General features: G+C 41.9%; 2 protein-coding genes across 2 annotated transcripts in view; both read left to right on the top strand.

The window, feature by feature from the left end:
• The window catches only part of GEM (GTP binding protein overexpressed in skeletal muscle), an 8,798-nt gene extending 7,001 nt beyond the window's left edge, over positions 1–1,797 (top strand). The window contains exon 5 of the mRNA XM_026841804.1: positions 587–1,797. Coding sequence (XP_026697605.1) covers positions 587–864 — 278 coding nt within the window. The 3' untranslated portion in view covers positions 865–1,797. The remainder of the gene's footprint in view (positions 1–586) is intronic.
• A 23,036-nt stretch (positions 1,798–24,833) lies between these two features.
• On the top strand, positions 24,834–50,558 carry CDH17 (cadherin 17). Its single transcript, XM_026841794.1, has 17 exons — positions 24,834–24,878; positions 27,643–27,741; positions 28,373–28,510; positions 29,923–30,061; positions 31,290–31,448; positions 32,113–32,312; positions 34,044–34,175; positions 35,018–35,168; positions 35,863–36,078; positions 37,245–37,321; positions 38,762–38,953; positions 40,178–40,422; positions 42,269–42,399; positions 43,591–43,827; positions 45,751–45,867; positions 45,974–46,090; positions 50,449–50,558. The coding sequence occupies exons 1-17, from the start codon at positions 24,834–24,836 to the stop codon at positions 50,556–50,558; spliced, it is 2,505 nt and encodes an 834-aa protein (XP_026697595.1).
• The last annotated feature ends 21,531 nt before the right edge of the window (positions 50,559–72,089 follow it).

The raw sequence follows: 72,089 nt of genomic DNA, 5'->3' as shown, positions 1-72,089 counted from the left end.
AGGTGCATGAAAGACAGCTGTCAGGTTCAGCTTAGGCTCACATAAGTAAGGGTAATTTAGATGTACCTCTAAAGACCTAGACATAGTTCTGCCTTTATTTAAGGGTTTTGTACATGTGTCTGTTCACACCAAAGTTGCTACTGTCCCAAGACCCTGGTTTACACCATGACCCATGGAGGAGGACTAGGCCCTGCCTCCTGTGCTATGTTGTGCTGTCACCACCCTTCAGTGCAGCTGGAGGGAGTCTGCACATAAGATGATCAGGTGGTTTTGAATCATCGCTGACCTCTCAGCCTTCGGTGTCTGCACAAGTTGGTCAGCCCCAGCTCCCTTCACAGCCAACAGCTGGGGACTGGGCTTTTCCAGGAGAGGATTCACCCCCCCTCGCTCGGAAGGGATTGTGACACAGAGCAGATGAATCATGGGCGAGCAGGCAGCACGGGGTGATTAAAGACTTATCCATGCCTATATTAGGCTTGAGGAATTCCCCCGGTGGTGCTGGCTCCCCGCACATGGCAGCCTATGGCTGCTTTGCCTCCTCCTTGCCCTTGATGCCTCCTGACATATCCACCTTGCAATTTTGCAGAAGGACGAGCCTGCGCCGTTGTGTTTGACTGCAAGTTCATTGAGACCTCGGCAGCAGTGCAGCACAATGTGAAAGAGCTGTTTGAAGGCATCGTGCGGCAAGTCCGGCTCCGAAGGGACAGCAAGGAAAAGAATGAGAAGCGGTTGGCATACCAGAAACGGAGAGAGAGCATCCCCAAGAAAGCCAGACGGTTTTGGGGCAAAATAGTTGCCAAGAACAACAAGAACATGGCCTTCAAACTCAAGTCCAAGTCTTGCCATGACCTATCAGTACTTTAAGAATGCTGGACTCTGCCGGAGCCTGTGGCATTTTGTGGACATTATCTGACTATGTCGTGGAACAATCAATCAATCTATATTAGATTGGGCTATCAAAGTGATTTAGGTTCACAGTTGTGATTGTGATGATATGTGCTGGCATAAGAACAGCACAGTGCATGGAAATCTCTCTTTTTTTGTTGGTAGCTTTAAAAGAAAAGTATAGACCAGAATGACCCAAAGTTATGCTGGGAAGTGTTCTGGAATATACCTGTTGTTTCTCCTCTCACCTTTGGATAATAGTGTAAGAACCTTGAACCGTCATGGCTTGGGAAGTGAATACTACAATCTTTACTCTTTCTCCTTGTTATTTTTATTATTTCTTTTTCAAAACTGTGTAAAGAATAGATGAACTGACTGGGGATTGGTCCTTTGCCAGTTGGCTGGTCAGGCTTGAGCACCACAGCTGAAAAATCTGCATTTTTGTAGATTTTTTTTTTTTTTTTTTTTTTATTTCAAGGATTGGTTTTAAGAGTTTACACATCTCTTACTTTGAAAATATTTAAAGGAAAAATCCTATAATCAAACAAATTTTCCTCTCATTTTCATATTATGGGACTGTTTAAAAATCATAGTAAAATTAAAATTAAAGTGCAGGTTGTATCGAAGTGCATCAAGTGCAGGATGCCAACCTTTGTAAATCACCTGAGCTTTTTAAGAAACCACATGGACTTCCTGTATCCAGCCTTGGCCATTCTCTGTGCCGGAGCTGTGCTGTATTTATTGTTCTGCAAAATAACAAGCATTTTAATGTTGAGGGGAAATGTATTTATTACCAACTTTCTTAAAAGAATAATGTTAATTTTATTACTGTTTTCTATCTAATATCTTTTTTTCAGATATGCAAGTTTTTACTTACATGCCTTGTAATAAAATAAATAAAATATATGACTGCTTTTGAGTCTCAGAGGGAAATCCCTAAGAACTTTTCAAGTTGAGAAAAGATTTTGAATGCTGCGCAGGATTGCTACATGACAAGTACAGTGAGGATTCCTTGCATCTCTGAACACAGGCTACTTAGCAACCTAGAATCACAAAGCAAGCTATGAGTGCACACTATCCCTCATGTGCAAGTGTGATTTTGGTGACAAAGATAAAAGTAAATAATTTTTTAAAAAGGTATTTTGTCCTAAGCCTGAAAACAATTTAGAAATGTAGATGAATACCATTACCCCAATTTTGGAGATGAAAAGAAGTGAAATACAATCAGGGACAGAAAACAGGTAACTGGCATGGTGTGCCCTAATCCTCAATTACTGTTGGGCATAATTGTGTTCTTTTCATCCTGACTATGCTGGTTTTAGTGGGCACACCACAGAGTTCAAGGTAGAGGTACAGTCATTACATTCTGCCCGCAATTGACTCAGAAAAGCCAAATCTCCATCCTGAGAGCTCGTCCTCCTTATGAAGACAACAAACATATGACACTAATAAGGTGAGAATTGGGTTCCCCATCTTAGACTGTGCAGCTTTCATGCACCAAATGCTATGGAAAGGAGTGAACTCACTGAGTGTTTCCCCAAAATTGCCTCTGCTGAGGGGGTGACTTTTAGCCGTTGTCTAGGCATAAAATACGTTGCAGGATGACTCTCCACTTGTGTGGTATTCAGATATCCCTGGAAGGGAATCCCTGATCTAGTATATCTGTTGGCAAGAACAGAAAACAACATTTTGAATAGAGCACAGACAAGATCCCTGTCACTGAATTTTGAATGAATGCTTTTGAGTTGTCAGCATGCAACCCAGAGACCCAAACTAGTCTAGAGAATGATACTCTCTCCGATACCATTTTCTGAACTTTTAAACTCTCAGAACATTTTCCCCATTCAAGAATGGAAACAAAATCACACAAATTAAACACCTTTTAAAAAATATTTTTAAGAACTTAAAGTACAGCTGAATGCAACCAGCCCATTTCCTGTCTGTTATGTATCTGTCAAGCTATGGACCCAACAATTCTAAACCAAACAGGTTTTGAAGAAATCTAAAATGTCCATGTTGATCATACAGCCTTTAGGGGTAAAAGCCATCCATGTTCACAGCATCACTGGATGCACAGACAGTATTATAATAATTTGGAGTTGCCTAGTAAGTTTTCATGGCCTCATTTGTCTCCTACCCCTTCCAAAACCCATGATTTTTTAAAGAATAACCTCAGTGTGGTAGGCACATTGCCCAGAGCTGTCACAAGCTGCCACAAAAAGCCATGTGGTGTTCAGGCACAACATGCTGTATCACCACATTTTTCCCATGGCTGCTGGGAACAGACATCACTGCAAGCATGTCTTCTGGAGCTGCTGCTGGACCAGCACTGGTCCCTCTGAATAGGACAGTAGTGCCTTTGGACCAAAACAATTTAAAGAGCTGCCTCCACCTTGCATGTCCCAGTCAACTTTCCACTGGCCCTCTTGGTCCACCCTGCAGGCACCTGGCTTGCCTCAGGTTTTCAAGTACACCATGGACAAAGCTCTGGGGTGAAGAATCACCAGCAACAGCACCCCTTCCATGGAGCTGTTGCTTCAATTTGCTCGTTGGGCCATGTTACTGCCCGGCTTCTGGATGTGGAGTGAGAGAATTGGTGCTGAACACTCACACTCTGCACATTTCAGGGCGATTCTTGCTTTGGACCTGGTCTAGCCTGGTCCTGTGGACTAAACGTCCACCTGGGACTACAATGCCTGTGTTACACTCCTGAAGGGCTCCATGAGTTTCACCTCTGAAAGGGACTCTGGTCGTCTGCTGTGATTTGCATGGCTCCAGTGAGCTGGGCACAGAGGAGGGGCTGGGGCTTTCTTCTACAGTTTATGAGATGACTCTGAGTCATGGTTTTAGCTGATTGTCTCCAGATTATCAAATACAGAAATGCTTACTATATATAACAGCTAGTGTACCTGGAATGACTTATTAATACTAATTTAATCTGGAATGCTGACATTTCAAAACCTTAATATCCACAGTCCCTCTGTTCATCTCAGATGTGAGTGTCCAAAACTGTGGAACGGATCAATCAGTGATTCTAATCACTGCTCTGGCTATTTATTACGTTAGGGCTACAATGACAGATCCTAATGCAGTAATTACAATGCCAGTCCCAAAGAGCTGGCAGTAGCTGTGGAATACGTGAGTCACAGCAGTGAGAGCACCAAGGCCAAAATGGCAGAACTCATGGGGTCCAAATAAAATAAATTAAATACAGAAAAAAAAAAAAAGGTCAAAGAACACACAAAATGCCAATTATAGTGTAATAGCTGTTGTAAAAAACTTTTTTTAGGAAGATAGATCAGATCAGCAAGAGCAATTAGGGGGCATGTCCGGCTTTAATTAATTTAATCATGACAGATTAACTGCAAGAAGAAAGGTTTACTTATGCTTTGGGACAAAACTACACTAAGAAATTAGTCATTATAATGGCACTATGTGGATTTGTAGGATGTTATGTGCTTTTGGATTTGGGAGAATTCTTGATAAAATTTAGTTAAAAGAAAGATATTTTCAGTAAAACCAATGGATCCACTGTGGATTTAACCCTTGCATGTACAAGCCTTTCAACATCAACCTCTTGGAAAGCTTTAAAGACCACGGACCAGAGTTATCTCTCTTGGACATTTTGGAGTTCAGATATAAATGGGAGAAAGGGTTCCTGGCAGCCCCAGTCCTAGTGATGATAATGTGATATACAGGGGGCTGCAGCAGAGTAAGGAAACAGTTATTTCTGTGCAGTATTGCCTCTACAATCAGCTTCTCTCTTCTTTCTCTCTGGAAATGCTTTTTAGAGAAGGCTGTGACACCCAGAGAAGAGATGAGGTGCTAAGAAGTACTAATGGTGTTTTACTGGTGATATCCCTGGACTAATAAATTCTTGAATGTTCAAAAGTAAATTCTGCAACTCACTCCTTACAACATGTGTGAAGACTGTAGAGTTGAATGTATGGCATAAATCATTCCTGTGTCTGACCCACAAGCTCAGGAGGTAAAAGCCAGTGAGAGCTGTGAGGCTGGTCCTCTGACTCTTTTCTGAACTCACTGAAGACCACTGATCAGTTAGGAGAGCAAATGCTGTGGGCTGTGATGGTGTTCAGCACACCACTAGTGCTTAACAGACGTGGCTTCCAGATGCACAGAATAATATTTAATGACAACTGTCCATCTCACCTGCAGTCCCCATCAGTTCTGGTTCAGTGGGCTAGCGCAGGACTGACAGGGCAGGACAAAATATAGTTTCTTTGGTGCTTGTCCATTTATAGGCCCATGAGATGCTGAGCATGTGGCAGCACCCAAGGAACATGTGGCATCCTGTGTTTACATTACGCTAGATGTCACATTGCTGATCATACTCCACTAGGACTTTTAAACGTGTCAGACTCTGTAGGATATTTATACAGTGACGTCTAGGTCTCTAAATGTAGTTAAAAATAAAGGAACAACACTGTCACTATGCTCCAAAAAGGCTGTGAAGAAGCCTTGCTCTTGCCGTTGCTTCCAGAAGGGACCATGTGCAAGGGTAGGGACCCAACATTGGGTAGGGACAGCTGCAGAAAATAGGGTGAATCCCAGCACCTGCCACAACCAGAGAATGTATGATGTAAGCATGCAGCCTGACAACCTCCCCGCTTGTCCCTTCCTTGAGGTGCTCTCACCCCACAAATCTCCTACAGACATTGTGGCAAGCCCAACCACCTCTCTCAGTGTCCAGCTCACGGAGAGGCATGCAATATTTCTGCATTTATTCTCAGAGATACTGAAATTCAGTGTACTAATTACTTGTGATTTTAGCAGTTTTGTTGCAACAGGTTCCCTGCTGTCAGACAGCGAGGGCAAAGCACCCACGTGAGAGTCCGCTAGTCCTGCATGGCTTGGTTTACAGCACCAGCATTGTCTTGTCACCTGATTAATAATTTGCTAAGAAAATGATTAATGTAACATACTTCCTCCAAGTTTTGAAACTTATGCCCGAGTAATTTTAAAATGGAATTATTTTCTAAGTGGTGGTTGTTTCTAAGCAGATACTCTGTATGTGTGCACTCAGAAGCCTCCAGTTAGGCATGGGTTACCCAGAGCGGAACTCTGATTGCTCTTTGGGCTGACAGGAGAAAGGGACGTGGGAATTTTCAATGAGAAAACTCAGACTGTCACCTGGATACACTGACCAATGTCTGACTTCAGCTGCTGCATCTGTACATACTGCATACAGGGACTAGTGTTTCTTCCCTGCTTGCATGCTCCCTTGGTGGGTATGGCCACCCCCAGGATGCCGCATCCCCCGCTGGACCTGACACTGCCCACCTGAGGGAAGGTGACCAGCGGGGGAGCTGGGGGGGGGCACTGGGCAGGCACTGGGCAGGCACTGGACAGGCAGCACTCCCACACAGGGATTGGGTGGAGCACAGCAATTGCCCCTCTGGAGGAAGGACCACCAGCTCTGCTGAGTTTTGCACCCATTCTCCTCTGACTCAGCGTGGGTTACACTCAGTTGCTTAATGGCTTAACTTCCACTGAGCGCAGAACGGACCTCAATAATTTTTACACAGGCAGGATACCATTTCTGTGTCTACCTGTGTCTTTCACTAGCATGTGTATATTTCTCCAATTCACAGCTTTGCTCTGAAGTCACTCAGGATGTATTTCCTCTCTAAATATTTTTGAATCAGAGTGATGCCTAGTAAGATGTTCTCAAGCTTTGCCACCGTAGTATCATTTTAGTTGATTTTTAACTATATTTTCAGTCTTCTGTGCTTTATGATTTTCCTCCTCCCCTTGTTGCAATCTTGTGGCATGAATGGCTGCATATGCTCCTCCTTGATTTGTTCCATTCAGAATTAAGCCGCTGGGTCTCCCTTAGCAGCCATGGCAGGATTTTTGCCAGCAGTTGTGCTTGGTAGCCACCCAGCCCCACCAGGATATGTCTAAAATCCTTTGGCATGTGAGCTCCCACTGCAGAAGCTCCCCTGGCATCTGTGCTGTATCTGGGACGTTGTGCCCACTGATGAAGCCCTGCAAATGAAGTGGCCCAGTGCAGCTGTATTGACACAGTCCATCAATAAATGCAAAGTACCTCGGCAGGAGCATGCTGAGCTGCTCTCCATGTCCCAGGCACCTCTTAGGCTGTTGAGAGAGAAAGAGTGGAAAGAGCTTGCAGTAAATAAGCCTGCTGGTTAGACAGGTGATGGAATAAATATGCCCGTCTCGCATCCCAGATAAGGGCTCTACTCATACAGAAATCCACTGTTTGATTTTTTTTGGCAAAGCAAATTGATATTCCTTGATTTACGGACTTCAGACTGCCCCTGGAGAATTATCAAAAAGGAATCTAAGGACTTGGTGAGAAGAAATGCCTTACTGCTTTGGACCAGTGGTGCTTCCAGCCCTGTGTTGTTTCTGAAAGGGAGAGGCAAAGCAGCAATAGGAGATGCTGTTTAGGGATATGGGACCTTATGAAGAGCAGTTTTTTGCTCACGTTCTCCACTAACTTTGTAAACTGAAATTATCAGTCATTTTGCCCTCAGCCATGTTCTGTCCACACTGAGATGTTACAAACCTTTCACTGTTTTCCCTAAGGTGGCTGCTCCAACCTGACTGAGTTTGTTGCCCTTTTCTGTTCCTTCTCTAACACTCTCCTATCTGAGAGGCAGAGGCACATACTACTTGAGATGTAGGTTTTAGAAAGCGATAACACATATTTTTTTCCCTGCTTTCGATACTCTTCTTGATTATGTCCCACATTTGTTGGCATATTTGGCCGCCATTACACACTGTTTTCGGATCACAGTCAACGGTGACTCGTCACCTGACATCTTTTTACCCATTCACTCAGTTTTATGAGATCCTTCATCACCAAAATTAGTTTTTATGTAAACTATGATCCATTTAAATGCATTGAACGTCTCTTTCATGTATTCTTTTGAAGGCAACCAATTTGCAATGTACAGATCTTGTCCTAGTTAAGGTTTTAAATACATATGTTTGGCTGCAGGATACAGCTGCTATATTCTGAGTGCAACAAAGCTGGTCTTCATAAGGATTATTGGATCAAGGCCTTCCTGCAGAAAAAAATCTTATATGGAAGCATGAAAAGAGGTAAGAAGTTGGTAAAGGGCAGCTCTGTCACCCCTGCCAGTGTTTGGGATTGTATCATGCAAGAAGCAAGAATAGGGACACCTGCAGCTAGTCCTTCTAGATGTTTGCTCAAGAAAGTAGTCCAGTGTACTCACATCAGTGGCATTTTGAGGACTAGACAGTGTCCTTTTTATTGAATCAAGAAATAACTAAGTCCCAAAAAAGAATCGGTTGGTGGTTTTTATGACTAAGAAGTTACGTCATTCTCCCACATGAAAAGGAAATACGTCACGGTTTCATCTGGTCCATCTGATACTTTCCTAGGTGTGCTCTTATCTCTGATGGGTGGGGCCTTGAAATGTCCTGTACTTTGGCACACCCTGAAACAAGATAGTGTATTGAGACTAAATACACACTTTTCTCTAAACTGCTCAGGGCTGGAGGCATGTTGGATAGAGAAAAATAAAATTTCTCTGCAAGAATAATTTCCATTTAGTTTGCACAGGCAACCTCTTCCATAACTTGCAGTCCAGATTACCAAAAGTCATTAAAAAGGGCTACAATCTATGAAATAACATGTAGACCCACTTATAGACTCACATTTGCTCTGAAACAGTAATTTCATGCATAGAATTTGCTTTAAAAGAGGCCTCTCTGAGCTTACAGCAAACGAAGTTAAGAATGACATCTTAATTTTATACCTGATCCTTTCCTTGACTTCAGATTGCACTATAACCAGGCTACTTAACATGTTTCTCAGTTTGTCCTCTGAGAGCAGTACTGCCTCCTTTTCTACCATATGTGGTTGGAAGATGTAATTTTGAATGCATGTGCAGGACTCAGTGCTGCCTGCTGTGTTTTGGGAGGCACGTTCCTCAGGAAGCAATAGGTGACCTGTCAGCCCCCATGTGCAGCACAGTCCATCTGCTCCCCAGGGACCTGAGTATGATAAGAAACATGGGCTCTGCCACGACGAGGCTGAGGACTTATAGGCCTGACAGCTGGGAGAGGTCCAGGCAAATTTTGCCTATGGTCCATCTCCACATCTGAAGACCACTACTTTAATAGTTCCTACTTGCAGTATTTCATCAGCATGGTGTCTAAGCACTTCTAATTATATAGAAGAGAGTAATGATCAGAGTGCTTTAGATCCACAAAAGGATTTAAATACTTGGTTCTGGAAGGCAGGATTTGCTACGAGTACCGTAGGGACTGTGCAATGGCACCAGATGCAGGGCCACTGAACTACAAGCCACCAGTGACAGTTCTGCTTTCCCAGTGGTAACTTGGAGGGGAAAAATGCTTGCTCCTGGTCCTGCTGTGGGACTCAGAAGAGCTGTGTTACAACAGTCTAGACTGATGTATGCTACACATAGAGGAAACTTCTGCAGAACTGTAGCCTCAGACACTGCACAGGCTCTGTCACTGTGCATTTACTGCAATGTTTCTGGCTATCCTTGGCAAAGTCTTTGCCAAAGCTTGCTGAAATACAAGTAAACCAACAAACTCTTCCCTCTCTAATTAAAACATGAGTTTAACATGGTAGCAGGTCAGTGTATGCAAGATATATATAATGTTAAGATTTCAACCTTCAACCACGAGATTAAAAGTTGCATGTCTTCAGAAACCACATTATCGTCTGCACGCAATATGTATTTAAAGCAGTTACAGAAATATTAACCACATTTACAGAAACAGAAATCCATAGTCAGATGTTGACACGTATGTTAAAGTCTATCATAAATAACAGTCTGGCTAAAGAAAAAGAAGCTACTTTAAATCTAAATAAGAAAAAACTACAGTGTTTTTAATGCAAATGCCCACAGATCTGCAAGGATTTTAGGACAGCAGAAGCCTCCTTGCATAGCACCTCTGAAAAGCCCCTGGAATACCATGTGCTGCTGTCCCTCTTCTCTGCCCAGCACTAATGCTGCTCACTTCATAGGGCTTATCTCTCCATTGTGATCTTTGCTATTTTGCAACAGGATTTGCATTTAAAAAAAAAAAAAAAAGCAAAACCCATGAAGCCAGAGGTGCTGCCCAGCTGCCTGGTCACCATCTATCTGGTCTGACAACAGCCTCTTGTATCTAATGGCTCAGCTGAAGGCTGAGCCCTCCAGTCCATGGCTGACCTCTGCCAGTCCATATGTCCTCAGCAAACAGGGCATATGTAAGTAATGACTATAGACTCGTTGCCAAACTGACAAGCAAGCAAGGACCTTAAGTGGCATAGAAGAAATAAGATTTTCTGTCTGGAAAGAAAAATGAAGGAGTGAGATAGTGACCTGTTGACTGAATTCTCCTAAACCAATATAATTAAGGCCCTTGAGAACACTGTTTTTTCTTTTCTTTTGTTTTTGCCTTTTTCTTGCCTTCCTCTTGTAAGTCTTGCCTTTCAAAGTGCATGTAGATGAGAGTTGGATATGGTCTGGAACCATAACAGTCAGCCAGAAAGGTTCCTTTCTGCCTATAAGGTTACTGAGGCAATGGCAGGAGTGAGAGAAATTATTATTTGCATCAGTAGCAATGCACAGGGCCAGCAGCATCCCACTTGGAAGTGGTGAGACAGCAGCAGCCCATGAAGGGGAGAGCAGGCCTGCTCTGTGCCAGATGCCCACTTAGGTTGGCTGGGGGCGACGGCTGTGCCCTGGTTGTCACCGCTGGGGCTGGTCCCACACATTACTCCTGGAAGCCCTTCTGGGGGCACACAGGATCATCAGAGCTCTTCAGAACTAAATTCTATTTCTTATAAAATAATGTATACATCCAGAAACTTACTTCTGCCTCTTAAATAGCTTCACTCTTCCAACAAAAAGTCAGCTGCATGCTTTGTAGCATTGGTCAAGATAACTTCCCTCACAACTGACTGAACTCCAGCTTTCAACAATCAATAGAAACCACCATAAAAGCAAGTCTTAACTGCAGTAGTAATCTGCATCTTGTGTAGTTCCTTACACAATAATCACTGTTGTCTAAATATAGAAGCAAAAATCACCTACAGAAATCCCCAATGGAATGAAAACATATTTCTGGGAGACCTCTGATAAAATCTTTGATTTTTTTTTTTTTAAATTGGGAGAAAATTAATAACAAAAATTTAGAACAGTACTACAGATATGTGGAATTGTGCTAAAGATACAAAGTGTTAAGCATTTAAGAGATAAAGAACTATGATTACAAACAAACTAAGAACACATGAATTGATGTTATATGAATAAAATCTTTCTTATTTATAATACACAATGGTATGCTATTTAAACAGAACTTATTTAACATTTATGTAACATTCCTTTCCATGTGGTCTTTGCAGCATTTCTACTATGTCAAATACTTGTACTTACTCAACAAACTGTTTTCCTTTCTGCAAGTAACCTAGAAATAAATATCTATATAAAAATATACACACATAACTTCCATAGTAGCTAGATATTAAAAGCAAAGAAAACAAACCTAAACCCATCAAAAATGACAATCATTCTTAAAGTGTAGCAGGAAGTCTGTGTATGTGGCATATTTAAAACTGTGTTCAATAAGCAGCCAAAAAAGAAGAACAAAAACAAAATAAGGAAAATGAATTTGCTTCTGTTGTGCTCACCAAATTTAATTTAGTAAAAACGTGCAGTGACATGAAGTGACCAATTATAAGAATAATTAATATTTTGTAGAAATTAACTGTAAAAATCCCATTGTAGTCAAACTATATATACACAATTCCAGCTTTTATTTTCACCTGAAATGCTATACCATTGTCAAAAGGTGCTACTTCTCTCACATCTGCTTTTAAAAATGAACAGAATACCAAATACAATAATAATATTCTTGTGTTCTCATTCCTTTTTGAGTTAAGATATTACTGGAAGCAAAAGGGCTTTTACTGAGAGTTAATAAAATAACCTGATTTGCATTTTTTAAAGAAAACATAATTCAATTGTTAGTAAAAAAAGACCTTTAAAGTAGAACTGTCCTTTAAGAGACAATTAATAAAAGTGTCAGTGTCTAACAAAGGTGGTCTTTCCACCAAAGGGGAAGATGATTCCTCCTTTGCTGCCTGCTACACTGGAAATAGCTGACTTCACAGCAGAGCAGAGGGAAGACATCCAAATGTTTTGGTCAGTGTGGTGTGAAGAGCTGCAAGGTGCTGTAAATGAAGTTGAGTTAAACAGAGAATGTCAGAGTTTGCACTTAAAACAGCTGAGGCTTGACAGGAACACCCTCCCTCCAGTGCAGCTGGCTGGGGTGAGGAGGGTGCGCACCAGCACCCACCCGGGAATGACTGGGTGTGCAGGATGGTGAAAGGCTGCCCCCCTAAACCACTGCTGTAAGAGCAAAAAGGATGGATGCGCCTCCTGACCAGCTTTTCTCAGTTTCTAAATATGAGAACTAAAACCAAACAAACAAAAGTATTAGACACTTTTGCACAAGTAATACAGCACAGTAACTTTTAAAAGATGCAAATAATGCAAATAAGATAAATTCAGACAAAACCTATCAAAGGCAGAAATCTAAATGTTGAACTAAAAGTTAGTGTTTCCAGAATAAATAGGAATGTAGCTTAACATGTTTTGCACAACAAAGAACAACAAAAAAAAAACCCTCTCAGTTTTCTTAAAAAACCCCAACCAGCTACCACAGAGAGCAGCACCTCATCCTCATCCCATCTCTCCTCTCTGTGATCTTGTTACAGTTGACTGCATGAACGTCAAGGGTATTGGACATGTGTTGCTTCTCTTCCTACATCAGCTGCTTATTGTGCTGTTTAATGTTCCAGCAAAAGTAATTCATAAAAATTTACTACCAGCGCTACTGTTTCACAAACATAACTCAAAGTCTAGACTGATAACAAACTCTTTATGCTTTAGATTAGTTAAATATAGGAGCTAAATATCTCTGTAGTTCCAAACAGCACACTAACTAATTTGAAAAATACATATAAAGTTCAGATAAAGTTACGTTTTGTTTTCTGAGCACACTGTGTTGAAACAATCTTATTTTTTGTTTGATAGCTTTTACAATATAATGAATATGTGAGAAGTTTCCTTTTGTTCAAAAAAAGTCTAATCTTCACAACTATAAAGAAACATTATGAGTCACACAGCAAAAGGTGAATAAAAAGACTTTAATTCATGCCATTGTTCATTCGTATTAAGACCTTTTTAAGTCTATCATGGTATTTTGGAATGCTTTTAGAATTCCTGGAATTGGCAGCAGCACTACCTTTGTGGAAAGGAGATGATTTTTTTTTTTTTTTTAAACAGAGATCTTGCAGAATTGGATTAATCCAAGCCTGCAAAATACTTGGCACTCCTATAATGCATTATCTAAATGTAAATGTATCATTAACCAGTAATTGATGTAATATATTCAACATCTCATGAACTGCTGGGTACACTCAGCACTTACAGAAGACCTATTAAAACCAAGAAGTTCAGGCAAATTGTTCTTCAGTGGGCTGGTTTTTATTTTATAGATGTGTTACTGAAGCATGCTGGTCTCCCTTTGGACTGGGAGGAGAATCCATTCTGCAGCAGTGACCGTGCTGGGTGCTGGGACGCTTGTTTGCTCAGCCCTGCCCTGCTGTACCTGTGCTGGGGATATGGGCTGGGAAGTAGCTACAGAAAGGAAATGCAAACCTGAAAGCGGAGTAGAGGCACTGCTCTGACCTGAGCCCAGCCAACTGCAACACCTTGCTGGAGTCTGCAGTAAAAAAGAAACGGCTTTGCACTTCTGTTTCTTAGTGAAACCTTTAACCTTGTGTTTGGGCTCCTCAGGGAGAAGTCTGTCCTGTGTTCCTGTTGGTTTTGCCCATGAAACCCCCTAAATGCCCAGCATTTAGTTTCAGCTTTGCTGGTCCTTGGTCCCTGTGGTCTATGATGGATGTTGGCACCAGTAGCCCAGGCCAGCACCCCTGCACCTCTGCTCACAGACACCGAGATGTTGAAAGCACTGGTTCATCCTCTGGCTGCACTAACCTTGAGATGCAAAATTCAGAGGTAGCTCTGAACTGATGAATTTATCCTACTGACTGCCCTTTTAACTTGAAAGGTGGTGAGACAAATGCAAGTTTGAGACTTTAAGATGGGAGATGAGGAAGGGCATTAACTCATGCCGTTTCCATTAATGTCAAGCAAACAGAGGTGTATGTTCAGGGAGGCATCTCCATATAAGTCACAAATGAGGCAGGGAAAGAGCTAAAATGGTCACACTGCAATCTTTGGAAGTACAGAAGCGAACATGAAGTACATACACTGATAGCCCAATACCACAGCTATTTAGTCACAGAAATATTCCCTTGAGGTCCTAGTTTGTGTATGGTGTGCCAATGAAAGCTGGTTATCTACTGCTGGCGGAAGTTAAAATTATACGGTATTTCTGGCATTTTCTATTCTAAGCACAGGAATTAGTACTTTAAATAATGTTAATTGTAGGTGGCTGCAACTCAAAATATGCAGAGTCCTCTCTTGCAGACCATAGACCTTATCCTCTAACGGCTCATCTGTGTCACTAGGCCTTGATCACCAAAGTAGGTATAGAAATAAATTAATTATTTATGTTTGGCTTGGCTTCTAATGCATATAAAATTCCTTGCAATAGATAAAGGTCAGTCTCAACACTGATTCAGGTTTGTGATGTGAGCCATGTGATTTGACTCTGAAATGATAGCCAGATCCCTAGAAGGCTCAAGTCCACTTCTAGCACTTCTCGGAGAGTTCATAATACTTTCAGTGGAAGACATGGCTGCAACCAGACCTCATGGTCCTGCTGAGATAAGACGTAATAGAGCTGATTTGTGACCATTTTTCCAGCAGGAATTACATTTATGGCCATCTGGCAGTTCCTCTGAAAAGAACGTGTGCTAAAAGGAACACTGAATTTGACGTGTAGATACAAAGTACCTTTGGTGCTAGTCAAAATCAATGCAAATATTCAATACCTTGCTACCTATTCCTATTGTCAAAAGCTTTAAGGAAACCAGTTCAATGTTGGAAACACATATGTTATTTAGGGATACATATTCTGGGAACTCAACTATCAGTAAGAATTCCTGATGAGCTGAAGTTTGCTGCTCTTCTTACTATTACAGTTGCTGGAACAAATATTTGTGAGAGGTACTGTGCTCAAGCAAGTCACTTGGTATCTTATCAGGCTGTAAAAGTTCCACCCTATGATGTAAGGCAGTGTCAGTCAGAATACCATCTACGTGGGGAAAAGAAGAGCTAAAATCAAGAGGAAAATGAACCAGGATTGCCTGATCCCTTCTTAGGGAAAGAGTGTGGTTTAATACATCCCAGCAGAACAAGCTGGTTATAAACTATAAAGATGAAGTAGTTTTGTCTTGACTGGTCAAGCTCTCAGTTTCTTAGGTTTATATTAGCATGGCAACAGTAAATTCCACCATTTAGAGGACTCATACTAGAGATGAAGGTGCTGGACAGATGTCCTGTTGCTGCTTTAACACAGCCAGGGCAAAGGGAGAGTCAGGAAATCCTGAGTGGCAGAAACTCATTTTGTATTCAAAGCTGGGCAGGTGGAATGGAGAGAGTAAAATGGCATCAGCTTCCAATCACTTGTGCTGGTTTTTGAAAGATGGTTTCATTCAAAGGCTGGTTTTCCAGGTTCCCAGGTGAACAGTGGAACACAGGACTAACTAAGCACTGCAGATATTTGTGACCACTGAATTTTTGTTTGGCTTTACTTTGTAAGTCAGTAACTATATACATAATGAATATATGCATATGCACCTCATGCAGATTATAGAATTATAGAATCATAGAATGGATTGGATTGGAAGGAACCTTAAAGACCACTTAGTTCCACCCCCCTGCCATGGGCAGGGACACCTTCCACTAGCCCAGGTTGCTCAAAGCCCCGTCCAACCTGGCCTGGAACACTGCCAGAGAGGGGGCAGCCACAGCTTCTCTGGGCAACCTGTGCCAGTGTCTCACCACCCTCACAGCAAAGAATTTCTTCCTTATGTCTAATCTAAATCTACCTTCTTTCAGTTTAAAGCCATTCCCCCTCATCCTATCCCTACATCCCCTGATTAAGAGTCCCTCCCCATGTTTCCTGTAGCCCCTTTAAGTACTGGAAGGCCGCTATAAGGTCTCCTCAGAGTCTTCTCCAGGCTGAACAACCCCAACTCTCTCACCCTGTCCTCACAGGGGAGGTGCTCCAGCCCCCTGATCATCTTTGTGGCCTCCTCTGGACCCGCTTGAGCAGGTCCATGTCCTTCTGATGTTGGAGGTCCCAGAGATGGACACAGTACTCCAGGTGGTGTCTCACAAGAGTGGAGTAGAGGGGAGAATCACCTCCCTTGACCTGCTGGCCACACTTCTATTGATGCAGCCCAGGATATGGTTGGCTCTCTGGGCTGTGAGTGCACATTGCTGGCCACATAGTCAGTTTTCCATCCACTAATGCTCCCAAGTCCTTCTCTACAGGGCTGCTCTCAATCCACTCATCACCCAGCCTGTATTTGTGCTTGGAATATTGAATATTGTAATATTTTTTAATGAAGAGGTTGAGAATAAGATATAAGAAAAAGCTTAAACAATGCCAGGCTTTTTTCTCAAGCACTTGGAGTAAAATCCAACCCCAGTGCTCCAAGACCTTATTCTTGACTCACCTAAAAGGGACATTGAAACATCTTAGGACAAACCCAGGAGGTGAAGAGGTGAACTAGTGAGCTGCGCAGTGCTGGGGACCAGAGAAGGCTAAGCCCAGGGCTTGATGTGAGCACCTGCCCCAGCCCTGGGGCTTGGATGTCTGTAGGAAAATTTTTGTCCCTACACCTGGGATCCTGAGCCCCACATCCCCACCAGGGTCCATTGGGATTGCGTGGATGTGATTTCTGATGAGCAGAGAAGAGAAATGAAAAGCACCTGAATCTTGTTTCAGTTTGAAGGGGCTTCTTGACATCTTATTTCTGATTTCTATCCAGACTGCTATATGTAACAGTCCAGGCAGCAAAAGCTGTGATGATAGTGATAAACAAAGCCCTAGAGACTAATTTGTTTTATCATGCCTATTTCGATGTCCTACAGGTGGGCACATACATCCAGATGATGGAGTGCTCTAAGAGCATCTGTTTCATGGGTCCTAAGGCCATCTGCATTTACATATGTGTGTGAATAAAGAAAAAATAATGTCAGCCTGCCAGCTTGATGGTGGTTTCATGTCATAATACTATCATGCTTTCTAAACAGACTATAGCTGAGAAAAAAAAAATGGGTTTCCTATTTTGTTTTGACACAGTGTTATACATTTTGGGTTGTGCAAATTGTGGACATGTCTTTATATGTATTGAGTAATGAATGAAAGAGGTAAAAAAAATTACTTCTCAGTTATGCCACCATAAAATGTCAAAAGAATTAGCTAGAGAACACCAGCATGCTGAAAGAAAGTGAATTTCTCCGTGTTTCAGTACAGAGCTCAACTTTTAATCTCCTTTGGAGGTCTTGCAATAAGTAGTGTAAACACAAGTAATCTCAAGAATATGCATTGTTTATTCCAAAAGAGCCATTTGGTTCCATTATGTCATTGCTTGCAAGAAGAAAAAGGGAAACTGAAATCTATCATCTTGACCTGGGCAATTTTAATAGCCCAGGAGTTTAACAGCATTAGCTCAGCACTAACAGGGACCAGGACTTGACAGCAGCAAATGGGGGCACTTCCCAACAGGCCTTTTCTGTCAGTGATGAAGAAGGCATGCCTGTATGGTCTCTTGTGGGCCTGGGGAGGTGGAGACCAGGGCTGAGAGCACTACATGTCTGAGGCAACCTCTGCAGGGATGGGGCTGACCAGGGCCTTCAAGGAGATCCTCTGGGAACAAAAGTGGGGACATGCTGCTACCTCAGAGCCATGTGTGATGCTGATTCAGGTTCCTCCTCCTGCTTTGAGGGCAGCCACACATACCTACTAATTAAACCAGCTTGGGATATCTCTGCCCAAGTCCTGGTGGTGATTTATCTAACTGCGAGGCAGCATCAGTGTCAATGCGAGCCAGGTACCATGTGGGTGAAGGGCTGCTGGGGGAAGTGGCTAGGCTGAGACACAGTGGTGACTAGAAGAATTGCATCAATATAATGGACATGGACTCTCCAAGGACAAAGATGCTGGAGACATAGAGCAGCAACAGCAGGGAAGGAACATGCTCTGTGAGCTTCCCTGAGGAAGGACAGAGGCAATGTCTGCCAGCAGATGGGCAATTCACAATGACAGCTCCAAGGAAGACAGCAAGTAGAGAGTGTCTCTGCTTCTGAGACAGTGTGGAGAAAACTTTTAGGTACCTCACCTGAGCTCATGGTGGTCTGTTATCTGCTTCCCCAGACAGGATAACTGATCCAACTGAGAATTAAGGTTACCAGGTCAAAACTGAGTATCAGGTTCTGGAAACAGGGGTGATTCTTGTAAGATTTTCATCATTCAAGGCACAGGCATGCATGGCCCAGTCAGAAAGCCACATACCCTGGGTAGAACAGGGTTGCACAAGTGGTGTAGCTTCATTCACTCTGTGCATCAAGCATTAGTACCATGAACTGTTGGATACATCTGCTTAGCCTTTTTGCAGGGAACTTGCTGAACAGTCAGTGTCAGTGGTTTGTTCCTATCCCAACACATGCTTGCACAGTTCACTTCCCCTTATGCCTTTTACTATGGTGCCTCTTGTTTTGGATGATTGTTCACAAAAATGTGTTCATCTGATCTTCTTGGTTTGTGCTTTTGTACAAGTTCCTCTCCCCAACACCACATCTTACACCATTGTATAAACATAAATCATCTCAATGTGAACAGGTGTAGAAAGGGCAAGACTATCAGAGTGAGAGATGTAAAAGGAAGGTCTGAAGAACATCTTAAATGCAAGTAATATGGGTCTCTGTAACACTTATGTTCTCAGGATTATGAGAGCTGTAGAGATTTGACTGAATAATTTGAGACTGGACTGTTTGTATCTTCAGAAAGAATTGTCAGGAAAAAAGTGAAGTGTTGATGGGGATGAATATATTTATTTTGAAGTGCAGAGCACAGGAGATAGAGGTGTTGTAAGTGACTGGTAATTATACAATGACGAGAATCCACAGTCCTTGCAAAGGGAGAGAGGGAAAAGGAAAAAAAAAATACAATGGACTTGAAAAAAGCAGATTTTTATAAAATAAGAATATGAATAAGAATTTCATAGTAAACAAACCAAAGAAAAGCATCAGCAGGAATGACCAAGTCTCTATAAATGGAGTGAATGGCATAATATGCCCCAGTGCAGAAGTATTATGGTTAGTCGTAAGGACAGTAAGAATACACTACTTTTTAAATCAGAGCTCTTCAGTGTCTTCAAACACCCAAGGAAGAACAAAGAGAGTCCGAAGTAGGTTACACCTCTATGTAGCATAGGCAAATACAGACAAAATCAAAATTATGGCAGTTCAGCTACCAGTGCAGTGAAGATAACATGAAAATACTTCATAAGTGCATCAATAAGAGTTGCATTGTTTGAGAAATACTGTTTGTAGGAGCCTGTGTTCAGCAGCGTTTGGGAAGTCTCACTGCGAGAATCTGAGGGCACAGCTCATCAGCAAAGGTGGAGAGTGACTGAGCAGCATCAAGGGAACAACAATATGAATGAGCAGATGTCTGAAAGTACCATAGTGGATTACCCATGGAGACTAGGAGTGGCTATTATTTGCATTTTTTACCATCAGGGAGGTTGCAGGTGTAGCTGATTCTGCCTCAGGAGAAATAAAGGAACTAGATGACAAGAAACTTGAGTTTCATTTAAGAATTATTTTTCTATGCTTCTTTTTCCTCCACTGGTTCATGTGACACGTATTGATGATGCTGTGAAATTATCATGCCCTAAGAGATCCATAAAAGTATTTTCTAAACAAACAGGGAAAGAAACTGTGGTCAGGCAGGTCCCGTTAGTTTTGGAAGTGGGAGAAGTACAGGGAGAGACATCAGGTGAATCGAAACAAAGAGTAAAAGTAAAAAGACAAAAAATCCCAAGGAAAAGGCAGTGAGGGAGGAAATACAAAGCTGATAAATGGGAAGAGTGAAAAGGATGTGACTAATAAGAAGAGTTGTTTCTGGAAAAACCGAGTCATTGAACAATGATTCACACCATAAACACCTGGATGTTTGCCTTTTTCCATCAGATTTACCCAGAGAAACAGCTGGCTCAAGGAACCAGTCTCACTGCTGAGTTTCTTGTGATTTTATCTGTGGCACCATGTTATGACTGTTGTAAAGCCTTGAGTGCTTCTGGACTTTGTAATGTATTTGACATAGGAGACTTTTTTTTTTTTTTCTTTTCCTGTGTGGTTACAACCTGTAAGTAGTTGCTCTGCAGCTAGGAAATTATTTCAGCCAGAGAGAAATACTGGGGGTGAGCAGGCTCACCTCTTCCAGTGACTTTAAGAAATATAGGCATTCAATCAAGCATATTATGTACCTTAAATTTGTATTTCAAGTACCTTACTACACTGCCTAATGATTGGACTTCCAAGCAGAGGCATTAGCATTTGAAAGACAAACGCCTGGCTTGTTTATGTGGCTCTGATTTCTGACATCACAGCTTGAGTTATTCTGCACTTGTCACGTAAAGAAGGGCTAAAAATGACATTAGGAATTTGTTTGTGTGCATTTGTTATTGCAGCATTAATTCTTACTGTTTTGAAATTTATACTTCATGCTGAAAGCACAGCTCATTCATATCTAACGAGGACACAATTAATCTGCATGTAAGTCATTTAAAGTCAACATATTTCCAAGAAAGTTCAATTCCCTCCCCCTTATTATATTTACTTAGAAATCATTAACAATGAGTTCTAATGCTTTAATGGAAACTGTTGGTTTTGAACTGTGTTCTAAAGATAACTCACTGCTAGCAGACAGTTTTGAGAAAGTCTGAATCATTCTGAGTGCATGAGCAAATGGAGAACAGTTGTGTTTGAAAGCGTGCTGAAAGTCTCGAGGTTTTCTCCTGGAGAAACAACCACTGATTTCGAGGGAAAAGCATGATCTGAAACACAAAGAGAAAGCTCACCTTTTCCAGAACTGTAGCCTTCAAGCTGTAATTGATTCTAAACATTTCTTTGGGTGCATAGTTCAGAAAATATTTAATGTGTTACACAAATAATTTAACAATGTTCAAGAGCAATTTAACATACTGAGGTAATTGAAAGCAGAACTTAGAACCTGGATGAAAAGTAACATTTAATGAGAAATTAAAATAAGCCTGTTCAAAACTTCTGAAATAAGCATGATATTAAAAAGCGAATTAGCAGAAAGCATAATATTTTAAGGATGATTTTTAAAAAACTTATGTTTTTCCCAAATACAATTAATTTAGTATTTCTTTTACCATAGTCCTTTACAGTCCATTTGATTTCAGTTCCCCTTACTTCAGGTGCTATAGTGGAGAGAGTAGCAGGGGCTGGTTCCCTTGAAGGGCTGAAAATCTGAACAGACACGAAAGATAACACAGGAGGGAAAGGAATGATTACATCCATTGTGAGATAAGTATCTGGAAAGGGGCAAATAAAGTGATTTGCCCAAAGTTACCCAAAGTACATTTGTTGCAGATCTCAGACAGAATTTGAATTAAGTCGATGACTGATGAATTATTCTCATAACCAGGCTGAATCCTCCCCTTGCACAGATCTGCTGTGAAATTATGTCCAAATTCTTGTCTTCTGAACATGAATTATCCCTGTGATTAAGCAAGTAGCAAACGTGATCTCCACCCGAGGCCCATGCTTTCTCCTTTCCATCTCCTCAACTACACGAAGGATAGCTTTCCCCCTGCAGCTCCAATCCATGCCCTGCACGTTCATTTCTTGCAGCCCCACTGAAAAAGCTGAATTCAGAAAGAAAATCCTGAAGGACATAAACATATTGAAGGCTGCAGATTATCTCTGAGCTACATTGCTTCCTTACATGGCTGCTGTTTCATACCACACCTAGTCATTAAGAATCAATAATTCTCCATGCTGTTAATGTTTGAGCTGCTGAACCTCTAGGGTGAGTCTTAGAAGCTATAAACTGTGTGGAGAAGCACAGGCGACACTACCAACCTGTGGAAAGGTGATTCCCACAGCTGAAAGAAAGAAGCATTTTTAGAGCAAAATAAGCTTTTCATGTTACAGGTAAGGAGTGATCTAATTGTCATTTCATGGAAAGATTTTAAAAGCTGAAGCAAGAGTTTTGCTGAAGACTTTTCTGGCAGTGTTAGGAACTGAGCTGCCCTTGTAAAATAGATGACTGCTGTGCTAAGGCTTAGTCTGTTTTGTATTTGATTTGGATCAATTTCCTCTGTTTTCTCTTTACTGAATTTGAACATCTGAAATCAATCATTTAAAGAAAATCAACATTATTTTTTTTCATGGAACAAAATACTTGTGATAGTTACTGATCTTTAACCTCTGGGAATTTTCTTTGTTCTCTGAATGCTTGTTATTGAAACTTTCTGGGATATTTGTACGATGGTTATTATAGAGATTTCTGCTCAGGCAGGGGAACCATAAGGGATTATTAGGGATATAGCACTGAGATGAAACCAAGAAATGAAGGGGAAAATATGGCTCCAGGGCTCAGCCAGATCTCAGGCTGCTTTTGCTTTTAGCTAGGCTGATCCTATTCTAATCCTGAAACTGTCTAGTATTGAAAATTTTTTATGAGTTTATATACATTGAAACTCTATTCTGAGTGACAGAGCCGTATGCATTTTGGGACTTTGATCCTTGGCAGTGTGATGCTTCATGAGACTTGGTAGCAGCTTCCAGCCAAAAATCAATGGTCAAGGGCTGATCAATTCACTAATCCTCACCTTGCAACTGGCACCACAAATGGCACATTATGGAATTATATTTATATTCAAAGAGAAGGGAACAGCGAAGGCTGTTATCATGCAGGCCCATAACATACAAAATGGCTGTATTTCCACTGCTGCGTTTCATAGTTGGATCTGAACAGAGAAACCTGGCCAGGGCACAGTGCAGCTGGGCAGCCACATGAAGGAGTACATTTTCCAGCATTTTCTTCCTCTGTTAGGGTTAGACATGTCCCCTTCTTAAGCTCTGTCCTCTCTATAGTAGGTCTTGCTCCCTCTCTTTTCCCTTGATCCCGTGGTATCCCCAGACCACCCCACACCCTTTTTCTCATGTCTTTTTGGCCTCTGCCAGGACTTTAAGCTTCCTGGTGTACCCCCCTGCTACTGGCCGGCTGAGGGGCATGTACAGCTGTACCTTCCCCAGAGGGGCAGATGAAACCACACAAGCAGCTGCTGGGCACACACTTCAGCCTTACCCTCAGCGAGGGCATGCCTTTGGGTCCTCTCTCCCACCTGCCACACCAATTTAATAAGGAATTAGGTTTTTTTCAAGTTCCCACTCTGCTATCAAGTGTGGCTGAGACTGGCTGATGTATTCAGAAGACACCAGGAGGAGAGGAGTGGAGAGGCTGTTGGATGGACAGAACAGAATGAATTTCTGTTGATTATCTAACTAAAATATCAGCAAACAGTCTTGGTTCAAAGTGTCTTCCCAGGAGATTCAAAATGTCTTCTCCTCTGTCCTGCCTGTGCCAGGCCCCAGCACCTCTGGCTGCAGGCAGGGCAGTGAGGGACCTGGTCAGCAGGCATCACTGCCAGGCAGCTACATGGAGTTCACCTTCAGCCCTCGTTTCCCGACAAATTTAATGATTTTGCTGATTACTTCTAGTTTCAAATGAGTGTCATTTTATTGTCTTCCAGCACCCATGCAGCTAGATCCAACCCAAGGAAAGATCCCAAAAATTTCAAAGATTGTAATTCTGAATGTAATAAGACCCTGTTCAGAATGGGATTTACAAGATAAGGTCCTGTGGCACATCCTAAAATGAGCGCTGGAAAGAACAGCGGTGTGTGTGGGCAGCAGTTTTTGTAGTTACAGGTCCCCTTTTTGGTCAGCTACTGAGGAAAGAGAAGGAGGGTGGAAAAAAGGTATGATGGAAAGCCCAAGCAGGAAGGCATCTGGAGGGAACTGTGACTCCACACTGTCTCCTTCTCCTTGGGAGCCTCCACGGGACTGAGCCATGGTGGCTGAAGGATACCTGTAGGTGTGAGCCACATAATATGGAGCACCACTGAAGAGGGCAGCACCGTACACCTGCTTCACCTTTCTCCAGAAATGGCCTCATACTTTTTATTAAAATATAGAAGTAGTGAGAAAGCAGGATTTCATTTTTGAGGAACCTGTCTAGTTTCCAGGAGGATGTAACACAAGCCTTGGCGGCATGTTCTCACCATTTTTTTGAAATTCGAGGCAGGCAGTGTTCTTTGGAGTTGGAAATTTCATCTCCAGTAACTATGTTGTTTTAAGGGGTGCAGACACCTCAGCTTTCTCTGCCTCTGCAAGCTACACTGAACAGGGTTTTTTTTTGTAGCTGGAAGACAGAGGCCTCAGGACAGTCCCTGCAAGACCTTCATCTTCTTGTGGTTCTAGTGTTTCCTGTGAACCTGTCGTTGCTTTCAGTAAAGCAGAAATGAAAATGGGGCTTGCATGACATAGAATCATTGCAACGGTGAGGTTGCATGGCTTGAAGTTTTGCTCCAGTTTCAACCTCTGACAGCTATTTGAGGCTCTCACAACATGTGGCACCTCCTGCACCACTGGGGACAGACCTGATGGGCAAGACCTTCCTGGCCAGCTCAGGGACACCAGCGATCTCGCCTCCCACGGGCAGAGCTGTGTCTGGTCCTTCAGAGCTCACTCCTTGGCTGCTCTCTTCCTACAGCTTCAGGAAAGCTTATCTGTCACCTTTATTCACAAATAGATTGGGAAAATGCTATGGGGTTAATGTGAATATCACCTCTTCTTTGCAGCAGCTGAAGCAAAGTGTATTCCAGTATGTTTAAGCTGTGTGGACTTCAATTTCTTCTCGTCATTCACTCGGTGAGTTACAGATTTTTCCTGTGTTTATCTGGGAGCAAATGGCAAAGGTTGCCAGTGAGCCTCTGACCTCAAACCCATGGGGTGTCCTGGTCTGCAGGTCGGACCGGCAGCCTGTGCCAGCAGAGTGGCTGTAATTCTGGGTGTGGGACTATGGCCCTGCCATGTGTGTGACCCCATGGCCAAAAGTCAAGAAGACATGTCAATCATTAGGAAAAAAACTTTAAAAAGCCCAAAAGACCTAAAAACCTATTTTGCATCTTGTACTTCCTCCTTAGATATTACTTTTTCAAATAAGTGGATTTTGTGCTAAGAAAGATTTAAAAATATTGTAACAAATCTCCAAACAGTGAAGACATCTGCATCGTGTTTTGTATTATAATCCATACATGTGATGAAATCTTAAATGCGTTGTAAGACATATAATGGCACATAGTTTAAACCGTGCATATTAATTATTTATCATTGTTATCCTGTCTATGTGAATCCTTTTTCAGAGGATTTTATGGAACCGATATATATTAATTATGCTATTTATGGACCTCATCTATTAAATTAAATAGATTTACTGATTTTTATAAAGGCTATAGTGGTGGCTTTTATTTTACAATTGAAATTATCCAAATAGGTTTAAAAATGAGTCAAATTCAAGTCCATTAAAAAATGCTTCAGAACACGGAGACCCTGAGGGGTGAGGCTGATGTGCAGTAGTGAGCACCTCCTTTTCCCCTCCTATTTCAAAAGCTGCTGCCCATGGCACTGCCAATCCTCAGACGTTACAGCTGTCTTCAAAAGGGAATGCCAGCAGGATACAGGCCAAGGAGAAAACCCTGTTTCCCTTTCAGGCCCCTGAGCAGTGATTCATGCTGCAGACATACGTTTGGAAATATTTATGATCCACATAAAGTAATTTTAATTGACAGGAAGAGATATCTCTTACTCGCTTCCCAGACTGCACTTTGAACCCATTGGGTTTTACAGCATCAGCCTTTGTTCCTCCACGGCAAGGAACATGACCAAGCAAATCCCTTCCACAAAATGACCCTGGGAAAAACCTCCAGGAGCCAGGTTGTGCCCACCAGTGTGACACAAGAACAGCTGTGGCAGGTCAGATCCAGGGTCCTGCTATCTTGTCCCTGGCAAAAGCCATCAGTCACCATTTAAGAAAAACATTAAAGGCTAGCTATAAAGTATTCTTTCCTGGTATGCGTACCTATTACATGGCTTTTCTTTATATTTTTCCAGTGTCACCACTGTTCACTAGCATCCCTCCCTCTCTTTCCCCAGCTCTCACAATTTTCTAGTTTTCCTGTTTACAAAAAGAGTCACAAACCCTTGTAGGCAAGGAAGGCAGCATCCCAGGCTATTATTAAGCAGAATCTGCCGTTACTCAGACACCACTTGTGACACACACAGAGCAGTGCTTTAGGGTAAATTGCGCTGAACTTAGCTATGTTTTTGTCATAGGAAGAATTGAGTTTTCCCTTGGTAATATGTAGACTGTGCTTTTCTGTGAGAGGCCAAATAGCTGTCCCAGCAGCAATAGGACCAAATCCAGGGGAAAAGTCATGCAGTAGAGAACATACACTCCTGGAGCCTGACTCCACAAAATGATAGACAGGGTGGCAATGGCACTCCAAATCCATAAATCCAAATAAAATATTTTTTATTCTGAAAGAAAGGGAGTTTTACCTGTGTAACCAAATGATGGAGCCCTAATTCTGGCAGGCAGCTCCTCAGTGTTGACAAGACCATGGTGACAAGGAGAGAAGAGAAAGCATTCAGGGGAGTTTGGTCTTGCCTTTAGAGAAACAGGTAGATTATTTTAACTGTAGGCTGAATTCTCTTGTGTGAAAGGACTGCTCTTGGAAGCTGATTTTTGCTTTGGTTTTTTTTTTTTGTTTGAAAGCAAGAACAGCCCCAAGCTATTAGGGAAGGAGTGTGTGCGGAGGTTTTGGGGCACTAGGGAGGGGTTAACAGTTATAAAACTCATGTAAAAATAATTTTTTAAATTGCCAGAAAAAACATTGTGTGAAGACATTGCCAGCCATTAGGAAGAAAACATAGGCGGAGACAGATTTACATGGCATTTTTGCCATAACGTATAAGCTAAAGATCAGCCGGACATGCTTGCTCTGGCTGTGGTTTGCACTCACATGCAACTGATGTGAAGGCACAATGCTCAAGTGGCTTGCCCAGATGGCTGTGGTGCTGAGTGTGGTGTGGTAGGGGACCTGGGGAGGTCCACCTTTTTCCCTTACAAAAAAGGTTTTGATTTATTGAGGAAATTGCAAGGGGTGCAGCCTCAATTCCTCCCCATTCCCAGGTGTGGCGTTGGGGCTCCTGATGTGCTTGTGGCCACAGGACTATGAGTCTCCTGGATGGAATGTGACTGGTACTGCCTGGACACAGAAGTGATCCAGAAATGCTTTTGTGAATTTCCTCTTGCTCTCAGTCTACATTCAGCTCTTCGGTGCTTCTGTTTGCTCTTGAAAGTAGATCAAATCTCATTTATTTATGTAGTGGTTAGAAAAGGGCAGGACCCAAATGTTTGTTTCTAAATTAACTAATAAATAACACTGCTTTTAAAAATGGATCTGCACTAAACAACTCAGAGATATTCAGGGCAAACCAGCAAGAATCTCCTCCATTATACTACAATAAGATAACTCGCAAGAGGCTCAATGATGGAGAGCTGCTGTTTGTTTGTGGTGACAGCAGACATCTCTCAGCTGCTTTCCTTCATCCCTTTCTCTATCTCTCATAGGCTATGTGCCAGAATTTGGGGGACCTGCATGTAACTGGGCCTCTGAAGGACATGAATTTCTCTATTCCAGAAGGAGGGGCAGTGCGCTTCATTTACCAGGTATCCACTTTGGTCAAAACCCCCACAGTTAGCACACCCTGGCCTCACGGGCCGTGTGGTCATTCTGTGCTGTCATCTGGTCCCCTGAGAGGATCTGAAATTAACTTTGACTTCCTCTATCTGGGAATTCAAGAGTCTACATGCAAAAAGCAGAAGACAACCCCTTCTCTCAAATACATTTTAAGAGAATACCCTCAGACGGGGTTTAATAAAGTCAGCATTCCTAGAGAATGGGTTTCCATGTTTGTGTCATCATTTTCCTTCAGCTCTGCGGCTTTCTTCCCAAAGCCGTAACCACAGAAGGACAGATCCAGCTCCCCGGCAAATGGAGGATGTGTGTCATTTTTTTCCATTCTCGTGCTCAGACAAAGCCCTGTCCTAAGCAGACATTTGCTTTGGAAAGAAATCACAGTTGGGATTTCCTGCAGCATTCAGGAAACAATGTGAAAACTCCTCTGTTGAGGATCAGAAAAGAGCAGTTTTGTTTGAGCAGACTCTTGGAATATCATTCCTCCAGCCAAACACACTGTTGGCAGTAGATTTTAAAAGACACAAAAGCATGAAATTATTTTAATTATGGTGAAAATACTGAAAAAGGATGATTTTCCCTCTGATTTTTTCCCCATTCTAGTTCACATCCGAGCCACCTGCTGTGAGTTTCAGAGCGACTGGTGAAAAAGATGGAATAATTGACATTGTGCCGAGGACAGGAATTCTGTTTCTCAATGGGTCTCTAGACTGGGAGACCAAAGCAGTGCACAGGCTGCAGGTAAAAAATGAATGAAAAATAGAACTGGAGGATTATTCACATTCACCCTTTTTTGGTAAACTTGAAATTAATGGAAAACTGTTAAACTTTCAAATTCTTTATTTTTGTCTATCTTTACAGACAGCTTTTTCCTTTTTAATATTGAGCTTTGCTGAAAGACACATGGGTTTATAGTTCTGAAAGACTTTGCACAGGAAAATGCTCCTTAGCACAGGAAGATTATGTTGAGAAAACAAAAATTACCCTGTTGCCAACACCAGTCTCCTAATATGAGGAGGACACTTGACCAGAAGTGAAATCTGGCCCCATGAATGAGATTTGCTTGTTATCCCTGAAGACTGATAGTATGAATTCCATGGTTGGAATGGGAAAATAAACAATTGTAATCTATTTAGGAAGATTATAATCTATTTAATAACAAATGCTGTAAGTAAATGACATTTAGACACAGAGGCACAGATCTAACCTCTGTGAGGTAGCAGCAGAAACCTGTTTGGCGGATGTTGGAAGCTATTAGAGGAAAAAACATTGTATACTTGTCCTGCTATTCTCCTCTTTTCATAGGGATCTCATCATAAACACTGTTGGGAATGGGACAGCGAGTAGGCGATCTTTTGGTCTCAGTATAGCCTTGTGCTCTTATTCTGTGTCAAAAATGGTATTGTCTTTTTCTGAGGCACTAGCAACTGAGAAGAAGATGTTATGTTCTCAGCTCTAAAGCACCTTTGGATTGAAATTAGAGAGGACAGTTTTCTAGCCCCAGAAGTTACTAACCCTAAACATGGGAATCCTTTGCAGACAAGAAGTGATGACATAGGTGAAAAATGATACTTGGTTAGGCATAAAAAATCATGATTTGATCTATTATGTGCAAACAAAATAAAGTCTGACAGACATATACTTGGTGCTTTAAAGGCAAAGAAGGTCAAAAAACATGAAGCCAAATTGGAACAAAAATGTAATCAGAACAAGAATTGTTTTCTTTAAAACACTTAGATCAGCTTATTTTTCTGATTGATATTTACAATAGCACACTTGAGTCTGCTATATCATGTTGGGTTTTCTCCTTATTCTTTAGGAAAGTATCTATTTCAATTTAAAGAAAAGCATGAAATCTAAGCTGTGCAAGAATACAAGTAGTCTGCTGAGACTGAAAGTGAGAAATTGCCCTCTGAAAAGTGTCATCAGTAGCAGGAGTAGGTTGTTTTGTTTTCTTGGCATTATATACTCTGGTGAATTACTGTCAGTGAGCTGCTGTGATAAATTTGTCTTTGATGGAGCCACCCAGTGATGGCTTTCACCAGGTTTGAGTCACAGTAAGAATGACTTGGCATTTGATGTCTTGATGTTCATTTATGTCTTCTATCTACATGAAAATATTTCTTTGCTCTTCCTTCTTTTCCCAAATTGAGGTGGAAAGTCTGGATGAAAAGGGAAACACAGTGAAAGGTCCATACACTGTTACAATATATGTGGAGGATATCAATGACAACCCACCAGAATTTGACCAGATAATGTACACTGGAGTAGTGAGGCAGAACTCCCGTCCAGGTAATCATCACAATAATTAAATATCATAGTTAATAGGAAGCTAGGCATATTAGATAAACAGGAAGATAAAGTGAGTGCTATACTTCAACAAGCTGAAAAAAAGATCAGTTTTCCTTCCCACAGGACTATACAAAATAAGGATGCGAGCCTGTATAATATAATGAAAGAGCAAAGAGATGACCAATATGTGGTGTAAAGAGATGAGTGTAATCAGAAACATTTCATAGTACTTATTGCTTTACAAGTGTCATTTAACAAGCAAATATTGCTGCTCTCTCCATTGCACTGAAAAAAATGCCTATGCTAGAAGGAGATTAAAGTTTAAATGTTCCCAAAGACTATACAGAAAGACAATGCTAAGAATAAGTAAGTCTTTGCACATCAGTGAAATAAAATGTCAGTGTAGTTATGGAGTATGTATTTACTGTGATTGATGCTTCCTAGAACATGGACTGGACCTTAGTATTTAGGAGAGAGTCCTTGATTATGGATTACAGTGATCCAGTCCAGAAATCAGGAAAGTATTGAAGAGCAGTTCGAGACCTATATTTTGGAAATTAATCAAAAGGCTCAACTAGATATTATCACTGTGACTATGAACTCAGGGATAAACTTTCACTAAAGAATATGCCTATACAGTTCCATGAGGTCAGAAAACCATTCTGTGATATTTTACTATGTTCTTCAACTTCATCCAAGTCAAAAAGATTTTAAAAGTTGCGTTGGTGATCAAAAGGCAAAAATTCACATATGTTACCAAGCATTTCCTTTTTTTTTTTTTTTTTTTTTTTTTTTTTTTTCACTCTATGATTGTTCCTTTCATTATAACTGTGTCACAGCTGTAGGGCATTTTTCTCAAGGTGCTTTGCATTGAAGTGTTTTGCATAAGGACTGCAAAGTGATCTTAAAGAGAGATACCGATGAATTACATTCTGGGTGCAGGCACTCTTGGGTGGTAGATAAATCTCTGATTTAGCTCTGTCACTTTCTTCATCAACTGGTCTTCACACCTATTGTGGTCCTACTAAGCAGGTGGAGGAGGTGCCTGTGGGGTGGTACCCAGGCAATGTAACCTCCACAGACAGGCATGGTTTACCATGAGAAATGCACTGTGAAACAATGGCGGGTCCCCATAAGGTGCTTTCCTGGCTTGAGAGCTCTGCTCAAACGGACTATGTGTTGAGGTTTCAGTCTCTTCTTAACACTGTTTATTCTCTAATCTGAACAGGCAAGCCCTTCATGTACATCCACGCCACTGACCGTGATGATCCTACAACTCCCCATGCACAGCTGACATACAGCATTCTCCATCATTTTCCCAACCCTTACAAAGAAATGCTTTTCCAGATCGACAATGTAACTGGAGCAATCTCACCAAGTAAGATGGGTACGTAAAAAGACTCTTGTTTGCAAAAAGCAAGCATGAGTTCCTAGGTGTACATCGGAACCAAACAGCAACACAGCTTTGATGTTAAATTCTGAATAAATGTAGTCAGTGGGACATACTCCACTGAGGCCCTGGCTTTGGGGAACTTTGTGTCTACTGAATTCAAGGGAAGTTAGCAGAAATGGAGACTGAGATCTAAAAGTACATTGAGAAGAGAGGTAGATCCTCTGGCCCTTGTGAATACGCTGAGTCATGTCTTTGGGTTAATTCTCTTCCTTGAAATCTAGAAACCCAAAAGCAGTAACAAGAAAAATGCAGAGAAAACTCAACTGGCCACAGGATCCCAAATAAACTCCAATGATTTAACAACCCTGTTTCTTCTGCTGGACTGAGCAAGTGTCTAACTGGAGTGAGGGCTGTTCAGTGATGCATCTGCACAGCATGAGGCCACAGCACAGAGGTCTCATATGATTATGTCCACATGATGCTGTGATATATCGTTAAGAGAAACCAGAGGAAACAGATTGCTGAGATTTGGCACAGAGGCCCGTCTAAGGAGTGAGCCTGGAGCAGATGAAGAAGTATAGTGCATGTAGGAGGCAATGGGGAAATGAACTTTCACAGCCTCTGCTTCATTTCACTTGACTCTTTGCTCTGTCTCTAGGCTCTTATTACTTAGATCCTCAAAAGCAGGACACCTTCACACTTGTCGTCACCGTGAAGGATATGGCAGGAATGACAGCGAATGCTTTCACCAGCAGTGCCGATGTGATCATCACTGTGAAGGAGAGCCTGTGGAAAGCTCCCCCCACCATCCGTATCCAAGAAAACTCAACCCAGGTCTACCCTGTCAACATCAGCCAGGTATGCCCTTGGCCACAAGCTCTGCACCTCTCCTTGGTGCCACAGAGTCATTTTCTCTCAGCTAACCGTGAAGGTGTCCCCACTGCATTCAACACCAGGATCTTCAGAAGGACTTTGGCACCTCCCGGTTGTTTTTTATATGGTATCCTTTAGAAATGATCTTTAGTGCAGGTCTCATTAACTTATTGTTAGTATGAAAGTTAATGGTTTGAAAGTGATTGAGATATAACTAATACAAACATGAGAGTGGCTGGACTTTGCCCTTCAGTTCGGAGAGGCTATTAGCACCACCTCTGTGTGAGATTATCTCATAGATAGAGGAAACATTTGGAGAATATTGTTACAGTGTAATGACTGGAAGAAATAATGGTGCTTTACAAGGCTATTTCACAAAACGTGAAGAGAAAGCTTTTGAGACGCCCCAAGGGATCTCCCAGACATATATGGCGGTTGGGTGCCTCTGCAGAGGTACCGCTCTTTCTGTCTCTATGGGTTTCTTTTAGCACTTCCAGACTTATTTAACCCCACGTGCCCTCCAGGCTTTGAGCAAACCAAGAGCTAAAGTGTTGAAGCTTATTTTGAGGTTGGCTTCTTCCATCTGCAGAAAAGCCTGGCAGGAGACCAGCTCCACTGCAGCCCTGGTGGGGACAGTCCCCCCGCACTCAGGGGCATCTGCAGTTTTGTGTAACGCAGCACGCCTGCTGTATCTAAAGTACTAGGAAGGACTGAAACGCCCTCCTTCAGCATCCTGGATTCCCACAGTATTCCTCTTTTCACAGTTCAAACACAAAATATTTTGCCAATAGACGCAGACTGATAGCAATATATATATATATCAGTAAATATTAACTAACAGGCCAGCAGCCTCTCAGAAATGTTTGACTTTGAAAAATGCCTTGGCACTCACCCCCCCAGTGCTGTCATCCCTTCAGTATGGCAGGATTCCTTAGATCCTGTTTGCAAGAGTAACTGACTCAGTGCTATTCCGACTGGCTTCAGTGAAAGCTGGAGGAAGTCCAGAGTGAAAACAGGTGGAAGAAAAACTAACATGCAATGGTGATCCTGTTCCGGGGTCACGTGGAAATAAATATCATGTGGCAGCCAATGACATGTGGATTCTACTTAGGGGAAAATTAAATGCAGTTGCTGCTATATATTGTCAAACATGAACAATAATACTGACTCCATTAATCTGGCAGTCTGTTTGCTGCATTTCTTTTTAAATCTGAAGCACCTCACTAAAGAGCCTTCATCACAGACTTTGATGCATGCAAAGAGCATACACACACATATGGGCAGATAGGTACTGAATATTTGTTTTGTCATTCCACATCGCTGAATTAGATCAACCAAAACAATAGGCAGGAATAGACAATGTAAAGAGATGGAATAAATTAGTGTCAAGACACTCAAATACATATAATACTTTCTTATGTATCACCGTTTAGCTCCATATCCCAAAAGTCTCTCATAAAAAGGTAAGTGTTTTAGCACATCTGAACAGCTGGAGAAGCTTGGAGTGAAATGGCTTCACCACAACAATTCAGACAGCAGAGGTGGATTATCAGTCTGATTTTCTGCAGTTCATTTCAAGAGCCTGCCAAACTGTTAATTTTCTGGTTTATGAAGCTAAAAAGAATGCAATCTTTTGTTTGTGCTCCAGAAACAATCCCTGTTAAATTTCAGTCTACCCTTCTGACTTCATATCCTGACCTATTTTTGTGTTTTTAGGTGCACTCAAATGAGCCAGATGTAATTTATGACATTTTTGAAAAAGAAAAGCAGTCCAGGCTCCCATTTTCTATTGATCAGAGTGGGGTTATTTATGTGACCGAACCACTGGACAGGGAAAAAAAAGATACTGTAAGTAAACACATAAAACATCACTGATGGGAGAGACCACAGCAGGAAGCTGATTATTGGTGTGGGAGAAAGAAACCTCACTAAAAAGGACAGAGGGAAAAAAAAAAAGCTTTGTTTCTTGCCATTTCAGTTTGGAAATGACTTGGTAGATATGAAAGCACATTCATCTACTACACTGTAAACAGCCTTCAGTTTGGTACCCTACAACTTTTCTCCGCAGGTCTGGCAGTAGCAATCACTGCCCACAGCATATGTACTATGTGCAACATGGACCAGCCACGGCTGGATTGTAGGTGCATGAGCAAGATGTGGACAATGGCATTTGTGGAGGACAGGAGATATGGATGTTTCAGATCTACTCCAGATCCCAGGGGCCTCAAGCATCTCTCCACAGCAAAAGTGGAATTTAACTTGCAGTTGCAACCATAAAGTTACCCTGAAGTTCCCCATGTGGGAGTCTTTTAGACAGAAAGCCCTCTGGCCACTCTTGTTCTTGGACAGAATAGGCCAGAGATCAGATATGCTGGAGGAAGCCTAACTCTGTATGTGGCAGATGAATTTGCAAAGGGACAAAAATTAGACATTCCTGGTTTTCTTGAATTTTTGCAAGAGCAATTTCATGGAGCAGTGAAGTATTAAGGACTTCTAAATTCTGTCGAGAACTCAGACCTTAGACACTAAGGGGTGATGGAAGAGTTCTGAATTAAACAAAGTGAAAATACTGAATAAACATATAAGAGGTTATTTAATCTGTCTGTAACACTCACATAATTACATATTTAAATGCAAAATTTTTTTACAGTGGTCATTCAACATAACTAATCTCAATATTCTTATTGCAGTATGCTTTCTTCGTGGTCACAAAAGATAACACAGGAGAACTGGTGGACAAGCCTTTGCACATTCATATTATTGTGGAAGACATTAATGACAATCCCCCTGTGTGCCAGCAAGCCGTCACTGTAATTGAAGTACAAGAAAATGAAGGTGCAGGTAAGAATGCAGCTTCTACCAATGTATACACATCATTCTAATCCCGTTACTGTTTACAGCTGGGTGCAAATAAAGCTATAAATTCTGATCATAAAGAGTAAAATGTAGCTCTCCTAGAGAAATGTTTTCCTGTGCAAATAGCCCTGTTGTTTTCAATAATTCATGTGGAAAGGATTTCAGTAACCTGAGGAGAGCCCCAAGACCCCTACTTAAAAAAATACTGTTCCATTTAAAATATAAAATCACATTTTTCCCACAACCACAGTTTTGGACAACTGCTTAAAATGTAGAAAGACCCCTTTTATTACTGATACAAGAAATACTGCTCTAAAAGTGGCATGAGACATTTTTGCTCATAATATAATGGCTTTGACTTCAATGGCACATTTCTGAAATCTGTCCCTAAGTCTTCACGTCAGTTATTTGGTTTCAAGGCTGAAGTGTATGCTGTTACAGTCACTTCTTCTGATCAAAACATGTAGCCCAGTCCTCGTAGAAGACCCAAAGCCCAAAATAGCTAAAGGAAAATCTCCCAGAAGTCAAATGATAGTGTCCACTGCAGTGTTTTCCATGCAGTTGTATTTTTATTACCTCTCTACTCTTTGCATTGGTATCACTGTTGTCAGTGTGTACCTCTGTGGAGGAATAGGATCGCTGCATTACCTGACTGACTCTGCTCTCTCCTCTGCCACAGGTAGTAATATTGGCACCCTGATTGCTACAGACATGGATGAGGAGAACACCCTCAACTCTCGTCTGCGGTTCAAAATTGAAAGTCAGGTTCCACCTGTTCCTGCAAGTAATCTGTTCTTTATTCAGCAAGACACTGGGATTTTGCAGTTAACTAGCCGTTCATTAAACAAGCGTATTGCATCCAACTATTCCCTGAAGGTGCTGGTGTCAGATGGAGGTATGTAAATGCCTGCTGCTATACATCAGAGTAATTTTGTTCACGGTGGCATCCCCTGTGCTCAGTATCCAAGGAATAAGAGAAGACCTGGACAGGCAGCAGCACTGAGAGCTAGCTTGCTCTGATGTGGTACTGCCTTGTTTTTGAGCTGCAGGGAGGTTATTCATGATTCATAATGCAAGTATGGAAGGAAACCAGCTCTAGGGTAAAGTGTGGATAAGTTGGTAAGCTTGTTAACAAGTACTCCAGTAAGAGATTTCCTTCCATAGGAGAAAAAAATATGAAGATCTCATGATTGTGGCTTTCCCACGAAAACTTTCAAAGGGACTCACTGAAAAAAACCCAAGAAATTAAACACAGCTGCTTAGAGAGTCCCGATAATGTATTTTAAAAGATGAAGAGCTGAAATTAATCTTCAGAAAGAATCTTGTCCATTATGTAACTTCCCAGGAGTCCTTTGTGGCTCATTGAATGGAAGGGAAATCAGATTCCATACTAAAGCTTAAAGCTTTGTGCTGGAGTCCTTATAGTCAGGCAAAACTTTTGAATGGAGAAAGTAGCATCTAGAGAAAGAAGTGTGACATGTCTGTAAATGAAATAGCATCACTTAGGCAGATTATATGAAAACCTTACAGAGGCAGAAGCTGGTGATTTGTTTTGGATGCTTATTTGATTTCCATCTGAACAGTTCTGTTTAGAATATTCCTTAAATGTAATCTCATGAAGCATGTCCGTAAAACACTAAAATCCAGCTGAATACCACATGACCAGACAGAGTAGGCTTTTAAAATCACAAACTCCCAGTGCTATGGGTGCCCCTGCTCAGGTAGCATTTAGATTTACACAGATCTGAGGTTTAAGTCTGATTGTAACAAAAATGATGGCCCACCAAGAGGACAAGGTAGCATAACAACCTGGGGCTTACTTTTTGACATGCTGAAACAGGATGGGACAATTCTGAAGAAAGTGGGAAGATGAATAGTGGGATAGAGAGTGAGGTTGACAGTAGCTAAGAGATATTGTAGATCAAGTGCTTCCTACAACAGCAAGATTTTGCTTGGATTGGGCAATTTGGCAGTGCTCACTTTTACTCACGGTGAACCCTTTTGGAGGAAAGTTATTTTTGACAGAAAGGTTGCTGTGACGTTTGTTCTCTTTCCATGCAGTATTCCAAACAATCTGTGATGTGCAAGTACATGTCATCGACATCAATGATCAGATTCCCATCTTTGAAAAATCAGATGTGAGTATTTTTAACACCGTTTTTGATGTCCCAATAACTTTTGACAAATGTTTGAGCATATGTTCAATGTCTATAGAATGTCAGTGGGAAACTAACCATTTACAGAACAAGTAACAGAGCAATCCACTAGTGAAAATAAAGGCAAGGTATTCTGCAAAGCCTGCATATAAGCTCTATTCTAGACAGTGAACAGTGGGACTGACTCATAGTTAATTCTGGAATATAAGGTAATTTCCTCAGTGGAAAACTTTGTGTACGGAAAGAAACTATTCTATTAAAGCAGTTTATTACAGAAATGTAAGTTCTGGAGGGAAAGGGGCTTAAAAATTAATTAAAATAGCTAAATGGAAAAAAGTTAACATCTCCCAAGTTCCCTTCCAAACACAATATTAAGGTATTCAGAAAAGCCAGAAGGCAAATGGAAACCAAAAGCCCTATTTGCTTTACCCAGAAATAGTGGTCCAGTAATCCATGCCCAATCACATACCTGCTGGCCCTTGGTTCCAGAAAGGGTGTCAGGCTCTTGCCCTTTCCTCTGGTGGAGGTTCTGGCATCTGGCAGAGACCCGTAGAGCTTCTGTGACTTCTGCCTGCCAGCCCAAGCCTCCCTGCAGACACTGCAGTGGCTGAAATGTTTACATTTAAGGTGTCTAAGCTTGTAGGCAATGTGGGCTGTGGGCTCAGGAAATCTGTGTGGCCCATCAAGTGTAGGTGTCCTCTTGGGGAAGCTATATTGGGTTCTGGGCTTTGCTGACTGCATTGCCCAGCTCCTGGTTGATGATAATGGGAGCTTAGACACATGCAGACTAGACGCCGACATTGCAGACTGTTGACATTCTCACCTCAGGGTCTTGGTCCAAGACCTGATCTTGAGATGAGTCTGCTGGGTCAGGGCACACATCAAAGAGTAAATGGAGCTGGTCTGTTGATGTGGCAATGGCCTGTGCTGCATGGAGCAATGAAATATTTAACAGTCAGTGGCTAGGGTGCTCACTGGGTGCAAAAGAGCTGTATTGTCCCTATTGCTGTGAGCATTGCATGAACATGGAGTGGTTTCAACAGAGGAGGTAAAGATTTGGGACTGTTGCTATACTCACAGCTTACTTGCTGACAGAGATCTCATCACCCTTGATGAATGTCTAGCTTAAAATAGGGATATAGCAATCTGCAGAGGCTCTAGTGCCCATCTTGCAGCTCTGGATTCCCCTGGGCAGTGAGGTAGCTCACCTGTACTGCTGCAGGGCACTTCACTAATGCTTTTTAGATCTCTCTAACCTGGTTATATCTCTGCTGTGAAGTACACCCACTACTTCTGTTCCTCACACAGATGCTGTGGGTTAAAATACATCTGTGCTTGTGGGTCACAAGGTTGTTGTAGCCCGCAAGTTTTTATCTGCAGATGGTGCTTGGTGTGTCATGTTTCAATGGTCTCTCTCCCCAGTACCACAATGTGACTGTTGCAGAAAGTCTGCCAGTAGGAACAGTGATATTAGAAATTCAAGCTACTGATGGAGACGAACCTGGCACAGGGAGCTCCTACATCATTTACCAAATGAAGGAAGGAGATCCGAACAACACATTCATCATAGTCACAGATTCTGAAACAAACCGAGGGTTCGTCAAGACTAACAAGGTGAACAGATGGGTTTATTCTTCTCCTTTATATATATATCTATCATAAACCGTAACTGCTCTGGTGATTTGCAGGAGAAGGGGGGGTTGGCTGGTGGTGGGGTGAGGACACCCTCAACATGACGCAGTCTGCAGGAAGCCCGCTCTCGGGCTGAGGGGCTGTGTCTGTGCAGTGCTCAGGCACACCTATCCTGCCTTTGCTGTCCCCTACACATCCACCACCACCAGCAGCTCACTCTGCTGGCTCTGTTGCTGGACCCTTCTCCAGTAGAGCAGGCTCTGGCTGATGAAGTAGGTCTTTATGCATCATAAAGAAAAAAAAAAACCTGTAGTATTTTAGTGATTTTGCAACAGTGTTTCTGGAAAAAGAGAAAGCCAACTAAATGCTTCCATGGTCTGTGGTCATGGTGGTGGGCCATGGGACAGGTCCTCCTCCCTGCTGGTGCTCTGGGCTGTTGGTGGATTTTGCAATGGGAGGTGACAAGTGACACCAACATGTCTCAGTGTCAGGATGGAGAGGCAGTTCCTGCTGAGGTAAACATTAACTGTGACAAATCTAAGGCCAGTGTATGCTGCAGTGAGTGATACATCCCGTATGTTGAATGCTGCAGATAGGAATATAAAGAAGTTTCCGCTCCATCTATGAATTTCAATAGCAAAAGTGATCTCCCTTTGAAATTAGCCTTCTCGAAGGCACTTGAACTACAGGTCCAGAAAGCCTATTACTCATTTTCCAAGGGGTGACATATTGTTTGCATCCAGTTCACCTGTCACCAGCTGGGCCAAGGGCAGGCAGATGCAGCATTTGGTGGACCATCTTCAGGCTCAACCTCAGCGTCATTTTTTCCCAAGGAGGCAATTGTGAGAAAATACATGGTGTAACAACTCTCATGTGACTTTTGTCACCCAGAGGTCACCCAAGACCTTCTCGTATAGAGCTATAAATATTATTTCTGTAAACAGGATATAGTTATTAAACTTAGTCAGGCAGGTGGCAACGTTATTAGGAATTGCAGTTACTGAGGAAGCCTCCAAACAGACATATGGTTTCATTTAAATTGACTGTTCCCAGTGTCATTTTGTTCCTGACAGCTCTTCCTTATTTCTCCTGTTTCTGTGATGCAATCTCCTCCTTGAGAAGAGGGGGACTTTGTGGTTTTCCATGGGAACTCCCCACGGTAGTGGGGCCATTGCTTAAAGGATGTTTTTCTTCTAATTTATCCAGGCTCTTGATTTTGAAGCAACTCCAGTGTACAACCTGGTGATCAGCGCCACAAACCCCGAACCATTGGTGCTAGGTGTGCAGTACAACTCAAGCTCCCTTACCTTGTTTAAAGTTTTCGTAACAAATGTGGACGAGCCACCTGTTTTCCACAAGACGGTTTACAAAGGAGAAGTGTTTGAAGACATTCCTGTTAATACCCTGGTCATGACAGTGGAGGCCTATGATCCCGAGGGGGATACTGTACGGTAAAAAAGAGTGACCATGGTTTATTTATTGAATTTAGAAGTTAGAAAATTGCTCTAAAAGAGATACAAGGAAAACACACCCAATATTTGCCATGCAGGAAGAGACATTTTTACAAAAGTCTTGTCTCCTAGTAGAAGGTGGAGGTGTGGTGATGTGGTGGCCGCTGATTCACCTGCAGCAGACTGCTGGGCAGCGCTTTTCTAATTGGTTTTCTCTCTGTGCTGTGACAAGCATCAGCCAGTGGGGCCCTTGAACGAGGAAACTAAAAGGGAAGGGCAACACATGTCTCCAGGAAAAATGCAGAGATGGTCTGACAATAACAGGGTTTCCATATACATAATGCCTTAAACAAATGAAAGGGACACATATGGCATACCCCTAGGAGCCAGTAGAACAGTAGTTGCTTTTCATGTCACACAGAAAACCACACAGGGCTTTTTCTCCACCAAAATACACAACTTGTAGTGAAGCTCAAGTCTATAACTGACAATTTGTTTTCTTTTCCAACTGCAAAGACAGTATGTCTGCTTCCACCGCAGGTGCAAAGCTCTGTGCAAGACAGCTCCTATGCTTGTGAGTGGGATGCAAAACTCCAAACTGGCTCATTTGGTGGCCCAATGTCATGTTCTACGATCAAGCCACTTTGAGTCTCTGTCAGCTCACGGATCTATGCACAGCACTGTGTTGCATGGTGTAAATGTACCTTACACAATAGTCTCAGAAAAATTATTTGTGTCTCTTTCTGTACAACTCCCAGCTGGGATGTTGAACTGATCAACCCAGAACCAACAGTCCTTGAAATTTAACTAAAAATCAGAAAAACATCAAGTAGTTAATTGAATTGAAGAATATTATTGTTAGGCCTCCCATGGATTTTTATTCCCAGAGGTTTCTCATCTGGCTTTCTACTTTGCCCTAATTTTGGGGAATTTAGCATGTTTGGCCTTCTGTCAAACTGGTTTGAAAGCGAGCCACATAGTCCAGAAGCTCTGGGGAATGATGACAGAGGCAGATGGCAGGAATTAATATATACATAAACCACATTTCTGCTAAAAAATAGGTTAAAGGACATGAAATAAAAAGTATAAAAAGTAAAATATGTACAAGCATGTCAGCATGCTGCTTTTAATGCAAAGGGTACTTAAAGAGCCATAGCATTGAATGAGGTCGGGTCTCATCTAGTCAAGCAAATGCTTGTGCTTTAACTGTGTCATATATTCGTGGTTAAATTTGTATAAGTAAATGCCCAAAGACCTTGGGTTTTTTAAACAATAATGTAATGGCAATTATGTGGTGATATTTAAAGCACTCTCTGTTCCAAGGCTGCTGCAATGGTAATTACAGGTTGCCCCAGACTGGCAGCAGATAACTGCTGTAGTCCGCCTTGGGATCCCAGCCTCTTGTTGATCCAAAAAAGGGTTCCTGGCTGCACTGCTCCCTCTGCCCCCCAGCCTTTGTCTTATGCACCCATCAAAACCGAGGTGTGGGAGATGTGATGGGAAGATTGGGGTATGAGGATTGGCACAGAGCACATTTTTGGACAAAAAGCTCATGAATACTCCAGGTTTCCCAGTTAGGAGGAAGGCAGATTTGCAGTACACAGGCTGGAGGAATAGTGGTGTTCCCACAGTTATGCTCTCACTCTTGTTCTCAAAGATTTTGGCCTCCCTTCCTCTGTCTCTCCCGGTTGGCTGTCGTATAGGGACTCGTTCCAAGAACCCTCTGAGTACAACTGTAATCAAGCCACCTGCCAAAGAATCAATAAAGGAGTATTTGCTTTGTCAGCATTTTTTCCTGATTTGGAATAGTATATGTGATTTTTTTTTCCCCTATTTCTTTCCAAAGATACTCCTTAAAAGGTGACGTGAGGAAATGGCTGAGGATTGATTCAGCCACTGGACAGATATACACTGCTTCAACTTTGGATCGAGAACAAGAAGAAATGTACACAGTTGAGGTTGTTGCATCAGAGCTAAGTAAGTGATGAAACAACTGCATACACACACAGGGGAATTCCCTGCCTTTACCGCTTTATGAGGAACTATCATACTTCCCATGACTAAACCCATGACAACTACAGAAACCTGTATATATACTTCCTTAGAAGTATATATTTCTTAAGAATTTAACTTTCTTAAAATAAATCTTGATGTTGTAGATAATGAGGATTAAAATAGCTTTCATGAAGTTAGCTATCATATGCTGTTATATTTGCTTGAGCCACACGGCATATAGAGGTTAGAATTTCTGCATTGTTTTCAGCATCAACATTTTCTGCCACTTTTTTCCTCTATAGCTATAAAGATTTTAGTCTGTCTTGTAGGTATGTTTAGGCTTCCTGAAAACAAACCTGCAGAGTAATTTGCAACCTTGTGAAGAATTTCATTTTATTATGAATTAAACTAATATGCTAGTTAGTCTGAAATATATCAGGGCTCCTAGTTCCAGCCATTAGAATCTTTCAAATAGTCCACCTGAGATTTCATTACATGATTTACATTTAGTAGGGGTTCAAAACTCTGGACTATACCTGATTGATTGAATAAGGTATAAATCTAGATTTCCCTTATTAAACACAGATAAACAATAATGCTGGCTACTGTTTTGGGGGCTATGGGTAAAGATGCAGTTCCTGTATGTCAGAAAAAGGGAGTGCTTCCTCGAGCACTGAGATGGAGTGGGGCTGTTCCTGCAGGAACTGGCTGGAGAAATGACAGAGCTCTTAAAGCTCCTTTTGGGCCCCTTGTCTTGACCCCAAGGCAGAATATTGACTTGTATTTCCTGTATACAGAAGAGAGATGTGAAACTTAAGGAGTTTCATGCTTAAAAGGGTGCTCCAATGAGCACTGGTCACCTTGGATGTGACCACTTACCAGATATGATGGATGTGACCGCTTACTAGATATATGGTCTATCTGCCTGCTTTCACTTGCTAGTGTTCTGCAGCTAGCAAGAGTTGGGGGTAAATACACGATATTTTTAAAAAGTGGTGGCAACTACCACAAGTCCCTCAGGACCTCCTGGGACCTTGCCCCTGCAACCTGCAGACAGAATACCACCTCCTACTGCCTGCCTGATGGCGTACCTGTACAATAGGTGCAAATGCTACAGCCCAGCATGTAAGACCAAGATATGCATGTAACTTTGCTTTCTTTTAAACTCTACAGATAATGCAGCTCAGAAATCCAAAGCAACCTTCATACTACACTTAAGTGATGTGAATGACAACCCTCCCCTGTTAGCTATGGATTATCCTCCTTTCTTCTGTCATCCGCTCAGTGGAGGAGAAAGAGCTTTCATTCAAGCTGATGATGCTGATGAACAGTTGTGGTATTCAACATTTACTTTTTCTCTTGCGGATGATGTGAATACAAGAAATAATTGGGAAATCACAAAAGCCAATGGTAAGTTAATAAAGCTATTCTTATAATTATATTTGACTCTCTAAGTACTCTAGGAAATACAAGGAAATATTGAATTCCTTTTCAATCCTACTGTTGAATATCCAGTATTCCATGTAGAAAAGAATTAGGTTCTTGAGAAATTACATGCATTTTGTCATGTATTTATTTGAACACCTAAGCCATTAATTATTTTTTTTCGAGATGACATCTAGTATGTTATAAGCTAAAATTTCACTAGTACTTACGAGAGAAGAAACATATAAGAATAAAATGTATCATGTGTTTAATGAATAAAATCACTTCTGCTAAAGAAATAGAGCAGTTTGTAAATTGTCTATTTCTGCCATTTCATGTGCAAGGGGAAATTGTGGCTCACAAACCAGCTGGAGGTCTTTGAAGGGGGTCAGTAAGCTCATCAATAAGTGCTTAATCAACAGAGCTTTGTCTGAATTCCTAAAAGACCTTTGATGAAATGTCCCACTAGAGAAAGCTGGGTGGCTACAATCTGAAAGGGACAAGTCTTGAAAGGATAAGTAATAAGTAAAAATTCAGGAGCTGGAGTAAATGGTCAGCTCTTTCAGTGAAGGGAGTTAATGTGTGGTTTTCCAAAGACCCTGTGTAGTTCAATAAATATGGGTGTGCAATGAGGACGCAAAGGTTTTATTATACATTATACAGTGTTATTTGAGTAGGAACCAAGTGTGAAGAATTCCAGAACAACCTTGCAAGGCTGAGTTGGTTGAGCAATAAAATGGCACATTCAGATGAACCCTGGACTCTGTGATTAACATTTAAAATCATGGGTGCTGAGCTGTCCCTTATGAGTCAGGAGTGAGACCTGTAAGCAGTTCCATGAAAACGTGAGATCAAATTATCAGTAGTGTTCAGAAAAGCAGATCAAATATTGGAAATTACTAGGAAAAGACCAGAGAAGAAATCAGAGAACATGATTGTGCCCCTGTATAAATCCATGATTTGTTCAAATATTGAACTCCAGTCTTCCCATCTCCAGAAAGATGCAGTAGAACTGGGAACCGGTTCAGGGTGACAAGGATAATTAGAGTTATGGAGTAGCCTGATATAAGAAAGTTTATGAAAGCAGCAAAGTAACTTACTACTTTTTAGCTTGGAAGAGAGTAGAGAAAAAAAATACAATAGAGATCTATAAAATCATGTATGCTATGGTCAGGGTGGCCAGAGGTTCATTGTTTGCCCTCTCGTCCAGTACACAAAGCTGGAACCCTCAAATGAAGCTTATCGAAGTTATTTCCTGTGCAGATAGGAGGAGGAGATAGTTGACTGTAGATTTTGTTGTCACAGTGTTGTTTATGTAGAAAGTTTCTACTAGTTCAAAGCAAGAAATTACATCTTGCTCCAGAAGTCCCTGAGCTGAAAATGGTTGAAGGCTGGGAGAGAATGAAGAGAAATTAAGATATATGCTTGCTTGCTTATTGTAATCTCCACTTATTCTAGAGACAAGATACTAACATCGATAGACATTTGGTCTAATCTCAACTGCTGTTATAGTCTTACTTTCCCAAGTTTTAAAGAGTCTTAGATGAGATGGTGTAAGTGTGCTAGAAGGATGGTCTGTCCTACTAAGTTATCTTGGGAACAATTTAAGTTGGTTATGGCTTCTATGAGTATGGGGGGTTACTCTTGGTTTAGATGTGATACTGTCAATGTAGCACTACCCAAGATCAGATTTGGCCTGCTGTAGAAAATAGGAAGGAAATTCTCTGACCATATTATGCTGTGGGCCAGAACTAGGCATTTAGATGTATGCAAATGAATGAGACCTGGGAAGACAGGAACTGCCATCATCTGCAAAGGAGGCTTTAAAAAGAGTATTTTCAGTTGGTATGAATGTTGAACTAAATTTATTTCTTGTGCTGACATGAATGTTCCATTTCCTACTTACAGCTACTCATGCTTACCTCTCTCCGAAACATGTTAACTTCGAAGAGAAGGTATATAATGTTCCAGTAATAATTAATGATAATGGAAAACCACCTTTGGAAAGAAAAGTGAATCTTGAAGGTATACTGTGCCCATAACAATTCATTTCAAGACAACAGTTACATTTATGAATAATCAAACCGGACTACTAAACTTCTCATTAACCTCATGGCATTTCTTTTTGCAGTAAACATCTGCAAGTGTTCAAGTGAAAAGTCGTGTTTTATCGAAGTACAGCGTGAGCACTCCTGGCCAAGCACTGGCCAGGCAATTGGGATTCTGTTAGGGGTCCTGCTCATCATTGGTAAGTCACTTTTTCTTGGTTTATATGAAGCCAGGTCTATGAGAAATGATGGTGCTACTGCATTTCTGACACTGATTCACTTGTTGGGTGAAGAGATGTCATGAACGTTGCAGAAGAAGCAAAAGAGGGAAGATCTCATGGTTGTGTATCATGATTACATATCATGATTGCTGCAAAGTTATAAGTTTTTGGTCATAGGAGTAGCTTTCTTTGGCCTATGCTTCTGCATCAATGTGCAATGGCACAGCAAGCAGCTATGACAGAAGAAAACGCTGTAGTTGTAGCATTTCATTATTACCTACTGCCTTTTACCTGTCAGAGAAGGCATTGGAGCCTTGTCCTGCGCTTCCAGATTATAGATAAAATAATGAAGTATCCAGGGATGTCACGCTTACAATGTTTGTACCCATAGCTTACAACTATGATTTTATTCACCTATTTCAGCTTTGTAGATTTCCATTTTTCATATGGAGAATTGCTTTGAGCTGTGGGAAACCGGCATTTTCATGAACAAAGTAGAGTTATACTGTTAACCGGTAGTGTACAGTATTGTGTTCACATAGGCATGAGCAGATGCAACTTCAATAAGTAGCTTAAAACTTTTTCTAAAACAAGAAAAAATATTTTAAAGAATAGAATAGAATAGAATAGAATAGAATAGAATAGAATAGAATAGAATAGAATAGAATAGAATAGAATAGAATAGAATAGAATAGAATAGAATAGAATAGAATAGAATAGAATAATTTCAGATGGAAGGAACCTATAATGACCATCTATCCAACTGCCTGACAAATTCAGGGCTGACCAAAAGTTAAAGCATGTTGTTAAGGGCATTGTCCAAATGCCTCTTAAACACCGACAGACTTGGGGCATCAACCACCTCTCTAGGAAGTCTGTTTGAATGTTTGACCACCCTTAAAGAAATGCTTCCTTCTGTCCAGTCTAAACCTCCCCTGGTGCAGCCTTGAACCATTCCCATGTGTCCTGTCCCTGGATACCAGGGAGATCAGCACCTCCCTCTCTGCTTCCTCTCCTCAGGAAGTTTGAGAGAGCAATGAGGTTGCCCCTAAGACTCCTTTTCTCCAAACTAAACAAGTCCAAAGTCCTCAGCTGCTTCTCGTAGGACACGGCTTCCAGCCTATTCACCAGCTTTGTTGCCCTCCTCTGGATGAATTCAAGGACCTTCACATCTTTCTTAAATTGTGGGGCCCAGAGCTGCACACAGTGCTCAAGGTGAGGTCACACCAGTGCTTGAATACAGAGGGATAGTTACCTCTTTTGACTGGCTGGTTATGCCGTGTCTGATGCACCCCAGGATGCAGTTTGCCCTCTTGCCTGCCAGAGCACACTGCTGACTCTTATTGAGCCTGCTGTCAACCAACACCCCAGATCCCTTTCTGCAGGGCTGCTCTCTGGCCACTCCTCCCCCAATTTATACCGTGTTACTTCATCCTAGGTGCAGAATCCAGCATTTTGACTTGCTAAATTTAATCCCATTTATCATTGCCCAATGTTCAAATCTATTTAGAACCCTCTGCAAGGCTCTTAAGAAAGTCAACAGCACCTCCCAGTTTGGTATCATCAGCAAACTTGCTAATTCTGCATTCAACAACTCCTTCATCCATATAATTGATAAATATATTGAACAGAAATACCCCCAGAATTGAGCCCCGAGGAACACAACTGGTGGCAGGTCACCGGTCAGATGTAGCCCCATTCACTACAACCCTTTGAGCTCTGCCCTTCAGACAATTCTTCACCCAGTGCACTGTGAACACACTCATCCCACAGTTGGATAACTTGTCCAGAAGGATGCTGTAAGTGACAGTATCAAAAAAGCCTTACTAAAATCCAGAAAAACTACATTCACCACCTTCCCTTCATCCATGAGGTGAGTGACCTTATCATAGAAAAGTATCAAAGTAGTTAAACAGGACTTTTCCTTTGTGAACCCGTATTGACAGAGCCTGATGATTGCATTATTCTTTAAATGCCTTTCAGTAGTACCCAGTATAATCTTGTCCATAATTTTTCCAGGAACTGATGTTAGACTAACATGTCTGAGGCTCCCTGGGTCTCCCCTCATGCCCTTTTTGTCGATTGGAATAACACTGGCTAGCTTCCAGTCAGCAGGAACCTCCCCAGACTTCCACGACCTTTGATAGATGGTCCTGCCATAACATCCTTTAGCTCCTTCAGTATTCTCTTTATCAGTGTAAGTGCAGAAGTAGTCAGGATGACTGTTGATGGGATCCAGTCCCCTAGGAAGCAAAGAGCAAGAATAATTCAGTGCTCAATTCTGTGTGATTTTTGAATATGATGGTCACAAGAGAAAGACTGGGAAACTGTGACTCAGCTGTAGAGAGGGGAGGGAGTGTGAAAGACCCATGGAGAAAATCAAAGGAATTAAATACATTACAGACCTCATATTCAAAAGAGTTGGATTAAATTAGAGGATAAAAGGGAAAAAAATCCAAGAACTTGTGTAAGTGAGCATTACTTCAATTCTAAAAGAAGAGAAAATGAGCCTCCAAAACCAAGTTCAGTACCTAAAAAGACAAAACCAAAGCTCTCTGTTGATTTTCTTTTGTAATGCATAAACCCCTAAAGCAGAAAGTACCGATGCGTATGTGATGCATATGTATTTGTCTTTTGAAGATAAAAAAAAATAATAATTTAAAGAACTTAAAATGGAAGAAACCATACTTAGACCATACAATTGACAGAGAAACCCCTCAAACTGCATCTTTATAATCTCTGTTCGTGCTGTCACATCACTTATTTCTGCACAATGCCTTAGTCTGATCCCTCAGTATAGTGCTGCATTTAAGTGAAAATTACACTGGATAACTGACTAGAGATGTTTTCTTTACAAGAGAGCTGGTCAGCTTCAGGGAGCACAGTAAGAGTTGCTACTGCTTTATCACTTAAAAAAACCCAAAAAACCCAGCGTATTTAACTCATACAGGATTTTTAAAAGAATTCCTGAATTCTTTTAAATATGTAGGTTTTTTTCAATAGCATTTTTTTTTTTCACTGTAGAGGCAAAATCAGATGATAGCCTCTCAGGTGGATTTAACAAGGATCAGAGATGGGCAGGGAAAAAACAATGAGAAGTATCTAAAGACTTTATGAAACCTGGATTACAAAAATTGAGTTTAGCCTCGAAAGTGAGAAGATATGACCATAAAAACAGCCATCTCTTGGGCATCTGTCTGGCACCAGAATGAATTCCCACATGAGCTAAGGACTGTCACAGACCTGAGCACCTTTTGTTCCAAGAGCAAGGATCCTCTTAGTCTTACTTTCTTTGAAAGAAACGCAGAGCATAGACACTGGGAAAAAAAATGCAACAAAATGAAAAATACACCCCAACCCCTCAACCAATCCGTTCTGATGGGAGAAACTCTTTCACTAAGACAAACTGTCTCTTGGAAGGTATTTCTCCCACTGAGAAGAGAGTGGGAGAATAAATACCATGTGGCAGATACTAGGCATGTTCCTTGATTAACTACTCAGATAACACAAATATGAATATAAATTGAGAACAACTACAGAACAGATATTCTGAGCAATGAATGGGGCAAGGAGAGTAGCTGAGCACTCCCATATATTCAGTAAAGAAAAAAAGATGTTGTAAATGATAGATAATCTAGTGCTGATAAAGAGGAAATAAATTTACAGTGTAACAAGCTCATAATAATTTTAAAAGACCAAACATACATATATATATATACACATATAATATGCATATTTGATGTGTATATATACATATATATGTATATATGTTTATGAAGACATCTAGACACCTTGGATTGGATATGACATGTGATGATAAAGGCATAAGCACTTCTAATCCAGGCCAGAAGAAAATCTCAGTCATTCTCAGCCATAGGTGCACAAATCTCTGGGGTCCATCAGCTGTTTCTAACAGAAACCAAGGAGTTCCCAAACAAAAATTTTGCTATCAGGAGTTCTACCTTTGCTCTGACGGAATTGCCATTCCATTGGGAAAAAAAAAAACAAACGGGGACTACAATTCAAGACAAACATGGCAAATCACTGCTTAAAGGGAGGGGAGCTAAAAAATACACTTTTGCTACCTGGTCAGATCCTAGAGGAGAAGTTCTCCTTTGAGGGAAATCTGAGCCCTGAGGCATCTGATCCTGCTGACCAGTGCCTCAAATCCCTGAATATGCTGTTGGCCCAGTATTGCATGGTCATTCCCCAAAGCTGTTTGCTTCTGCCTCAAGAGGTAAAGCAATATGGATATTATGGTGTGGACATCAGATCCTTTGCTGAAATACCTTTTCAGAAAATGTTCCCTTTACTGATGAGTACTCTCTGTTTTTCAGGTTTCATTATAGGAGGTGTGTTTTTTCACATGAAATACAAACAGAAAAATGAAAAGAAGAGCCATCAGAGAGATGTAAAGGATAAGTCTGAACTCAATAGACTGGCTTAATGACTGTTTCATTAAGAGACAAAAATGCCCTTTGGGTTGGGAAGGAGTGAGCTTTGCAGCTCCCAAAGCTCAGAAGTGGGCCTCACAAACTGAGGATACAAACATGCAAAATCAGGCTTCCAGGGCTTTGTCTTCACTTTTGCAGGTAATACTATTCAGTTACAAAACGAAAAATATACCTGCACTTCAGCAGCAGCCATTAATAAGAATGTTGACTTTGACTGAAATGTTAACTCATGACGACACCAAATGCCGAGCTCCTGCAAGGATCAATACAGGGACCAGCCTTCTTTGGCAGCTGAAGAAAATATGGACTTTCCACAGGACCATATTTTATCTAATTGCACATCTTTGGCTCTTCTCATCTCAGTAAGTTACCGAATAGCAGACTAGGGATTAAAGTCCCGTGCTACATTTGAAGATGTCCCATGAAGTTGCAGGAATCCCCCTGACTCTTAGCAAAGGAACTCCCAAACTTATTGCAGTCTATAATCTGTCCTGGGTCATGCCTGTTTACATTATGCTGGTGAATTTGTGCTCGCAATATTCACTAGCAATGTGATATTACAGTTTTTCATTTTCTATAACCACAGAGTATAACCAGTTTGTGAAGCACCATGGCCTTTCATTACAGTTTCTACGTTAAAAAATACATGCTGAATTATGTGGAATTGTGTAACGTCCTGCCTTATCATACTGCTGCAAATATTGTTCTTACTCCCTACACATTAGATAAGAATAAAAATGTTCTTTAAAGGTTTTAGTGTCTGCTTAATTTATGAAAAAAAAACAAACAAAACCAAACGAGAATACATGAGACCAAACCATTACTACTTGGTTATCTATTGTATTTAACCCTCACTTTTGCATAATACAGATTTAAAAAGGCTCTCGGGACAGAGTGTTTCACGTCTGGCTGATTCAAGATGCAATGATTGCTGGATGCACTTGTATCTTGTTTTCAGGAAAATGTATTTGAGCCCAGGATGACACTCACAGAAGGAAAGCCTTTCTCCTGACAGCATGCCTATAGAAGGGCATATTTTAGTGACACTTTGGGGGAGGCTTTTCTTTCAAGCTATAAATAAAAGCTGACCAATATTGTGTTAAACTGAAAAGACAATATACTTTTGAAAAGACTGAAGAAAAGGTCATATGGAAAAGTGTATGTTTGTTTATGCAGGACTTTTTTAATAGCTTTTGCATGCAGCACAGAACTAGAAAGAAAAGAACACTTTTTTGGTAGCATTGCATTATAATAGGTTTTCCTAGAATGCTGCCAGCAGAAACTGCTTTTGGGCTTCTGCGACACAACCCAATTGTTGTACCTCTTACCCGAGCTTCCCCAGCTGTTGAAGTTTTGTTATTTGCTGTGGGGCTCACTGCTGGAATGTATTTATTTTATTATGGGAATGCAATCCATTATATCTGGAAAGTATGACATTCAGTTACGTCAGTGTGTCCAGGGATTGGGATTAGTATATTGTTTTATAAATAAAGGAGCCAAAGTTCAGGAGTCACTCTATTTGTGTATGCCAATATGTCTTTATCTGAAGATGGGGAAAATGTGCAGAAGTTCCACTTTGCTCTATCACCCTGACCTGCCTTTCTGTTTACTAATTTTACCCAAACACATCTCCTGTTTTCAATATTTTCTCTTTGGGAGGAGGGTCAAAAAAATTCTTGTCTTATTTATCTACATTCATGGCTGGTTTGATAGCAGGACCTTATCCCTTTCCTCTGCTTACGGAGGCACTACCACGATTCCTTGTGTCTCATGGGGTAATTCACTGTGCCCTCTGCCCAGTTGCCCTTAGACCGGTGGACAGCAGAGCTTCTAGGACAAACAAAAAAGTCCTCCCTTCTTAGGGTCTTGCCCACATCTTCAGTCTGGAAGACTTGCAGTCTCAGTGTATTGGAGGTCAACCCTCCTGCAGGTATTACTAGACCAAATGTGCTTCATGTGTGACAGGAAAGGTCTGAAAGAAACCACCTCGGGGTGCTCCCTCTCCAGTAGCTGCCCTGAGTGAGCATCTCTAGAGGCTGAGCACATTTTCCCTTGCTGCTGCAATGACCCCTGACAGCCTGCACCTCTGCCTGCAGCAGAGCATATCCAGGGCTCACAGCACCCTGACTGCCTCCTTCCACCTGCACCCCTTTCCCCACCCCACTTGAACAAAGTCCGCTGCACTCAATGGATGTGTTACGTTCATGGCTGCATGGGTATTACCTAAGTAATGCAGCTGCAGATGGAGCACCACGTGCTTCTTAAAAAAAAAAAAAAAAAAAAAAAAAGAGAGAGAGAAAGAAAAAAAAAGCCATTTCCAACCCTGCCACAAATATTCTTATTTTCTTGACCCTCCTTCTGCCTGCCTGCCTGCCAGGACTTCATCCCCAGCCCTCTGGGTGTTTATTTAATCCAGTCTTGCTCTGGTTCCTCCATCAGTTCAGGCTCTTTTGGGAGTCAGACAAAAGTTCTCACCCAGCCTTTACCCTCGCCCTGCAGCAGACTGCTGCCCCCAGCCTCCTTTCCAGAGGACAAATATAGTTTTCTTTGGGTCTCTGGAGAGGAAGAGAAGCAATACTTATTATTGTTCCTTCCCACCAGGCCCAGCTGGTTCCCAGGTCCTCGCAGGAGCAGCAGATACTAGGACATTTTGCTCTTGTACATTACATTTTGCTCTGAATTCAAGTTTTAAAGGACGAGCACTTCTTTCTGAGCTGCTCAAATTCCTGTCAATGTCTCTTAGTGTCTGCATCCTCCAAAGCAGTTTCACTGACACATCTTGGTAATAACTAACAACACATAAACTGCACTTTATACATAAAAGTGTAAAGATACAGGAAGTACTGAAAACAGAATTTGGTACAACCCTTCAGAAAATAGTTCTCTGAAGTTATTATTACATTATTATTTTTTTAACCAACTTTGAAATATTAGCTTATATTCATTTTTATGCTTGAAGAATAAGTATGACATTTGTCCTGCCAGCATGATTTGTACACATACACAATTCACTGTGAAGAAACTAGTAATGTCTGCAAGCATTAAAACTGAATTAGTTCTTTAAATGCATGATACTTAAAATTGTAGAGAATCTAAAGCTCTCCTACTTTATATCCATAGATTATTAGAACAACTTTATACATTGATAGCAGAAAGACAAATTTTGAAAACAGCATTGATGGCTTTAGACTCCACTTACAACCTTTCTGCCAAGAACAATATCACACAAGAAGTCCAGTGATGAAATCTGCTGAGAATATGTCCTCTGGCACTGTTCCTTTCCATGGCTCCTCCTCCAAGCATGCAACATCTCATTACAAGTTTCACAGATGGCAAAAGATGTTTTAGTGCTTTCGAATTCTTTTTTACAAGATTAGAGACTTATCAGGGTTTTGATTTTCTCTAGGATTCATGGCATACATTAATTAAACTGTCATTATGCCTATTTTTCAACCCTTTTGTAAATATAAACTTGAAAATTACAAACAAGATTTTTATCTGGGTTTATAGAACAAATGCCATAGAGCAGCAGCTCTTGGGAAAAAAGTGTCCTTAATCCACAATTTGAACTATAGTTCATCAGCTCTGCTCACACGATCAAACACACAAGGCTGTATCCACCACGCATAGCTACTACTGTGGTTATTAATGGGCATAAAGATAAGGCAGCCCCCAGTGGCATGCTGATGGGTGGGGAAGGCTCTGTGCCAGCAACATGGCTGGAGCCACAACAGACTTCCTCTAGACCTGGGAAATGCAGGGAGAAATGTGTCTTCACCCGTAAAATGACTCTGTCATGAGCTGTGCTCTTGGGGTAAGCAAGCACCGTGTGGAGGAGCACAGAGGGCATTTAGGTGGGATTAGGAATGACTGACTGGTAAAGGGGAAATTGTTTTGGCTCAAAGACAATGGATGGTCTCCCAGTCCCTCTGTCTATCAGCTAATCCTAGATACACCTCACTAGAAGTTTGAGAAGACTTTAAAAAAACCCCAAACCCATATTTATTCCTGGTGTTATTTCCAGCAGATTTGCCAGAACTGGGAGGTAAAACTAGCTAATTGCTTGTGCAAACTAGAGCAAGGAACCACATAATCCACAGTTACTACTCCTTCTAGACACCAGAGATCTTGTGTTCTGTCTCTAACTGTCATTCCAATGGCATTCACCCCCTCAGAGAAGTCCTCCTTCCCTGTTGGCTGACTCTGGGCCCTGAACAGAAGACCCCAAAATTTGCAGTTTAAATTACAAGACAAAGTCTGGAGCTATGGTCTCTGCCACAGCAGGGTAACATCCTCTATGGACAGAGATCAGAAAAGGGAGTCACCACAGCCTGTGACCAAAGGGTTACAATGAAGTACGTGAGCATCCATTAATGCAGTAAAATAGCACGGAAATGTTCAGAAAGATGGACCACATCATCATGTCAAGGATCCTAAGCCAGGAAAAACACGTCCAGTTTTTAAATTGAGTATTCCAAAAGGAAAACAGAAGATTAAAGGCAAACCAGCAGCAGATCTTTGAACTCATTGCTGAACACCATGTTCCTCTACTGATAGCAGAAGAATTGTACAGCACAGGGAGACAAACTACTGGAGTCTGTTCTGTTTACAGCTCGGGGGCCAGATGTAGGTGCAAAAGGATATTATGCGACATATGATCTCAAGGGGAATAAGTCTCCTCTGTTTGCAGCTGAGAAGATGACAACTATTATTGCCATGAGCTGCATGCATAATTACATCCAGTTCATCCGGTTATGATAGCAGTATCATAAGTAGACTCATCTCATTCCTGAACCATTCTGTAAGACATATGTTAATGCTTAATATGGTCAAGAAATGTGTTTCCACAGCCTCCTCTTCCAGTGCACTGCTCCTTGGTACTAATATTTAACTTGCAAATCATCCAGGGAAGAGGGTCTAGCACATCATTCCTGGTTCTGAGAACTGAGCAGGTAGAAGCTGGAAGCTAGAAACCAGGGGTGCTCTCTGGTGCAATAATCCCATTGCCAGGTGAACAGTTGGAGTTGGTGTCCAGTTGCTAACAGTCAACACAGACACACCTTCTGCCATTTCTCCACCTGCCAGAAACAGCCTCTGTGAAGACTTCACACCCTGAGGTCTTAATTGCAGACCGACATTCCTACATTCAAATTATTTCCTTTGCTTGACAAAGCTTAAGTGACACAACAGCTGAGCCCACGAGAAATTTTCTCAGGTGACACTCATGGAGGGTTGATTGCATTATTGCATCTCTCTGTGCAGTGCAGTGAGCTCACCCACCCTGCTTGTCCCTTCCCAGCAAAGCGACTTGTCTGTCCTCACTCAGCACTGAAGGGTCATTGTGGGAAGGCAGGGGAGGACTAGCAGTACTAGAGTGGAGCCAGTAAAGATTTCCTGACTTGATTTACCTGAGTTACAACTCAAGAAAACTTTCCAAATCAACTGGCTGGGCAAACTAACAAGAGGTAGGTACTGGCATAACTGGTGCTGTGTTGCTGTCACACATTCAATCTAGACAATGAAGAGTTACCTGAAAGGTAATAGTGGGAGAGCATCAGAGGGCAGAAGGAACAGGAGGCAGCACCAAGCAAGACATGCCAAAAGATGAGAGCAGAAGCCTGCTCCAAGCCCCAGCTGAAGACCTGCATGAGTGGCCATGCCTGGAGGCTGTGCAGCTCCTCTGCACCACCACTGTCTTTCCTACATGGAAGAAGGTCGGTGAACTTCAGGATGCGCATACATCCTTCTGGGTCTGCTGGCCACAGAAGGGTTAGAGGCAGCAAGTGCCAGTGGCTTCAGAAGCCAGGGGATTTCCAGCTGCCACCCTTCTTGAGCTCCTTTTGCTGGTGGTTGTTGCTGCCAGACCTGACTGAGAAGGCGCCTGTTTTTCTTTCATTTTTGGCCAACATCTGAAAGGCTACAGATTTTTTTCTTGCCCTTTGGATAACTCTGTTGATGTTAAAATCTACTCTTATGAAACTTTTTCCATTTCCCCAGGAAATATTTTGTGTTAATATACTCTTATCCTTTCCTTATTGATTTTATCTGCAATGCCTTTTGCCAAGTCTAATTTTTAGAGCCTTACGTTTATTGTCTTAGGTCCCAGTCTTTACTGGTCTCCTTTTTTTTTTTTTTTTTCCATAACGCACAGTACACTTCTTTCAAGTAAGGCACAGCTAAGAGGGGTTTGTTATTTTTGTGTAACTCAGGCTGTCAGTGTAGGCTAAGCAGACAGGGTGAATGAATGAGATAGGGCATCTTCCTACATGCTTACATCAGGGGAGCTGAGGCCAAAAGAAAGCTGAATGATGCCTATTTAGTTAAGATAAGAAAGAAATTAGAAGGGGACACATGGGAAGCCCTAGGCAATGACTGCTTTTGATCATGTTTCTGGCCATATGTGTTCAAGCATTAGTAAACCATTTTTACTAACAAGGAATTTAGTTACAAATATCTTGTGTTTTAGGAGGATCCTGGATGTTGGGCTTGCAGGTTTGTCACCTACTAATGTCTCTTACCTTTCCAGAGCTCTGTGATGTTTCAGGAGAGGGAGACCCTGGGGACAGCAGGACTCTAAATGATCCCGAATTAGGGAATGTTATAATACAACGTCCCTTCCCTGTGTCTCTTCTGTGTTGGTCACCTGTTTGCTTTGCAGACACCAGCCCACGTGCTTGTCTCATTTTTTAATAAAGCCTAGCTCCTGAAAGCTGTAAGCTGTAGTTACAAAAGCAGATGTCTTCTCTGCCAGGTGCATGCCTCATCTGCAAAAGTCAGACCTGCTGAGAAATGCCTTTTAAGTCAACTCATGGAATTTCATCACCTGCACAGGGCTGTGGGCATCCCCTGGAGAGCTGTCTCTGGGCTGCCAGCTTGTTGGTGCTGCCGCAATGCTGCCAGCTCAGGCAGACCCTGCCTCCCGCTCACTTGCAGGGCTGAAGCCACCAGCATCTCCTTTCACGCTGTTCGCGTGGATGACGTACCCAGCTCTGACAACAAAGACAACTCTGTACGCGTTAAGATAATGCCTGACATAAGTAGCAACAAGCAAAAGTGGCATTGCAGTGGACCAGGGTGGGGTGGCTGCCCCAGCAGAGCACCCTGGAGCAGCAAGGAGCCTGCCTGGGAAAGCATTGATGCTGGAGTGGGAGGAAGTGTGGCCAGAGGCTCCAAGACACTGAGCAACTTGTTGGATGACACGTAAAATGTGTTCTATTTGCAGGGATGTGGAAAGAGCTGTTTTCCCAGGGTCTCAGGAAGGCGTTATCACAGCAGAGCTGTGACGATAGCCACTTTCCCAGAATATTTGGAGTGAAAGATATCCTGGACATTTAAATATTATTGATACTAGCAATCTTCTTGCAAAGGCCTATCACCCAGCCTCAGTCTGCCTTTGATGTGCATTCCTGCATACGCACAAAGCACATTCATTTCCTTTTGCAGTGTTTTCATTTGCTGCTAGAAAGCCTCTTGGCCTCTCAGACAAGTCTGTGGCTATTCAGACAGTGTCAGTAGTTTTCATATCACTGAGAGTCTTAAACAAACTAGTTTTCTGCTGCACTGCATACCAGCGTTTTACCACGGTCCGGAGAGTTTTAAATTCCCACAGTAAGATCTATGTTTTCTCTTCAGAAGTTACCGACTATCACCACTGCAACTGCCCAAAATGTTTGCCTGAAAATTGAGTTCTTGCCAACATCCCCTGTAGAGTCCACTTTCTAACACTTGTATAAAACAGGGTTTCCTCCTACAAAAGATGTATTGAAAGGTGTCACCAGAGCACACGACAGGAGGAATAAAATAAGGTACAACTCAAATATATTCTGAAGATGCTCTTAAACTGTGCAGATTTGCATGTGGCGGTGTTAGCTGTAGGTAGTCTTAAAAAAGAAGTGTTTCCATAAAACTCTTCCACAAGAAACATCCCCATAAAACCTAACATGTATGAGAGACAAAGCAGTTCTCCATCATCATACTGTTCCCCATGCTGCTTCTACTTCTGCCATTTTTTGCTGTTATACGGTGCTCACAGCAGAATGACTATAATCAATCAATCCTGCCATGACATTGTTTTTTCTCAGGATGCACCACTATGCCTTTCAGATGGTGGTGACATGAAAAGGCAGGCAAACACATTACAGCTGATGTATGTTACCAAGGATGTAGGGTGGAGCAGCTGAAACTGGAGGAAAGAAGAAGTAATGGAAGTAGACAGTAGGGTTTTAACCAAAACAGGCTGGGACCAACGTCAGGGTGGAAGTGTGGACAAGGCAGGACCATGGTTGAGGGCCAGGTCATGATTCAAAACATCAATGAGCCTTCAGCATGGTGCATCCAGTGGGAGTGCAGGGGTGCAGTCTGGAGTCACAAAAATGTCAGGAAACCTATAAAACAGGGAGGATGAGGAAGACAGTGACTGGACCAGGTTGTTTAGGAGATCAGACTGGACCACACTGATGAGGAGCAGCCACCAATAAGCCTATGGTCATGTCTGCTTCTGAGGAGCACTTGGGTACCCTGCCTGGCCTACAGATGCTGGACCAGGAGGCTGCAGGTGTCCCACAGATCCTGAGTCATATCTGCAAGGTCCAGGCAGATGGCAATGACATAACCCTTCCTAGGCTCTGAATATGGGAGCTTCTGGCATTGAAGAATGGGGTTTGAGATGGGTTTGATTACAAAGCTGTCATGACTGTGCATAATGGCTAATGGGGGTGGAAAATGAGGATGATGTGAACAAACACAGAAGGGTTGAGCAGTGAAACATGACAGTCTTTCCTGGAGTCTTGCAGCATCGGCCAAGAAAACACAGCATATGCATCAGTGCTTCATCTGAAAATAGGTTCGGATAACAGTGACGAGTCATTGTTATCTGAACCTGTGGTTTGTGGTGTGAGGACTTCTAATACTTAGCTGTCAGCTGAAAAATTAAGGGTTTTTAAGGAGAAGCAATGCAGATATTCTTTCCAAACTCTCTTGGTACCGTGGTTGATCAGCTTTGCTGCACTGGAGATTCAAGTGGGCCCAGTAAGTGCAAAGTGGAAGCAGGGAGATAACCCCCAGCTGTCAAAGAAGCACCCTGGAAAGTGAAGATATGGAGGGCATCATCCTGAACAAGCGTGGGCAAGGGCCAATGGTCGAGGTGTACACCACATCAGTGAAGTCTGAGAAAGCAACAGTTAACTAACACTGATTTCCATTGCAGGGGACTAATTGACAGTGTGATGTAGAGGTATTTGAAAATGCTGTTTAGAAGAGGATCATTGACATCTGAAAGGAATGAAGTACTCTGTGCATTGGTGTGATCTTAGGTACTACATGAGTTAATAGTTATTCAGATCTTGGGTTCATATGTCTGGCCACCAGAACTTGTTCATGTTACAGTATTTCTAACCCAGCTGTAGAATATGGGCTTCCATTCATTGCTCTGATAGATGCAGGTGTGTTCCCTGAAAGCTGACTTAAATTTCAGATCAGTTCTTCCTGCTAACCTTGAAATTCTTAATTTCTGAAGAGTGGGGGATATAAATCTCCAGATTTGACTTGATTCAGAGTCCTGTTGTCTACATTAATGCCAAAAGGCTGGACTTGCACTTAGCATGAACTTCACCTTTCACTGGCAAGTTCCAGAGCATCACAGGATACACCAGCAAAGAGTTTTATGGGCTTGTTCATAGACAGAGGGGAAAAAATATATGCCTTTAGTGTTGTTAACACAGTAGAACCACATGATGCTGTGTATGGCAATGCACCAACTAGTAAAAGATTTGGCAGAATATGCTTCCCCACCCCTAAAAGAATGTTTTAGTTTGTGTTTCTAGCTTTCTAAACCCAGGGCCAGGAGCATCCTAGCTCAGTTACTGTATCAGGTGTCTTGGCTATGACAGTGGTATGGCAGTAAATAATAACAGCAGCAACTGTCTGAGGAGAGGCTGCAAGGATGAAACTCTTCACATTTCAGGATCCGTTGCTACCTGTAGGATATTTGAGGACACTGAGGGCAGTTCTAGGATCACACCACTTAACTGCAGTACACAAGGGGTGGAAAGGATTTTTCCTTGACTGACTAACTAGGTATAGCAGACACAAGAGGAAACCAATGAATAAAAGGCTACAAAAAGGGAGCTTAGAGTTACCTGCAACAACTATGAAGAAAAATGTCAAGGATGATGAAATTCAATGATGGCAATTTAAATTTATTCTTTAGGCAGAAATGGAAATATCTCCAGGAACGGATGTGATGACAAAGATGACAGAAGTTGCAAGGGGGGTTACCTGACAGCAGCTATTTATGCATGAAGCCTCACCTGGTGTGGCTGATAGTCAGAGTGTCCATGGACAAGCAGTAACACTGAAGATGGACAAGACACACAAAAAAAGACAGATGCTAGTGTGAGAAGGGGAGCAGGAAAAGTGTGTTATCAAGAGAAGAAAACAAACAGTGAGAAAAAAAGTGAAAAAGTTTATACAGGAGGTCAAAGAAGAAAAAAAGGCATAAAGAGGATGTGGTTGCACTGAAGAATAGAAGAGCAACTATCTCCACCAAAAAAAAGAGTAGGATGGAAAAGATATGATCTCAATAAATTGATCGGAGAACTGGTGGCAGACCATTAGTGTATGTCCCAGTCATCAGAGTGAAGCAGGAACTAAATATTTAGCATGTAGAGACCCAAACGGATGCAATCATGTGAAGATACTCTAACTTTCCAAGTTCAGTTTGAAGTAAAAACTCTAGTGGAGCTTAGATGTTTCTAGATGTACTAGCCAGAAGATGCTTTCAAAAAGTTATTGAACAAGCAAAAGCTGGTTTGTATTTGACTTCAGTAAGTGGGAGGGAATTACAGAACAATTGATTATAAAATAAAACTTCAGCAATAATATTAAAAACTTATATTTTCTGGAAGGACTGCCAAAGATAGGTCTATAAACAAAAATTACAAGTCCTAAAGCGTGAGCTTAGGTAAAATAAAGAAAAATGGTGAAGCTCTCTGAACTGAAAAACGCAGGGAACTGAATGCAGTGTAATTTTGGTACTTCTTTAAGTCAAAGATACAAACACTACTTGTAGGGAGAGGCAAACTTATAGAGAACCACTCCAGACTTAATTGGCTGAGTATCATCTCAAATATGTTAGGAATAGCCCTTAAAGAATACAAACAAACCTTATGAGAATATAAAGCTATGATCCTTAAAAAATACAAATTCTCATGAGCAAATAAAACTATGTTTTGTTCATCAGGATATGCAGAGATAAAGTAAGAATAAGCCAAAAATCAGAATAGTTTTAGATTCTATGATGGAAATTAAAAATAAACATTTTTTCATCAGTATAATAAAGAAAAAGAACAACAGGAAAAGAAGTGGAGCCACAACAGAGCAAGGAATAAATAGCTGAAATGTTCAGTTCATACTTTGTCTTAGTTTACAATAAGAAAAATGAAATAAAACATGGAAACTAAGGGAAATTATTGCATTTGAGGCATAACAAAACTTCAGGCACTCTAATAATGAGCTTATATCTCCTAAATTCTAGAAGAATGAGTTATATGCAACCACAAGCTGGGTAACCACAGTTTTGGTAGCAAGTTAAAAATGGTACAATTCTGAGTAGACAATAGCAGATATGATGCCTCTGTTTCAGGAAGCAAAAACCACTGTTCTGGCTATGACTTCAGGAGTAGGCATAGCTTTAAAGAACAAGCATGACTAAGAAGAAGTAATGATTAAAGACATTAAATAATTGCTGAATGGGATCAAAGGCACAAGGGTTTACAAAGTTTAATTATCCCAGACTGACAGGAGGATGAATTTCCCCATAAAAAGAAATACAACAGATCTAATCCCACTGAGTGTCAGCTGATATTTTGATACGCTGTCAAATGGGAAATGGTTAATATAACTGGGGAAGGTATAGGATAAAAGTGGCATCAAAAATCATACCAGGGTTTCACAAAGAAAAGGCAAAACCAGACCGTGTTGAAAGGGAAACTACTGGACTGAAGTATGTTGTTAGAGTTTGTCAAAGATCAGTCTTGGTTTCATCTAATTAAATATTTTCCTTTGGGACATCAGCAAAAAAAGTAATTTTTCCAATGACATTTGCTAGAGACACAAGTAGTCTGCAATAGTCAACACAATCCAGAACCAGAGTACCACAAAGGAATAAAAGGTGACCTTGAGAAATAAGTAATCGTAATGGGTTGAAAGTTAATAGTATGAAGGGCACCATCACTTGGGGATCAAAAATAATTTCTGATGTATCTGAAACAACAGATGGGAATGGCTGGGGGAGAAACCTACTATACTAGTGTGGTGTTGAACAAGCATGAACCACTGCTGTGACACAGCTGTGAGAAAAACAAATATGTGCCTAGTGTGTATCAAAGGAAATAACTTCCACTGCAGACAGCAAATTACGAATATTGGTTTCCAAGACACTGTGAGATCTCATTTGAAACGCTGTGGACATTCGGGGTCATCCCTGTCAAGAAGGATTAGTTGAAATGGGAGCAGATGCAGACAATGATCAAACTGATGAACACTATCCTACAGGAGGAACCAAAGCCTGCTTAGCAGGGAAGAGAAAAGGAATACAAAGGACTTCTAGAAATACACCAGGAAAGAGTGAATACCAGGGGAAGAAAAATAGCTATATAAGGGAGCATGGCATAAGATGGAAATCTAAACAGCATTAGTGTAGATGATAGAATTTGGGGTTTATGACTCAGAAGAGCAAGACTGTGGCACATCCTCCGAGTAGAAGCAGTGGAACAAGACATTTGCCTGGTATCAACATGCAGCAAGATCCTGCATAGAAGGATTGTGCCCAACAGGGTTGCCTGAGAAGCACAAGAGTGCACTTGGTGGTCCCATGTGCTCCTCAAGGAGGAGGAGGCAGGCCCCTGTTTCTGGTGGTATGGCCACTCACGGTTCCTGCATCTGAGCTGTCAGCTTGGTTTGACCAGATCTCTGCAGTTCTCCCTAGTCCCTGAATTAAATTTTGTATGTGTGGAAATTTAAAAGTGCTCATCTTCTGCAGCCGGCAGTGCTTCTCACTCCTGTTCTGCTTTAGCAGTACAATTCACTCCTCCCATCTGAACAAGAAGCTCTCCACATCAATCTTGCTGTTAAGCTTTATGCATTATTATATATATTGTGTGATTATGCTATATCACTGCCAGATGTGCACCACTGACACCACTCCACAGTGGAGGAACACATACTGTGCTCCCTTTTTGGGACTGATGTTTCTCTTGACTGCCAGGAACATGTATTCCCTTATAGTACCAACTTCTTGTGGTGGAGGTTATTTCTATTTAAGTTACAGAAAAATCATATTTCCACAAGCCATGCATTATGCAATAAAGCTATAAGCTGCGCATAGTTTTTCAACAACATATTTAACTTGTAACAGGAAAAGTCTGCAGTAGCAGAGTGAGTGAAGTATAACAAAAACAGCCTACAGTTACTGTCTAAACATAAAAAAAAAGCACAAAGCAGATTAAGTGCTACCATCATTTTATCATAGTCATATGATTAGAACTGCTTTGTTTAAAAGTTGCAAAATCTTTTTGAAGTCTAAGCTTGGATGAAGCTAATCTGCACAGGAAGCAATCATTTTTCTTTCTTTGTATGTCACTGTTCTTTCATTTCAGCTCCCTTAGAGTTTGTGCTGTTTTAAGCAAATACACTGCTTGGCTGCAGGGAACTGGGTAGCTGTATATCCCTTATCTTTCATAGTGATGGATGTGTCCAAAAGCCTCAGCTTTGCTCCAGGCCCAGTCCAGAGCACAGGAGTTCAAGAGTCAGAAGTTCATATTTTGTGTTCACTGCAAGTGTGAATAACTTGGGATTCACTGGGCCCAGGATTTAGAAAAAAAGAATTGAAAATCAATGGTTGTGACAGAGAATATAGAACATGAGAGGAAGCAGGTGAATTATAACTACCAAGGAAAGCTTGGATAACAGCTAAAGGAAAAATAGCTGAAGATGCAGGGAGGAAGGGAAAACAAACAGCGAGAAAGGCACATGAATACAGGAGGAGCTGGTGTAGCTGTTCAGGGGGAAAAGCATTCACCCCCAGGAGCTGGATGCGAAGGGAAGCACAAAATTACAGAAATTTTCAAAAGTGGTTTTCTGACTGTGCGAAGCAGATGCTAAACTTAAAGCACACTTAGGTACATTCAGGATCACAGAATCATAGAATTGTTTAAGTTGGAAAAGACCTTTAAGATCATCAAGTCCAACTGTTAACGTAACACTGCCAAGTCCACCACTAAACCATGTCCCTAAGCACCCCATCTACAGGTCTTTTAAATATCTCCAGGGATGGTGACTCCACCACTTCCCTGGGCAGCCTGTTCCAATGCTTGACAACCCTTATACAATCTAAAATTCCCCTGGTGCAACTAGAGGCCATTCCTCTCGTTCTATCACTTGTTACTTGGGAGAAGAGATCCCCACCCATCTGGCTTCAACTTCCTAGCTGTAGAGGGCAATGAGGTCTCCCCTCAGCCTCCTTTTCTCCAGGCTAAACAAGCCCAGTTCCCTCAGCTGTTCCTCGTACAACCTGTGCTCCAGCTTCATTGCCCTTCTTCAGACACACTGGAGTAATCCAATGACCTTTGTGTAGTGAGGGGCCCAAAACTGAACACAGGAATTGAGGTGCAGCCTCACCAGAGCCAAGTACAGCAGGGCAAGCTCTTCCTCAGTCCTGCTGGCCACACTACTTCTGATACAACCCAGGGTGCTATTGGTCTTCTTGGTGACCTGGGCACACTACTGGAATACAGATTAAAATTAAGGACAAAAATAATTTCTTTTATGATTCCAATCTTGGAACAGAAGGAAGATTAAGAACAGGAAGAGGCCTCGAACACCCAGATGAACATTTGGTTTACAATGGAGTTTGTAACAGCAAATATCTTCAGAGTGGGAGCTCATTTATTCACTCCTCCACCTTTTCCCTTTCCATGAGCTCAGAAGGAAAAGACAGTGTCAGGAGAAAGTACTCAGAGATTTCTGGTGTCCAGGGGCTAAGCAGGCACTTAGGCATTCGGAGGACGCGATTCATGCTGATCACTTTTCTGCATTTTGTGATTTTCTCCTTCTCTGTGTTTTGATGCTGGCCCTAGAGCAGTGTGGGAACCTGGATATCTGGTTTGGGGAATTTCTTTCCTAGTTGGAACAGACCATCAGGAAATTTTCTCACAGCAAATGGTACTGGTGAAAACCCACCATTTTCTGTCTGTAAGAATACTTCACATTTTTTCAATTTCCAGTAAGAAAACACCCAAATATTTTGAAAAATATTATCCTGAAATAAAAGCAAAACATTGCATTTTCAAAACTGACTGTTGAAATTTTGAAATAATAATAATAATTTAAAAAATTAAAAAACAGACTTAAGTATTCCATCCTCCTTAAAGGCTTCTGAAGGTTTTCCTTTTCCAAAATAAAATGGTCTTGACATACCCATGTTTCCACAGGAAGTTTCAGTTTTGTCATGAATGTCATTGTTTGACTGAAAACCCAGTCTTCCACTGGAAAAAATTTGACTAGTTCTTGTGTGGCCATCCACACCCTTTCTCCTCAATTTCTTTTTCCAGTCTTGATCAGTTAGTCCCCTTCTGAAAAAGCTCCACCTGCTAGAAAAAGGAGCAGGGAGAGCATTTGGTGCTTTTCTGCTCATTGCTGTGTGTACCTTCTGCTTTTTCACATCAACCCTTTCCCCACCAATGCTCTGCAGATTGCAGGTTTTCAGGGCAGCCACTGCCTCCTTCTCTGCAGGACTGGTATCATGGGGCAGGATGAAACCACAGACCCCATCCTAACACCCCGTCAGAGAAGACACCCTGCTGCAGACATGGGAATACCCTAGCTGGGGCAGGCAGGCTCTGGTCCTCAGTAAACACAGTATGTTTTGTTGCGCTGAACGTTTGCTCTGTTGTTCCCTCAGCTGCCTTAGAATTCAGTAATACTGAATAAGTGCTGATTGCTGACAATTGAAGGAGTTCTGTGTGCAAGCAGCACTGATAGTGCGGGTCTGAGGTGGGTGCTGGCATTTTTTTAACTGCTTCTGCACCACATAAGCAGGATTTCTAGCCAAGGTGATTGAGTGCAAGCTCTGCACACTGGTGTGTCGAGGAAAAGAGGTATTGTACATAGTAGGTCTTGGTTTCCAGCACTCTGAGTGCATAATTAATTCCACATCGTCGCTAGATAGGTGAGTTCACAGCTCTGGCAGCACTGGTACAGGGCCCAAGAAAGATTTATTGCTGTTACTTGAGTTTCTTAACAGAGCACTTGGGCAGTGGTGGAGGATGGGGCCATTCCAGTAAATGCAGTGGAAAAATTACCCATAGCGCAGAGCCATGAGTGTCCCGAGGAGCTGAGTGATGGACAGGGGAGCATGCCAGCCACGTGCCCTTGTGTGACCCTTGAACCACATTCAACTCTGCATAAAAACAGGCACTTGTTTTAAAATGTCTATTATGGAAAAGTTAAACACATCTAAACATCACTCAGAGCCCACCTACCATTTGGCTTCAGGTTATGATAACACTAAGAGGGGGAGCAGGCTCTCACTGCAGTACCCAGATCAGCTCAGCGAGCCATCCCACAAACAGCCCCAGTTCCAGCATGGGATGGACAGTGGGTGACTGCCCCAGCGAGAGGACTGCTCTGCAGTGGCAGGAAGAAGCAGAAAGCTGTAAATCTCACTGAGTGGAAAGAGCAAACATCGTGACATAGCTCCTTGCTGGAGCTTGGCTGGAAGACGTAAACGCTGCCCTCGCAAACCCTTGTGGAACTGCTGCTAGTTTAGTTGAACAGGGGCTGGAACTGCTGTGGAGATGACAAGCCTTGGCAGAAATATTTATGGATCTGTAGCTGCTTAAAAACAAAAAAAGCTGTTCAGCAATCGACTTGTGGGTGTTTCTAAAAATATGATCAGAAGGGTCTCTTATCCCTCAAATATTTTAATATTAGCAGATGTTAATTATGCCAAAATAAATCTTTAAAGCTTTATAATATTTATTCCTCATAATTTGACTCTTTGATGTGGCATCTGTCCGTGTTTTGAAGGGAAATCCAAGAAACATGACTGAATAAAGCAAGGCTTCATAAAACACCATGTCATGCCAAGCAGTGTCACCACTCAAGGTCCATTGTCACACCACAGGCACTCCTTTGAGTCATCGCTGTCTCTCCTCCAAGCACCAGAGGTACCATTCCCACCAGAGCTTTTGATTTCTGCATATCTCTCAGGGTCACCTTCCCTGAAAGTGTCCCCGGTCTGTACCCCAAGGATGCTACAACCCAACTATAGTGAGTGGGATCTTTCTTTGTCACTGATGGCCTCCTCCAAGAAGTGCTGGGCACCTGCACTGTGGGAAGTAGCTCAGTAGTTTTTCTTAACTGTCCTCAAGACCTGGAAGAAGGAGAAGTTGTTGCTAGGACTTAAATGTGGCTACTTAAGAGGTGGTATTCCTCTAGCTCTTGACAGGCAATAATTGTAATCCATGTAAGGGACATGATCAACACCACAGAAGCAGAGCTTGAAGTGTTACAGACTGCTAGGGACCCCTCAGCAGATGACACCGGGCTTTGGTGTCTGAACCTGATTTCAAACCTGAACCATGTGTGCCTGTCCCCATCACTTGCGATGACACAGAAGCAGCACAGCATGGAGGTAAAGCCTATAGGGTTTCTTTGCACTTTAAGCTGCTGGCAGGAACATTCAGCAGAGGAGAGGCAAGAAGCCTGATCTGCAAATCGTTCTCTTTACACAAGTGTTTCTTTCCTTGTGACAATGGAAATGTCCATCACCGTTTATCCTGGCACTGGCCGGCAACAGCAGCAAAGCCAGAGGTCTCTTTTGTTTGTAATCTCTGCTGAGCAGATGAATCATTGTGCATCATCAGATCATTTCTGTTTTATAACACCCTGTTCATTTCATTACAAAAACCCAGCCTTGAGTGAATTAATTTGTCTGTTTCTTGTCCTCACATTCCTTTTGATATTTAGAATGTGATTTCCGTGGAAAAACAGAAATACTGATCTGTGCCTGGGGCCAGCTAACATGAGGCCATAGGCTGTGTCCAGCACAGCACTTTCTGGGCACCAGCCACCATCTCGTAGATGGGCTCCTTTGAAACAGACCCTTCTTAATTATCCAGTTCACATCTGTCATCACCGACTTGCTGTTTCATCCTTCTACAAAAACAAAATAGTTCTGGAAAGTTTATTAAGCCTAATCCTGTCTGTCTAATGTAAAGTTTAAAGTTTCCCTGGCTTTTTTTTTGTGAGATCACCTGGGTACCCCCTACCCAAACTATACTGCAATGTGCAGCTCAGCAGCTGCCTTCAAACCAGGAGATGACTGTGTATCAGTCGTGCTGTGCTTCAAGTGTTCACCATACAAAAATCTCTAGAGAATGCATTAAAATGAAAAGCATGTGTTATCCATTGTATTGTCTAACCATACCAAACCCCAAAAGAGCAAAGAACCTTAGGTTCACCAATATCAACAGGGATCCTTCCCAGACTTTGCAATGAGGCTGAAATTGCACCCATCCACCATGTGTGCAGTGTGTACAGTGGAAAGTATTCTCCATAGGAGCTCCAAACAAAGGGAAACTGCGGCTGGGATAAACCCAAGGAACATAAAATAGCTAATCCTCTGTTGTGAGTCTTTGAAGATATTGCACTTCAGTATCTGCTCTCTTTCTAGTTTGCTTTTTTATTCATGGAACTTCTCGGATCAGCTGTGAATTTCTTTGGCTTAATGTAATAGTAAGGAGTAATCCTCAATATGCAGCTGATGAAAAAATAACAGTGGCAATGATGGCCTGGACAGAACTATAGAGGTACAAAGCTAAACAGAAAATAGTCAGTGGGGTAGAAAACTTCACTGCTGCCCAAATATACATACTGATATTGGAACTAAGATTGTATTTCGTGTCCCTGCTCTGAGCTCCCAGGGACCAACACAGATGATTGCATGTGTTGCTGCTACAATGGTGGATGCAGGTTATTGCACTACATCTCCCTCCCATCCAAGCCTCCCTCTAAGCCATGACCCAGGCTCTCTCAACAGCAAAAAGGAAAGCAAGGTGCTGCATTGCACCAGGTAGCCTGGGTTTTAGGGAGAACTGTCAGGGTGGCACTAAAGCTGTAGACTTTGAGTACTGATTTCTGTGAGTGTGACATACACATGAAAAGAAGTATCTTCCAGCTGCTTCACCACTGACTGCAATGTCCTGTGTTATCTACCAGGTCTGGGCTTCTTTGGGACTGATGTAGAGACCTTTCTGCTAGCACAAGCTTCTGCAAAGCAGATCATCTCACTGACCAGCCCCATAGCCTCTATTCACAGGGCACGGCAGCTTAGAGAGGTTTGCTTGCTGATCCCCAGCCAGGGTTGGGACTCTACATTTTTCCATTAAAGAGAAAAAAATATTTTGAGAGTGGCTGATTTTTAACAGAGAAAAGAAAACCCCAAGAAAATGTTGTATGTAAAAACTTTTGTAAACAAAATGTGTTTTGGAGTTTAATTGAGGCTTTGCATGCACATACTAATGTCAAGCTTAATTTATTGTGCTTTGTTGCTTGAAAAAACATGGGAGAAGCATCCTTCTGCATGTTAGCTATTATTTTAAAAAGGGGACTCTGTTAGTGGGGCATTGAATCTTAGCTCACTGCAGGCCAGGGGAAAATAAATCCCTTCACCTGTGTGTCTCTATTTTTATTCCTACCTTTGCATGTTGACTTAAAGCAGGAGCTCCTGGGTCAGGCAGTGCCTAACTGCATGTCCGTACAGTACCTGCTGTGACACTGCCTCAGCTGTGCCTGGAGATGCTGCTGTACTGAAGTGGTTTATATTAACATGATTGATAACTCTATACATTTCAGAAGGAGCAATCAAGGTTGTTGAGTTTGTCTTTACGATTCAGCTACTGCCTTAACATTATTAGCCAAATTCATGCCTACCCCTGTACCAGGCAGTGGTGGAACAGCAACAAGGGAGTTCTCTCCTCTGGCTCTCCAGGACCATGGTGGGGCTTCTCCTTTCCTGTGTCTCAGACAGCAGAAGATAATTCATCTTGGGAAGTGGTGTATCCTTCTGGATCCCATAACCAGGTGCCAGACCTTTCATGCTGTTTAGTGGGAAGTCTTGATTGTGTGTTGCAAGAAATCACAAGGCAAGCTAGAAACATCAGACAGTACAAATCACCTTTACAGCTCTCCAGAACTTTGTACCACGGTGTGCCTCCAAGGAAAGACCAGAAGGGTAGCCAGAGTAGTGAAGGACTTTATCTTTCATCTCAGGGACAAACTTGCAACTCTCTGAAATATGAACAGATTTACGCAGTCTTGCAAAAACCAAAACTGTAGGGAAAAAAAAAGTCTAAATGCATTGAGCCCTGTGGTCAATTCGCTGGTCTGGAGGAGGCTTTCCTGACCTCTTGGCCAGGTTATGCCTCGTCCCACAGCAAATTGTAAAGAGCTCCCTTGTACCTTGTGCCTGGGACATGTCCCATCACTCTCCTTCACCCTGCCCAGCATGACTCATGCTGGGCTCTGCACCATGGAGAGGAACCGGTGGAAAGGGCCATGGTAGTGAAGTTGCTGCCTGTGGCCAAAACAGCCTTAGCCCTTGCAGTGTCTCTTTGCTTGTTTCTCCCCATCTTGGTCTCTTTTCATTTAACATCTCCTTTCTCAGCGGGTGGTAGGGAATCCCAGGGCAGCACCCTTCTCTGGTCAGCTGTCCCCTGACCTGCCTCCACAGGCCCTCCAGCACTCTGTTCCCTTTCTCCCAGGGGATGTGCTGTGACTGAGGTGAAAAGTGCAAACGAAATCTTTGCTAACGTTTTGGGAGCACATTACTCTATATGTTTGTACATAAACTCTTGGAGTCTCACCAAGTTAACTCTGTGTCCTGATTAACACAACCACTTCTGGGACTATTGCTTCATTTCACAGATAAGATCACTATTTGCTAGTGAGTCTTCTTCTGGTTTGTTTTTTGTTACATGTACTTATTCTGGATCAGTTTGTAATGTTACTTTATTTTTCCTTGTCAGGAGGTAAACACAGCTACAGACTCCAATTCTGTGTGTCCTTGCCTACAGCCCAGGGACACTGTCATAAATGATACCCCACAGCTGGGGCAGGTTAGAATCCATAGCTCTGGATTTTGAGATTGCTCAACCACGCAGATTTGGCAACGTGTTGTGGGAAGAGAACCCTCTTCTTAAGTCACTAAATATCATCAAACATGTATTGAGCTATGGCATTGAAAAAACCCCAAAGAAATATGCCTGAGACCTCTGTAAACAGCAGCAAAACAGATGGAGAGAACAACACCCATCTCCATACCTACCTGAATGTATGGAAAGCGCAATAGCAAGAAGTTTATTGAAAAAGCAGGCACTCATAAATACATTCTGCCTGATTTTGTGCTTTTGGCAATCGAACCAGTCAGTTCTTCAGTCATTTCTCATCTCTTCACATAGGACAAT

Source organism: Athene cunicularia, assembly GCF_003259725.1.
Source record: "Athene cunicularia isolate RWA chromosome 2 unlocalized genomic scaffold, athCun1 chr2_part1, whole genome shotgun sequence".
NCBI classification, from domain to species: Eukaryota; Metazoa; Chordata; class Aves; order Strigiformes; family Strigidae; genus Athene; species Athene cunicularia.
Note: the sequence above shows the minus strand (reverse complement) of the source record. Positions and strands in the feature narration are given on the sequence as shown.

Coding starts and splice junctions, on each gene's coding strand:
- CDH17 (XM_026841794.1), top strand. CDS start 24,834: ATGTTTAAGCTGTGTGGACTTCAATTTCTTCTCGTCATTCACTCG. Junction 40,423..42,268: donor CCCGAGGGGGATACTGTACG/GTAAAAAAGAGT, acceptor TTCTTTCCAAAG/ATACTCCTTAAAAGGTGACG. Junction 42,400..43,590: donor GGTTGTTGCATCAGAGCTAA/GTAAGTGATGAA, acceptor TAAACTCTACAG/ATAATGCAGCTCAGAAATCC.